A 72089-nucleotide genomic window follows, 5' to 3' on the forward strand; every position below is an offset into this window, starting at 1 on the left:
TAAACTATATAGTGGGCACATGTATAGGGCAAAATTACAACTCTATTTTATTGTATGAAGCTTTCCCAGGCTTGTGTAGTGTAATGTATTTGCTGCTACATATACGTTCATTGTACTTTAACTTGGCGCCGTATGCAAATTAGGCATTGCTAGTGTAACTTCGATTTTCTTGACAAATTAACGCTAGCGCAACTTCGCTACCATTCGCCTCCCTGAGCGCAACTTCGGATTTTAGTGAATTAGCGGCGCCCTGGCAAAACTTCACCTGGCGAAGAGCAGCGAAGTGTGGCGAAGTGTGGAGAAGCCTGCGCTAGTGCAACTCCGCAGGTTAGTGAATTTGCCCCATAGAGATATAGCAAAGTAGGATCAGTGGCAGCATGACATATCCAACCTTGAGGGGAAAAATGTTTTTGTTCATTTAGAGTCATGCATTATTAGTAGCACATTACAAAAGGGTAAATCCTGTTACTGACTAACTACCTGGTACAGATACTAAGAAAGGCTGATTGTAAGGGCCCACTATGATTTTCTCACAACCTCTATCATTAAGTCAACACATCTTTTAAACTAAAATCACTTTGCCCTATAACCTCCATCTTTTCACCCTAGAAGAGCAAGTTTTCTCTGCCTTTTAGTGTATTTCATCTTTCCCATCATTGGGTTTTTGTGCCCTAACCATTTTTACTGTCCGCCCCCTCCCTACAAACACACACATCCCATACATTTTTCCTTACAGCTGCATGCTCCCAGCTGATGCTTTCAGTGAAGAAGTGGAGACTGTGTCACTTCTAAACATTGCAAACATCTGGACTGAGGGACTTAAAGGGCTCCCTGCTGAAATGGATGGAACACATAAATTGCCTTACTGGTGGCTGGGAAAAAAGCTTTTGCAAACAGTGATGGGGGAGGCAAAAGCCTACGCTCCTGAATGGAAAATCTTTTAAAAAAAGAAACAAGACGAAGGAGAATATAACAACAAAAAGGCAGAAATGTTTATTTTTTAGATTAGGTTGTTTCAAATTACCATCACTGGACGAGTTGTGCAAGAGCATATCTAAATAATCCTATAACCAAGTTTAACAAGCACTCATTTGTATATAGTTCCCTTAAATACAAATCTCAAATGCATCATATCATATAAAACATTCACTGAGGTTCTTAAGCATGATAAGATGCACACACAAGTGAACATGCACATTTGTTTTTAGAAAAATAAAGGTCTTACTAATGGTTTAATGCCACGGGATCTCTACAACCATCATATGTGTCTCATATATTGTAAAAGCTGTCAGCACTTTTTATCTGCATGTGATTGCTGGGAAGGGGAGAGTTTATATAGGAAGCTGTTATAAAGCATTAGTATTTTTACATTTATTTGCACATTTTATTCAAGTGATCAGGGCAACTAAACCTTTTAGCTCACTTAAAATATCCTACCTAAAATTCATATCTTGTTATATATAATATCCTCAATATGGTGAGGATTCACAAATAAGGCATTAGATGGCCTGGATCTTTAATAAAATATATAATAAAAGGCAAAATGTTGCCCAGGCGCAGTAACCGGTAATCAGCAAATAAGTTACTTTTAAACAGGTGACCTCTGAATAAGCCTTTCAGGTGAAATGTGTCAGGTGTAATACACTTCATAGCAGCCCAGGGCTGGCAATACTTGAAGATTAGGACGCTGAAAATCCTGTTTGGATTTTGACACTCGTGAAAAAGCCTGATGTGAATAAAATTCAGATCAATACCTGCTTTTAGTGTTGCTGTCTCTTTCTTTAAAAAAAAGGTATCACAGATTCTGCTATTTGAGAAAATTCCCACAGTAGCTAAAGGAATTAAGTTAAAGAAACCAACACTGTGTTGGAAAAAATAATTCCATTCAATCCACAGGCCTCCTGTTACTTTAAAGTAAGAGGAGCTTCCTGGGCCAATAATCATGGAAGGAAGGTACAGAAATCACACAAGTTCTAGTAACATCATTCTTACTAATATGTTGAAAAGACAAATGGGACTGACTTGTTTCATGTTACATTATAAAAATGCACAATTTTAAAAAATTTAAGTGGAAATAAATGCAACTTTGAACCCCCTTCTCCCCATCTTTATAGGCTAAATCACCTTAGGGTAGTCAAGGGAAGTCCCCGCTTATTTGAAAGTGTTTGCACATAATTGTTTAAGGGAAATGGCACACAGCAATCTGGGGTTTTTATAGCTGTATAAGAGGGAAAAATTACTGTTTCATTAAATGGGCACTTTACCACCTTGTTCAACATGAATAGGTTAATAGCACTTGTGTTGAACATACGTTTTGATAGAAAAAAAAGGGAAAAAAGGGACCGCAAACAACTCGCCGTTCTCCCCTCACAAAACAGGTGCTCTGTCAGACAGTGTCCCCACTGTATATACACCAAAAATCCAAAAAGCAGACGGCACTTCTGAAAGGTGGGTTTTATTGGAGATCCTGCTGGAAATACCTTACGCGTTTCGGGAGTTATCCCTTAGTCATAGGTTAACCTATGACTAAGGGATAACTCCCGAAACGCGTAAGGTATTTCCAGCAGGATCTCCAATAAAACCCACCTTTCAGAAGTGCCGTCTGCTTTTTGGATTTTTGTTGAACATACGTTTTGCCTGTCATTTTAATCAAATGAAATCTATGGTTTTAATTTATGGATTAAGCTATTCCATGTTTAGTCCTTGCAAGGCAGATTATTCATTGTACTTACGTACATCTGGTTATTCTACTCCTTAAAAATTTATGGAAACCTTGCCAAATGTGAGAATTGTTTTCTCCTAAAAATTCAGATGATACTCAGGAAAAAAAAAGCCAGAAAGAGATTGGGTGACAAAAATTGGAAAATTTTTGGATCTGAATAAATTTAGATAAATCTCCCCCTTTTACTATGGTAGCATAGGTGGTATATTACCCCTATGACATTTTTTTCAGGCAAACTTGTTAGGTGTAGTTATATGTAGAGGTTCTGCATTGTAAAACATTTTCTTACAATACATTGGATTTCTCCAAAAATTCCATTTGTTTTAAGCCAATGATGTATTTGCAGTAGAATTAGCAGTTTCTATTACAGAATTGGAGCAAATCACATAATCTGTCAAAAGTAATACAAACATTGCTGTGTTGAATTGAATCCACTAAATGAACACAAGACTGTGTGTAACAGTCATCTGACAGTTCAGTTAAAATGCCCATCAGGGTTTCCCTGCTACAAAATCTGCCTAGAGCCAAACTGTTTCATACCTAAACTGATTCATATTCTTGTAAAAGACAGAAGGGCCCCATTCATATCTCTAATTGAAAGCAAGATATGGTCTGATTAGGCAGCAACAGTCTGAGCACAGAGTAGGGGGTGGAAGACAAAGGGCTGGACATTTTTTTTAAAGAAGAATGAAGACCCTCACAGATGAAAATGTGTTTCTAGTGAAGTCATGTGCAGCTGGATAGGAATCTTCAAGGGATTCTCTGATCTGCCACATTAACTCTTTCAGAACCCAGAATGATGTACATGTCCTTTGCTAATCCTCGTAACAACCAGTCTGTTCCACAAGAGGCTCTAAAATTTCATAGCTATTTCTGTTGTATTTGGAAATGTGTTTTACTAATACCACCAGTTGTTAAAACAGTTACTTTCCGTGTAGTTTAGATATTGGTTAACGCCTTCTCAAAATACACTGAGAAATATGTTCAGTTCGAAGCAAAATGAGGGAAACTGAAATACATGTACAAAAAAAAACTGTGTAGACGTTTATCATACTTACTGCTTCTCAAAAACATGTGTCAGCTCTGACGAATGACTCTATAGGGTGAAAGGTTGTCAGCAGCCATCGAAATATATCACTAACCATCAAGGTCATGTTAGGTGTTGGAGGAGATAATCACCTCACATGACCAACAGATAAATTCACTAACACATGGCAGAATCTTTTTCGATTTCACAGAAATGTAAAAGGATTCATCATGGCTGTATATGCTACAATTTCATATGGTTAAATGTATCTGTAAGTCCCTTTTCTCTACAGACAAGGTAAAGAAGGGTTTGCTTTCTCCAAAAGTGCAAGACTTCTCCTACTACATTATTGAGACCAGCAGATGTTCCTTATGAAATCTCAGAATCATTCATGTCTGCATGTCCCACTGGAGGTGATGAAGGAGGAGGTGGGGGTCTGGGGAGAATGAACCAGAAGGAAAATGAAATTGCCTTAGTTAAAAATAAGATGAAAATTCTCTGAAAAATACTGGGTATTTCGCAATAACGTGTATCAATGCCTATGACTGAACCTTGAGATGTTGCATTAAGTGTGTATGACTAGGTCTGACAGGGCACATATAAGTCTGTATGACTAAATCTGACTCCACAAAAATTTCATTTTGCAAGGATGTTTTGCAAATGTAAATTCTTATCCTTTAGTGAAATAATTGCATTTTAGCCTCTATGCAAGTGTGTTCAGTCAATTGTCTGTCTACTCTTGGTGAGGCTCTTGCTGTGGTGATTTATATGTGAGCAAAGGTATTTGTGGATATGCAAGTGTGTTTATATCTGACTCTGAGCATATCTGGTTGCGTGCACATTTAAGCAGTGTTTGGAAAATTCAACACAGCTGGAAGAACACATTTATTTATTTCTTTCTAACTGACGGCTTTCAAGAGGTCTGGACTGGAGCCTGGAAGAAAAGGCCTGGGAAAAGGTACCCGCTGCAGAGGTCACTGGATGGTTTAAACAGCACAGCCTTGTGAGCCAAAAAAAGCTTATTGTATGCTTATCAAGTTAAGAAAGGACTTTCTGATAATTTCCAGTTTGAAGATTTTAACAGATATGCCTCCCTAGAAAGGAACACTTAGCTTAACTGGGAACTGCCATGCATTTCCAACAATTCAAATTAGGACACATGTGGATGCTGAATCATGCATCATATAACTATATACCAGTAAAAATGAAGGGCAATAAAGGATAGAGAAGTGCCTTAAATAGATGAAAATACATTAAAACGCGGGGCAGATTTATCAATGGTCGAATTTCGAAGTGTGAAAAACTTTGAAATTCGACCATCGAATTGCATTACTTCGATATTCAAAGTCAAAGGATTTTTTATCTAATTTGACCATATTCAGTCAAAGTAAAATCGTTCGATCATACAATGAAATCCTTCGAAATCAAACAGTTCAAACATTTTAATCGATCGAATGATTTTACTTTGACTTCTAAAAATGTAACCAAATGTTGGCTATAGGTTCTAGGAGGTCCCCATAGGCTAACATAGCAATTTGGCAGGTTTAAGATGGAGAAGTGTCAAAGTCGAAGTCGAAATTTTTACTTCGAATCTAAGTCGAGTACGAATTTAGGCCTATTCGATGGTCGAAGGACCCAAAAATTAGTTTGAAATTCGAAGTTTTTAAATTCGAAAATTCACTTCGACCCTTAGTAAATGTGTCCCATAGGCTATGTCCACAAGGGTGACTTAGCACACTGGGCCTGGTGAGCCTCTTGTTCTTTTGTCTTGTTATTTTTTTTTTAGCAAATGTGACACTCCCCATTACAAAAGGTATAGGCTACTTTATATCATACAGAAATCAGCTTTCATCCCATTTGCTGCATAGTATATATTTTATGAAGTACTGTTTTAGGATTTTTGTTTTTGCAGCACCGTAGAACCCCTATTTTACATCCCCCCCCCCCCGGTTTTACATTTTCCTGGAGATTCGTTTGAATCTAACGAAATTTTACATTTTCCAGAATTTTAAATTCTTTTTTGGCAGTCCCTTGGAGGGTTGTACTGTATATAGAAATAAGAATCTGCTTCTCTAAACAGCAATAACATGATTGTCATTATTATTATATAATTATTATTATTATACAGTGCTAAGTTATAGAGAAATTAGTTAGACATTTAGTTGAGCTCCAATACTGAATATAAAATATAGTAGCCATATCAGGAAACTACTGGGAGAACTACCACAGCTACTGTATACTTCAGAAACAGAATTTCTGTTGTCCATTGTGTTTTTGTTTATATTACTGTAAGAAGGCTATGGTAAAAGAAGGCCCAGTTCTGCATCATTCAAGATCGCAGCTCAGCCCTCTATAGTCCACATTCCACCAGCAACTGTTATCAATTGCCATGGTAATTTTTTAAAAGGTGTAAACAAACGTATTTAGAGTATAAGATGAATTTTAAATCAAACAGATTTAACAAATGATATAAATTATAACCACACATTGCTTATTTTTAACCTACAAACTTGCAAAAAATAGTGGGAGCACTTACCAGGTACTAAGGATTCACTTGTGCATGTCACAAAACCGAAGATCCCAACGGTTGCTTCCAATAAGTTAAATGAGTCTGTAGGTGCAGCACCAAGGAATCCAGGAAGTAGAAAGATTAAAAATATAAACCTTTATTCCAGCATTTTAAAAAAGCATGCCCCACACTGCATATTGGGCTGTTCACTCGCCGGGGGTCGCGTAACTAGTTAGCATGGAGGAGTCTCGTTCGTTATCGCGACCCCCGGCGAGTGAACAGCCCAATATGCAGTGTGGGGCATGCTTTTTTAAAATGCTGGAATAAAGGTTTATATTTTTAATCTTTCTTATTTTTAACCTAGTCAGCTGCCAAATGGTTGATGAGTCGGCCCAGATCTATCAGGATCTAATCAGGACCCATTCAGATTAAGACTAAGTAGTGCTTTTTTCTAAGGTTCCATTTTGTTATTGAAGTCCACAGCCAGTTGGTCTGCACAGGCCTCACATGATTTAGCATGATTCAAGGACCTGACCATGAGATCAGCCTAATTTGCCCTCACTTTGTTGGCCAAATCAGGCAAAATGTATGTTTGACAATCCCATTAAACATGCAGTAGTTCTTAGTCTGCAAGGTCAGATTTATTTAGATATTGGCTCTTAATTCCCTCACTGATTACTTGCAATTTGCATCTTGCATCTTTATTTGCTTGTTGGTACAGTATCTATAGCTCTGATATGAAATTTTATATGAAGAGCCAAGTAAAGATATTTAGAGGGAAAAAGGTGTACTGTATGTTAACAGGCTTGGTAAATTGTGTGATGAGACCATAACTATTTAAAATTATATTTTTACAAGCGTTGAGCAGAATTGTCTCACACTTAGGATGTGTTAGGTAAAATATACTTTTACAGTAAATAGACATGATAGCTAGAAATGAAAAAAAAATGAAAATGCAGTCACAGGTTAAAAGGCAAAGGGTGTCTTTATGAAAGAAAGAAAAAAAAATTAAAAAAAAATAGTTTTCATAATAGGACAAATTGAATAACTGTTGCACAATTTAAGGTAAATTTGAGTAAAAGTGAGAAAGGTTTGTGCTTTACCAGCAATGATGAGTGTGACTCACAAACCACAACTCGAGGGGAACTGGGTCTACTGATCAATGTATAACCAAAAACTAAAAGTTACTTTTTTTACAGTCACAGAACAACAGTACATATTACTCATTTCATCCAGTTTTTAAAAAAGCATAAACTATATGGGACATAATGGAAGAATGATGAAATATGGAAGCTGCACCTACAAAAAATATATAGCAAAGTTTTGCAATATTTTCTATCTTATTAATCATTCCATACTGGGCACAGACTCTGCAGAATTAAAAGAAAGGCCTGCAACTAATTACAATTTCTCTATTATCATATTCTGCAGGTTTATACACTCAACATGCAGGAAAATTTGGGTGATTTCGAAAAACGATGGCAGCTGACATATCACATTTACTACATCTACTTGGATATATAAAGTGCCCTGTCCCCTTGATAATATATAAAGATTATGTGTATCCTTATTTTTCCTATGTAGACCATACAGTATATAATAATTAAGCTTAATCCAATCTGATGTGCCCTAAAACTTATTTGCAAATGCAGAGTCACAAAATGTGTAAAAAAAAAAAAATGTAAGACAATTTTACCTGTATGGTTGGTGACTGATGGTACTTCCTGAATAGCCAGTTCCTGATATGGATTTTCATATTTATGCTGACATCGATTTACTGGAAATTCATAAGACACATTTGAATGCTGATAATTGGTTACAGGGTTCTGAATCTGTTTGGAAATATAAAAACATTTGAAAAGTCAAATGCATTGTTGTACAGAACAATGAGAAAAGGGCTTTCAGGTAAACTATTGTTTAGCTACAGAACATGTCAGCCTTCTTTATGCTGTACTTTCTAGCTATATTCAGCATGACCTGCGATTGCACCAACAAGGTTCACTAGGCTCCAGTGAATTCTTACAAATGACAGCTGCCTGTTGGAATATTGTGTTATTAACCTGAGAAATTGTGGTTAAAGTTAAAATAAAGGATAATATTAATATCAAAGTTGGAATCCTGTGCAAGTTCTCTGAAGTCATTTAATGGCCCATCAAATTGTTAAAAATACATACTAGATTGCATTACATGGGGGAAATTAATCAACATTTGAAAAATTAAGTAAGTGAAGTTAAAGATAGATTTCTGTTGAGAGTGGATCTCAGAAGGTTTGACCTCTCAAGTATAAATATCAGCGTGAAGACATAAGAAAAATGTATACATTGAAATAAATTCTAAAGGAGGAAAAAAATTTTTTGTCAAGAATAAATGTTGATTTTTGGTAAACTGGCCTCATCACAAGATAATTATGGGCAGATTTACTAAGGTTCAAATGATAAATTTTAAATCAATTTTTTTCTGGTCAAAACTCACAAATACGAATTTAAAACCACCAACTCGAATTTGAATTTAAATGTGAGATTTATCATAGCTCGACCCTGGAAACAGTTCTAATTCGACTATTCTCCACCTAAAACCTGCCGAGTTCATGTAGAATTCAATGGCAGAGGTCCCTTGAACTATTTGAAGATGTTAATAGTAGTGATGAGCCAAATTATTGCCACGTTTCGCTGAGAAAATGAGGCCCCATAGACTCCAATGGAGTCTGCACAGGCTTCTTATGGCAGGGTGTCCAAACTTTTTGCAACGAGGGCCAGATTTAGTGAGGTAAAAATGTGTGGGGGCCAACCAGCCTGACATCCATTCCGAGGTAACAAGCTTGTGATCAGGATCATTCACTCCTGGAGATGGACGCCTACATGGCGTTTAGGAAGTGGAGAAGTGGCGTCTGTTCTCCGTACCTCATTTAAAAAAGAAATCGTGTAGCTATAGCAGTAATATTTGGGCACATTAGTGAAATGATCTGCCACTTGGTCTATACTGCTGCCTGTGTGCTGAAGGTGTTAGCAATAGACACGTAATGGCACATAGTGATGCACCGATCTTGCGTACGTCTTTAGTTCACCATATTGGCACGTCAGTACGTCTATTGCACCTTCAGCCCTAAAAATGTAAGTGAGAGCTGTACGTCACTAAGTGCCAGTAAGTGTCTATTACTAACACCTTCAGCACACAGGCAGCAGTATAGATCAAGTGGCAGATCATTTCACTAATGTGCCCAAATATTACTGCTACCGCTACGTGATTCCTGATTGCACTGTGCTGGGGCGGCCACATTATTATTAATTTCATGATGGAGGCTGAGGGCTGGTGTAAATTTGAAAACGGCCCGCAATTGGCCCGGGCCTGATTTTGGACATGCCTGTTTTATGGAATACAAATGGATATTGAACTAATTAGATGCCTCTATTAATGTATGCAGCAATAGATCATATTTAGATTCATAGCAAAGGGACATTTTAGACCCATGACACAGCCCAAAGTCATCCATGTATTCTGTTAGTTGATTTAATGGGAATGCTTTGTCAGCTCTGAAAAGTGCAACATGTGCCATGAGCTCTAGACCAATTCCTATTAATCTACTTTACTACTTACAGAGTTTAAGATACCAGCTGATACAGCTGCTCACGATGAGCTGAAATAAATATGAGTACACACTGGCTAATTTTGAGGTTATCTTACTGATTTTGTTCAATCTGTTCACACATGTCAATGTACTGATTGCTCCAAATTGATTGATTGGTCTGTGGAAATACAAATCAAATTACTATACTGCAGTTCCATTCCCTATCAGCTTTCAGCTCATACAAGAACACATAGGGATTACACCCCAGCATCATTTTTGGGGAGCAGAAAAACACCTACAATTTTGCCTCTTCCACATCCCTAAGAGACAGTTAGCAACCTTCTAAGCCCATAAAAAGTGGCATCAATTTAATGGCTGACTATATTACAAAGCAAGCTGTGTGGGCTCTATTTTTCAGGCTAAATTTTTACAAAACAAAAGCTAACAATGTTGGGTATATATAACATTGTTTAAATGTCAGTCTGAAGAAGTGACCTTAGAGTGCAAAGAAAGCTTGTAGTTAGCAATTAAATGTATCCCATTTATGCCACTTTTTTGTTCTGTAATTTACCACAGGGCAAAACATTTGTTTCTCCTTTGATATACTGGTTAAGATGGTAAAATTATTGTTATAGAACCTTAAAAATTTAGTTTGCTTATAGAAATGTGGCATATAAAATATCTGATTCATTCACCAAATGAATCATTGGCGGTTGTCAAACTTTTCTAATTCAAACCCAACTTGAAGGCTCAACCTTTGCCCAGGGCCCCCTTTAGCTCATGAAATAAGAATATATATAAGATACAGTCCATGCATGTGTAGAGCTGCACTGGAGACACGCAGGAGATTTTCAGACTCCAGTGCTCACATATGGAAGCGGTTGGGCTGCATGCCGACGCTGATATTCTGCCGCCCTAGGCCTGGGCCTTTGTGGTCTTGCCACAAATCTGGGCCTGTATTCGCAGAGTAGCAGGGACAGGTTTATGGAGATGCGAGCAGGGTGGTGTTTGCAAAGGGAAAGGAGGGTGTTCATGATCATAAGTTGGGGTAGCTTTACTGGTCTATGGATGCATTATTTTAATATTATTCAGCACTGTTTAGGCTGAGCCTAATCTGTCACTGCCTTAATTTCACCCACAGTTTGGAAACTACTATTGTAAGGGATCAACATGTATACAATTTTGATACTCCATAATAAGTGCCACATTTACATTACTTTACAAATTACTTTACAAATTAAAGTTTAATGGTTACCATCCCTGGAATCCAAGCTACTCTAAACACAAGAACAAAAATGTCCAAAAGCAGTTAATTACATGCAAAAATTAGTCTAACCAGACATCAGAGACTAATGATTGTATTATAATATTTTGCCTACTTGCCAGTAATATACTTTCATTGCTTACATTTTCAATAGCACTTACATTGCTGTATATTAGTGGGATCTACTGTACCATAAAAAAGGCTAAATCTGTTCTGTTTTTACCTTTAATAGAAATGTATGCATTAGCATTTTTCAGGCCAATAAACAGTGCAATAAAAAAAGGTAACTGGATGCTTAAACCATAGTATTTTGTCATATTCTGCACTTTTATTGTATGAATAATTCATGAAGTTGCTGGGTTCTTATAGAAAAAGAAAGATATTTCAGACGACTGACTTTAGCCTGAGTTAGAATGGCACTGCTATATTTTGGAGCTTCCTGGATGACAATTTCTACATAACATATCCCATATCCATACAGCAGGATCAGACTGGGCCAGCAGGACACTGGGAAAAAACTCAGTGGGCCCTTGTGTGCCCAGCTAACCCAGATCCGCTCCATGACCTCCTCTAGTGGTCCCGATTGTGATGGAGCGGGGAGGGGGCTGGTGGAGGTGGGTTGTGGCTGGAGGAAACCAAGTCCGACACTGCTGTACATCACATTGTTGTCTCACATACATAAATACAGTCCAAAAGTATATTTGAGTACTTGTTTTTTGAATATTTTGTGTAATGAATAAACTATGCCCTTCTACAGAAGCTTGCAGAAATATAATAGCAGAAGAGGTAGAGGGCCACAGGTTGGATATTCCCAATGTAGGTACTGAACAGATTATGTAGATGTATGAAATATGTACTTTCACCAAGATAAGTTTCACCGACGTTGAGGTTTCAGGGTAAATGCCTTTCATGCCCTGAACTACTACTAAAAAACCTCTGTGCCTTCTTCACCAAAAAGAGTTAAACTTTCGGCCAATATTTATTGTAAAGCTGGATATATAAACTACAAAATATGTTCTGTATACAGAGAAAATTAAGTGTATTTGTTTTTTACAATAGACTTCTATCATTCCTTTCATCATTTTTTTGTGGTCAGTCTGTAAGTGCCACACTGTTAAACAGCAGCACAGTGAAACTTACAGCAGTGCTACATGTGTATAAACCAGTTATTTTAGCAAAGGAAGCAGTTTCCTGTTATGTTGCAGGTGCAGAATAATGACTGATCTGCCCAATATCTTTTAGGTTAACTTAAATATATTTTGGTTAATCAGAAGGCAGCAACGTTTCCCTGAATACAAACAAAACATTACCTTTGTGGCTTTTATTAACTTGTTTCATTTGATCTTTAAAAGCATATCACACAATTGTGATAATGATTTTATGAAATGAATACTCCAGAAATGCAAATGTATTAAAAAAAAATAAAAACCCAAAACCAACAATGCCACTGATAAATTTCAAAAAAATCACTTAATTTGTGGAAGAAGTAGAAATTCTGAACTAAATATTCATGCATGAATGGTAAAATATTTTACCATTTCTTTTAATAAGTACTGTGAATAATGAAGAATATTTTACTATCTTAAGCAATTTTGGCTTTGTCTTGTTAAAGGTTATACTCCTGGGGATAATGGTCATTTTATATTTGAGCAGACACTAACACAAATCTTTTCATGGGACATTATCGTTACATATAGGGTTGCTATGGAAAATATGCAGAAAAGGCAAGCAACTCCTACTCATATATACATGCAAATATGCAGAGGAGGCTTTCTCTTTGTATACAATGACTTATGCTCTCGTGATTTACTGTTTATATGCTATTTGAAGGGACAATGCACAGCAGCATATAATATGGATTATATGTTGGGTTGTTGTATCAACATGTGTTTTGCCTATCTTACAAAAAGGGCAATTGGATTATTTTTTTAACCCCCCCCCCCAACCATCCCCAGGAACTAGCAGAGACAGATTAAACTGCAATAATCTAATTACAAGTAGGAAGAACAAAAATATAGGTCCTGGAGATTCTTCTGCTCCTCATTTATAAGTGTTGTCCATTAACTATTGATTTACATTTATATATAGGCATATATTAAATTACCCTGTTATCCATTGGATTTAAACACAAAATCGGCAGTAGAAAAGGGAATATTTTTTTCAGCAATTCCCTTTTTTTGGAGGGGGGAGAGTACCCACATACATTCATAATTGGTTCATATTCAGTAAGCAAACTCTACTGTGCATGCTGCAATTGCTAAAGGGTGGGACAGTCCTATCGAGTCCACAGCCTTCCAGAAATTTTCTGGGAAAATTAAAATGGGCCAACCAGACACAAAAAGCTGTATAATAAAAATCCTTTTCAAATTTAACATGAAATCCAATTTCTGTTTTTTATTAAAGCATTCATAGCTATTGTAAGCTCATTTAAAAATCTCAGCTGTCAATTGACCACAATAAACATTTTTTCACTTTTGCAAATAGGAGTGCCACTGCATTTTCTTTTTGGTTTGATGTAATAACCCTGGCAAGGGTTAAGTTGCCTGAGCACCCATCCAACAAGGATACTATAAGGTGGTTGTTTCTCTCTTAAAGCAATTCTGTCACTGGAAATAAGTTAATAGTGATGTTCCAGCAGAATTCTGCACTGAAATCCCTTTTTTCAAAACATAGAACAGATTTTTTAATATTTAATTTTGAAATCTGACATGGGGCAAACATTTTTTTCCCAGGTACCCCCAGTCATGTGGCTTGTGCTCTGATAAACTTCAGTCACTCTTTACTGCTGTGCTACACGTTGGAGTTATATTACCCACCATGCAATGTAACAAAATAACAGCTCCCTGACACAAGATAACAGCTCCTTGGTACATAGGAGAATATGACTCAATAGTTAAAATCCAAGTCCCACTGTGATACCTTCAGTTACATTAAGTAGGAGAAACAAAAGCAGCACCAATCATGAAGTGGTGGCTCTTTCTAAAGCACAAAATCAGGCAAAATGACCTGAGACGACTGCCAACACACCAATGTTACAACTAAAAATATATACTTTTTGGTTCAGGAATAAAATTTTATATTGTAGAGTTAATTATTTGCAGTGTAAATAATGCAATTAAGAAATAAAAACGACACCATAAAAATCATGATAGAATCCCTTTAACCACTGAAAAAACTATACAATGGCGTGCTGGTACTTCTTCATATGTATAATTCAACATTGACCTTGCATCCAAAAGTTGCACTTTGTCAATGTGCAAGCACTGTGTGGGCTGGGCTACAGCTTGGCAGGGCGAGCCAATCTATGCTATTTTTGCAGAAAACCCACGCATCAAAGAGGTAATTCAAGCAGTAGTTTCTGTTGGTCCCTCTGCAAAAAGATTGTAAAAGTAATCTGAACCAGACAATGTACAGATAAAGAAGTAAGTAAGTTAGCGGTGCTTTATTAATTGGTATGTAGTCAACAAAATATTTGATGACTATCCATCATATCAGTATTTTTCTGACTCACTCATGTGATTATATGATAGTTCCACTGCCCGACAACCCTGCACTAGTGATAGGCGAATTTATTCACCAGGCGCAAATTTGCCGCTAATTCCCACGATTTCCCAAAATTCTACGGCATCAAAAAAATTAATACCGATGTCTTGTTTTTGACGCCGCTTTCGCAATTCTTTTGCCGTTTGCAGGAAATTTTCGCCAAAACGAAATGCCCCAAATTCGCCCATCACTGCCCTGCACAACTCAACTTGCTTACCGACCAAGCATAGATTCCTCTCTGTAAAGTTATACATGGGTTGTCTTTGCCTGCTTACAAACTTCATTCAGTGATTAGAAGGCTTAAAATTCAAATATGAATATCACAATAACAAAATATCAAACTATACTTTGCTGACATGTATATAAATTGAGCACACTTCCCCCTCCCAAATGGCTTTATTTGTACATCATATACCCCCTCCGTTTGCCAGCGTCATTTAATTTTTCTAAAACAAATAGAAGCTTTCACCCAGAGGCCATTTTCCCTCTGACTCATCAACAGTGCATTTATATCTGCAAACAGCACATATGTGATGTAAAGTTCATGCAATTAAAGAATGCAGGCATAAACAGGCAGTGATTACTATGATGACAAGTTCTGCTTAGATTATGCCCTGTAATGGTTACTCTGAGCTCAGGAGAGGGGGGATAGTATTTAAAAAAAGGAGCAGACAGCTAGATCAGAGTTTCTAGGGGAACCAGCAATGCCATCTCTTCATTGGCTGGTAGATTGCAGGGTGTATTTATTAATCTGAGTTGAGAAGAACTGAGCATGCTCATGAGCCAACAGCCAAAGGAAATTCCTGAGGGAAGGGGCAGAGTGGTTTAGAGGAGGAGAAGGAATCATACTTGATTAAGGAGATGCTGCAACCTTACTATTAACCTTAGAACAACCAGAGTGGCAACTAATTACAGATTTCAAAAAAGGCTCTTCAGTCATTACAATTGTGCATGAGGGGGGGTTACATGTCCTTACAATAAAGTAGTAAAGAGAACAAATTGCAGGATGCCCAGGCCATTAATTGACAGACAATCGTACGAATGTCTGACAAATAGTAGTGACAGTCACCCACTGATATTATCAGAATTTGTCTCTTAAAATATGCAATGGTTACTGTGCATCAGTGTGACAAGTTTGCCTTTTATATGTATTTTACCATTTATATGGTAGCACTGAATAAATAATAATAAATAATAATAATCATAGCCTTAATGTCTTGGCATTAGGGGGTACCACAGCAAAATATATGAAGCTTCCATAAAACTGTAAGAAAATGGTCTATGTTAGAGATATATAACAGTCCAACCACAGTAATGCACACTTGTATCGTTAATTAGTAATACGATTTATATTTAATATGCAGACACCTCAGTATATCTTATACAGCAAATCTGTGATACTAACATCAGAACTTTGCCTGCAAATATAAATACAAATGGTTGTCTTCAACAACGTACCTCACAATTCAACCATCTTTGTTGAGGACATTCTCAGGAATTTACAAGTTGGAATCATGCAGAGTATTTCCAGTGTAACAAGGTATAAAACAGATTGTGTGCATCAGCACCATTTTAAGCATCACGTGCATAACATTGAGCAACAATACTGCTAATTCGTCTGAGTTTCTGGGAGCAATGCCAGAAGACTATAAAAAGATTTTGTGAGTTTCAGAATCCAACCAGCACAACACAATTCAGCAAACAAAGAATCCTAACAATGAACTAAAAAAAATTAGAACAAATCAAGACGTTTATAAACAAGCAAAGGTCTTTTGGGATATTTCAAAGGGTCAATGGACAAGTAAAGGTTTCAATAAAACAATGCCAGATTCACAGTTCAAGACATTTTTGAGACAGTCTTCAACACAAAGGCAATTAATTGTAGGAAAAGGTAGTCAGTCTGCTCGGTAGCATTTTATATCATTGTCTGCCACATTGTATAGAATATTTGTATCAGATTTCTTCTGGCCCCCATGGCTGTAAAATAAATAACAAATAAAACTGCTCTTACATAAAAAGCCTTTAATTTGTTATGGCATCTAAAAGTGCAGGCTGTATTGTTTCAGGTAACTAGCACCCTTTCTTTCCTTTAATTTCCAGTTGCTGTCATGGCCATCAAGAAATAAAGGCTATTTATTTAAGTCTTACTTGCTAGTTTTGTTTGGCTAAAAAAGCATTAAAAGTTTCCAAGAAAGGGCAACATAAAGAGAGAAAGTGCACCCTATGACAAGATAGTACCTACCAGGAGTTCACATGGGCAAATAATTATAGAAAATCATGAAAAAAAGATATCCTATAGAAAAAATACTTAATAGAATAATTTAATGTTGAACCCCACTTGTTATAAAATATAAACTTTAATGGAACACTTATACGACAAGGAAACTGGAATTTTCTTAAGGTGCCCCACAGTTTTTTTCTGGGGTCAAACCCCTGCTTATTCTCATGTACACATGTAAAGTAATTTAGAAACTGTACTACAGGAAGCAAAGGAACAAAGGGCACATGTCTGCAATGGCATAAGAAACCAAACCAGCACCGTGCGTCAAAAGACGTGTCCATCCACATGCACAAGAGAGTCACACATGTTCATGGAAGGAAGCACCTGAGGGACTCACCTGAGGGTAAGACACCTAAGGGACTCATGTGGTCCCTCCATGTAGGAATAGAGGAAGGGTTTTCATACTGGCTTGTCATGCACTTTACATATTTTTTAATAACTTAACGTTTCAGGATGAAATTTAATACATTCACTTAATATAGTTATTTCCTTAATGGGCACAGGCACTTTTTTAGTTACAGTCAGTGGTAGTATTCACTACCAGGTATCCAGTTCCCAGAGTACAAGGCCCTTATTATACTGGTGCTATTTTTGGGATCTATATGTCTATCTAAATTCCTACACTGGTAGGTGACATCCAGGAAAACAACTCTTCTGCTGTTCTTGGTGGAACTAGCTGCTCTGCTAACTACTCTCAGCCAATCTCTTCTCCCTAGAGTAAGTCATAACAGGATCTAACCTTCATATTTGCTAGTTGTTCTGCTACTGAGGCCACATACTACAGGATAGTCACCTCCATCCACCTCCTCATGTGATCCCTCATTTTTTAAAGACAAGTAATAACCTAACACCCCTGGCCATTAAAAAAAACTTCCAGTTTCCCACTGTGCATTCCTGACTAATAGACTAGGGATCTACTCCGATCCTTTACTGGCACTGGAGATGAAGTGTTGAATTATTTATATACGTGTGTGTGCGTGCGTGCGTGCATGTGTGCGTGTGCGTGTGTGTGCGCACTTGCCTAAACCAAATATTTTAATTTTTTTCAGTCATCATGTTGCAATTAAAAAAAAGCTTTACTAACAAAAATAGTTATACATTTATGAATGAAATGTGTGAAACCAAGAGAAGCAGGGTCAACTGTGGCCTACAAAAATAACTCCATTTGACAAAAATGCCCAGAAGTAATAAATATCACTGCTAATTTCCTGTATTCCATAACTCATTCTTCATACAGCACAAGGGACAGCTTAAGACGTATTTATATCTCACGAGTAAAACTTTTTATAGAATTGTATCATTCATAGAGTTGCTTCAAAATGCATTTTTCTCCCTGTCCCAATGGAAAAGATAATTGTAAAAGGAAATTGCCCTTACATTATTTATTTATAAAACACAATGCCTCCTACTCCCCCATTTCCTAAAGGTGAGTGATTCTATAGAATTGTAGGTTTTTAACTGTTTCTTTATTTGACTTTGCTGTGGGCAGTGGCACACTAGAAATTTTGATCCTGCAATAAAAGCAATCAAAATACTTTGAACTACTCCCATATGCTTTCCATTATAGTCTGTGGGAACCAGGCTGCTTGTGGAACATGGGTGAGTATCTTGGGAGAGTGCAAACTTCAATGTTCCCTTGCTGTATTGCAATGTAAATCCCATCAACTACAAAGGGAAGCAGCTGCAAATAATTCAGGGTGTTGTAATAAACATTGTGTGCCATAGACTTTATACATATCTCAAATTAATTTAACAGCATTATCTCAAACACATTGCAAATAAACCAGTCCAGGCCCTGAGTCTGATGGCCTTCACCAAATTCAGGTGTTTTTTTAAACTATATTTTAAAAAGTGCCCAGCTTTCTATATTATTCACTCTGCCTGGGATAATGTTCAGGGCAATCACTCTGGCTGTAGCAGCCATTTTATGCCCCCACTGGCCTCCTGCTGGCCTTTAAATTAACTTTTAGCATGATGTAGAGCGTGATATTCTGAGACAATTTGCAATTGGTTTTCATTTTTATTTCTGGTTTTTGAGTTATTTAGCTTTTTATTAAGCAGCTCTCCAGTTTTTAAAGTAATCTGGTTGTTAGGGTCCAAATGACCAAAGCAGCGATGCATTGATTTAAGACTCAAGTATGGATAGGCCCGAATAGAAAAAAGAATAATAAAGTATCAATGAAAATGAAATAGTAACCTTACAGATCATTTATTTTTTAGATAGGGTCAGTGACCCCCATTTGAAAGCTGGAAAGAGTCAGAAGTAAAAGGCAAGTAATTCAAAATATACAAAATGAACTTCAATGGAAAAGTTGCCAAGAATTAGCCAATTAAAACACCACAAATTGAAAATTATTAAAGAACTGACAATTGGTGGTCATTTCATAAAGAGGTGTTTCCCACATTTCTATACTTTTTATGTAATGATCTGTTGCTTTCTTGGAGGTGGACTGTGCACAGGTTCTAATTTTAATGTTCTAACTAAATATTCTTAAACTACATCCTGAGACACAAAAAACATTTCCCCATGTCCCCGTGTTGCATCTCTGTGATCCTCTGCAATATTCTAAACATACAGCTATAAAGGAATTGTAAAGGCGTATGCTGTGTACATGTACATGGGTTTTCTTACATTCTATATTGTTCTTGAGTACTTGTTTTTGCCTGTGTACATTTTGGGGCAGATTTATCAAGGGTCGAATTTCGAAGTGGAAAATACTTCGAAATTCAACCATCGAATAGAATCCTCCGACATTCAAAGTCGGCGGATTTTATTCATTGATTTTCCTTCGATAATAAAAAACGTAAAAAATTGCCCTGGAAGGTCCCCATAGGCTAACATAGCATAGCATAGGCAGGTTAAAGTTAGCGAAGTATTGAAGTCGAAGTTTTTTTTAAAGAGACAGTACTTCGATTATCGAATGGTCGAATAGTCGAACAATTTTTTATTCTAATCGAATTTGAAGTAAATTTGAAGTTGTAGTATCCTATTCGATGGTCGAAGTATTCAAAAAATTCGAACTTTTTGTATTTCGAAAATTCACTTGAACCGTAGTAAATCTGCTGTTGATGCAAACAAGAAGTGACATCATCAGAAGTGGACAAGTGCAGAAAAAAATGTGATAAAATGTTTAAAGGCGTAAAATATAGATACCCGACCTGCGACCCACAGACCTGCAATTTGCAAAATCCACATCTATTCCGGCACCCAAAAATCTCACCCTCAACCTGCATGATAACCACTTTTTTTGCAGGTAGTCTACAGTTACTCGACCTGCTGCAGGACTCCTGCCATTCACATGTATGTATTTTCTTTATGCCAAGCGCATAGGCAGATGTAAAGTGGAGTTTTAAGTATATTTTTATACTGTCTACATTTTGACCTATTTTGAATGTGTTTACATTCCAACAATTTACGCTTCTCTGGGGTAAGCTTACTTTTTGGTATTTAAATCTAAATTATGCTTGTTTCTGATGCAGTTCTGTGAAAATTCTGTATTATACGGTTTTTGGTTATTGTTAGAGCCTCTGTAAATCTATAAATATTTGATATTGGTTTGCCCATAACACATAGGGGCAGATTTTTTAATGGTAAAATTGAAAATTTAAATTTTTAAATTAGAATTTTGAGTTTATTTTAGTGCAATTAGACTAGGGAATAGTCCAAAATCGATTTGAGTTTAAAAGAAATTCAAAATTCAAAATGTATCATGTACTGTCCCTTTAAGAATTCGAATTTGACTATTCGCCATCCAAAACCTGCCAAATTTGTGTTTTAGCCTATGGAGGACCTCCTACAATCAATTTGGAATTATTTGGTGGACTTTTAAAAATATTTTTTTTTGGTGAAAAAACTCAAATCGTATTTGATTCGAAATTGATTCAAGCGTGGAAGTTGATTCTATTCACCCGAATTTAAAAAAATGCATGGTTGTTTTTTTTGAATTTCGAGTTTATGGGAGTTTATGATAAATATGCCCCATATGCTTTCTAAGACAGTTGTGTTTTTGTGCTTGTAATACAATATGTGTCTGACATAATTCCTATATCATGAGAGATAGGTAATTTATATAACAATAATTTATTCTTACATATTAGAAGCAGTACAACCTACACAAAGCCAATATTACACAAAGCATGACTTCCTGCAAGTAATTTGACATAGAAAGAATGACATGACCGAGTCATACTGTCAGAAGGTAAAGAAGCATGGAAATTGATGTGATATGCAAGCTGAAGAAAATGAGATGTTGCGCTGAAAATAATTTGTTTAAAAAGTCAGACAGGAGCAGAGTTGACCCAGAGGTTATACTAGGCATTCAGTTCTATGGAGCACTTATGAATGGTATTAGCTAGGTAGTTTGACAGAACCCAGACCTGATTCAGAAGATGTAATGAGTTTCCTGATTAACTTATCAGAAACATAACCAAGTTACAGAGAATCCTAAGAAGAAAATATAAAGCGAATTTCTGATTCTGATTCTTAAAACTGTCTGAGCAAAGGTCATGGTAGCAAGAAAAATTTGTATCAGTAAAGAGTTTTTAAAGGGATTTACCTGGCTCATCCAAACAGAGATTAAAAAAATAATTGCTTGCCAAGTAGAATGAATGTTGTTCTTAGGAAGAGCAGGAAAATTGTGCTGCAGTTCTCAATCATTGGAGATTACTTATTGCTTACCCGAAGCTTCCACTGCAGTGTCCATTGCTATGTAATGACCACAGGATCAAGCTAGTGTTAAGTTATGCAAGAAAAGGTAAACACACATCTATCTATCTATCTATTTATCTATCTATCTACAGGTATGGGATCCGTTATCCAGAAACCCGTTGTCCAGAAAGCTCCGAATTACAGAAAGGCTGTCTCCCATAGACTCAGTTATAATCAAATAAATAATCAAATAATAATAAAACAGTACCTAGAACTTGATCCCAACTAAGATATAATTAATCCTTATTGGAAGCAAAACCAGTCTATTGGGTGTATTTAATATTTACATGAATTTCTACTATACTCAAGTTATGAAGAGCCAAATTGTCGAAAGACCCATTATCCGGAAAACCCCAGGTCCTGAGCATTCTGGATAACAGGTCCCATATCTGTATATATATATTTTTTTACATTTAACAGCTATGATACAAAGGTGATTTGATACAACTTTTCAAGGCCTTTAATTTCTGTATCTTGCTGCTTCGTACCTATAAAATTCCTTTTTAAAGGGGACCAGTCACCCAAAAAAATTATTCCAAATCCTATTTTATCATGTTAGTCAAGCAAAATGAACTTAAATTACACTATATAAATTATTTGAATCTTGTTTCCATCAGTCTTGGAATTCATAATTATAGCAAGCAGGCAGGAGCCATTTTGTGGACACTGTTATTAAGACAAGCCTTGCATCATCTCAGAATCTTGTTTGTGCACCAGAATGGGGGACCCGATGTCCATCCCCATGCCCTGGTTACAATATTAAATGTTTAAGAGAACTGGAGAAATGTGGAGAGAGCAGTGACATCTAGGAAGTGCTGAATGGAAAGTGAAAGTAATTATCTGATTGCTGAGAATTTTAAATGAGCTTACAGCAGCTATGAATGCTTTAATAAAAATTTGTAAGAATGTTTAGCATTGCATACGCAAGTAGTGTTAATTAAAACCAGAATCTATTTCAAATATTGCTTTAAGTGATCTAAAAATGCACATTTATGAGTTACTAGAACTGGAGCATATGTTGCACCAATTATTACATAACCCTAGTGCTTTGCCATGTTTTAGGCTCACAGAGAGGTGACAGACTCACCTTCACCCCAAAACACTAGCGTGAGCATTTTTTCTGTGGAGCTCTGCTTATTAGTGCACTGTTTGCATCAGCCAGGACTTTCCATTTAATAAAATTATAAGCAGTGACAGATGCATTTCGAGCAAAACTGTTTCCTGACAGACAGTGCAAGTTATATGTACCATAGGCCATAATGTTGCTGATTTTACTCAGTGATATGTAAGCACCAACATTACTTTACAGTCAGCTATTTTTTTCCTTGTGACCAAATGTAGCATCCAAAATATTTGCAGGACTTCAAGTACCAATGATGTTTTGTATTCCTGGAAATACTTGTAACAAAAATACACTTCTATGTATTAAATATGCCGAATGGCCTGGAATGGAACGTCATAGTAGCAGCTGGCAACATCTCTAAGCAAGGGACTTTTTTTGGATTGAAGCATTCCCTGAAATGATGAAAATGTTATTTCCACTGTGCCTTGCTATGCTTCTGGACAGGAGCCCAACATTCCCTACAGTTCTGCAGAAGAAACATTTATAGGTTTCCAAGAGATATTCCACAGAAGCTATGAGCACACCACTGATTCCAAGCATACAAATTACACAGGAATCCCAAAATTCTGGTTCTACTGGAAAACTACAGCTCCAAGCTTATTTAAACAGGCTTTGAGATTTCAGATGGCATAATGTGGAATATATACTGCAAACAAATGGAGACCAAAATTGTGTCCATCCAGCTGTAGTTACTGCAATTGCTTGTACCACCTTTAAGCTGAGCGATAGTGGGATGCTGGGAATTACATATAAGAGTTTAGGAGCTAGGATTTCAACATTCTTACATATGTGTTATATCAACAGGAGACAAACTTGTTCTGCCTCTACTAAGCCATAGAAAGAGAAGGAAATGTTACCTAGTTTGCGATTGTAACTACATGTACCGCAAACTCTTCATTTGTCAATGAATCACTAAATTTTTTTGTTTTCTTTTTTTACACCATCAGATGCAGATAAGATGTAAACACTGCAAACAGCTACACTACTGTTAAACTGCTTTAGGCATTGTAATGTTAAATGTCATTAAATGTCATAAATGTGACTCTGAGCACTCCGGCCAAACAAAACATCACTGATGTGGCAGCCCCACGGTTCTATTTTTAAAATGTCAAATTACTTCAATAGCTTAAAAAAATACGGTTGTGAATTAAAATGCCAAAAATACCAAATCGATGTTGAGTTCCATACTGCCTGAAAATTCAAAACATTGTAAGGACATATGAACATATTACAAATCCCATCTTCAGTACTTCAGAGAATGACTTATTGGGATTACTATGGTTTTCCCACAAAAATATACCAAAACTATATACTGCTACAAGGAACCATCAGAAGCTTCTACTGCAGAGCTGATTACTAATACACTCTGCTTCAGTCTACATTGGTATTTATAGTGTAATGAAATATAAATGTGAATTGTTTTGAAATTAGTCGTATTACATGTAGATTTTATAAGTTTTTGTTGTTACTATGTTGTGACTATGCAGCATGCATCTGACCAAATAACTGACCATTAATCATAGTCATGTCTTAGAGCGTAATTATTGGTATGTGGGTGATGCCCTGCTGATCCTGAACAGTATTATGGATATTGATCACTTCTTCAGCAGGTTCCAAAATTTCATCTGCCACATTACGATGGTCAGTTCATAGTGCAACTGCAAATGAGGAAGTGAAGAAGAAGTGCAGCTCCTCTTGATTTCCTACTGTTCCAATTGTCCAATGTGCTTTGCATAAACAAAAGGAGGAATAGGAAGGTGACTACACTGTGTGTTGCCTCTTTTATGTTCTTCATCCATTCATGAAAAGGTCAAGCAGAGAACATATGCAGTCAGCCCAAGTATAACCATCGTAAGCTAAACAGATCAAATTAAATCCTGCAGCTCAGAGTTCTACCTTATGCTTACCAAAATTTAACCAGCATGCTGGCTCCTTTGCACCTTGTGGCTCCTAGGACTTCTGAATTTTGATTGATACACAAGGTAAAAGCATGGCATGACTCTAGTGCATTCTGTCACTCTTTGTAAATGACCCCTCCTCTATCTTTCAGCTCTCCCAAGTTACTGAGAAGGAAGTAGCTTCCTAATCCCTCCTCATGCCCAGATACCATGCTCTCGTGATCCCATCCCTTCACATATTATTGCACACTACGCAGCATCCACTCGTAAGTTAAATATTTCTCCCTCCATAGTCTTAAATTTTAAATTCTCATCACATCCAACCATAATGCAAAGTGCACTGTGGGTTTTAGGTGCAGCATGTGAACCCTGGACACAGAGTGATGATTGGAATTTGTCCTTCATGTTATTGATTTATTTTTGTGGATTAGTGAAGTGTCTGGGGCATAGGCCGAGATCTGGATACATATTGTCACATGCAGCCCCCTAAATATTGTTAAACTTCCATTGAAGTCCTTATATAATCAACACCATGCATTTTGTGGATATAATACATTGCAATGAGATAATTTTGCAACTCATAAAAGTGTATTAAAAAGTGTATTTTTTTAGCAGACTAATCCATAAAAAATAGCCATTATTGTAATTGACCTCAGTCACTGTCACACTCAAGAAAAATTGATGCAAGAATTTATACAGTAAGGGTCGAATTTCGAAATTCAAATTCAAAAAGGCAAACTGAAGTGAAGTCGAAGATTTGGGCCGAATAGGTCTGTTTTCCAAATACAGCCGATTTCAAATCGTATGAATTAAAGTACTATCGCATTCAATTCGATTCAACGTTTTCCCAAAAACAACTTAGATTTTTCTGTAAACCAATTGACTCCATATAGGTTCTAGGAGGTCATAGGCTAAAACAGCAATTTGGCAGGTTTTAGATGGCTAATGGTCGAAGTCAAATTTTTAAAGAGACAGCACATGATAAATTTAGAAATTTAGAATTTAGACCATTCCATGGTCGAGGTACACAATAATAGCTCGAAATTAGAATTTTTTTAATTCAAGAATTCCCCTCGACCTTTGATAAATCTGTCCCTAAATGTAAGAAATTCATGTACCAGTGAAAAAAACCTAGAAACAGCATCTCATCTTCATTTTTTTTTCTTATAAATCAGCCCCTTGGTTTCAAAATTTGCTAAAATATTTTCATAATCTTACTTTTGAAATGTAGCGATGCACCTAATGCAGAATTCAGATACATTCTCGAACTTCTTAAAGACTTCACATTAAGCCTAATCAGAAGTAGTGGCTGTTGAAATGTTGTAGCTCATAACAAGGTTACAAATATATAAAAACATTGATGATAAGATTTCAGCAATATCTAGAAGATCAAATAGGTATTCTCTCAAAATTTCGACCTAATTTGTCTTCAGCCTGAACCCCACCCCTAGACACTGATCCAGGTCTATCCAATTTGGATGGCCTCACACTTTGGAAACCACTCCCAAGTCATGCGATCTGGAAAATTTCAATTGCTAACATTTAAATATGCAAATTAGGGGTTGATATCAGACATAGTGGTGGAACATTTGGCTTTTAGCAGAATAAGAAACATTTGTACTGGGTACATCTCTAATAAAAAAAAAACATACACCTTGCATTTTAGGTGTACTTACCGGGAATTCCAGTGGAGTCTGAAAGAGTGCAGAACTGCAAGAATATGTTCTTGAGTAGTAAGTCATAACTGCAAAATCTGTGAAGCAAAAGTTCATACACCACTTATCAGCTAAGTGTAACCCAAACCAGACTAAGAAGACATGCAAGGTGGCTCTTGAAAGCCTTCATTTACAGGCTAAAGGTATATGGCTGCAGTGATTCAGTCTAAATAAATATCACATAAATGCATGTAATCATGCAGTCAAAGTTTTAAAACGTGTCCTTTATAGAAAAGATTACTACATATAGGTATAGTAAAAGCTTCTATGCAATTCTAAAAAATAACACAACTAAATTGGGATGTGTTTTCTTTTAAGTTTGAGAAGAACAGTTAGATAGCAATATAATATTGCATTTTAAGTTTCTTTGTGCATAACACAGAATATGTTGAAAATGCAAGTTTAAAAGTTAAAATGATGATAATGATGAAGAAGAAAGGCATTTACAGAGAAACAAAATATAAAGCATTAAATGCAGTAGACATTATACAGATACAGACAGACACATTTCTAATACCTAATTCAGCCTGATGCAAATAATAATCCTTAGTTTCCAGTGCACCTTAAAGGAGATTAGTGCTGACAGAAGTGATTCTAATGACAATGCTGTGATCAGGCTGACTAGGTCTGTGGAGAGGAAATGCACAGTAAAGTTAAGGATATTTCTTTCCTTCCTCACTCCACTGTCTGACTTGCCTCCATGGTCCTTTTTTGCTTCTACCTAGAAAAGTACTTAAAATAGCACAGATGCTGCATAAATGGTATGAAAGAAGACCAAAGGGCTCATTTACTAGCACACCCACAGTTGTCGTTGAGTAACTTTTGTTGCAAGGATCCAAAACTGATCCTTAAAGGGGTTATTCACCTTTAAATTATCTCCTAGTATGACACAGACATTGATCATTTTTGTGGTTTTTCAGTTATTTAGATTTTTGTTCAGCAGCTCTCCAATTTTGAATTTCAGCAGATATCTGATTGCTATGGTCTTGTTTGGGTACTGTCGTTGAAATGGGAGACCAGAATACAAATAGGTGAGGGGCTGAATAAAACGATAAGAAATAAAAAGTATCAATAATAATAATAATAAAATAGTAAGCTCACAGAGCAATAGTTTTTGGCTGCTGGGGTTAGTGACCCCCATTTGAAAGCTAGAAGGATGTAGAAGAGGATGATAAATAATTCAAAAACAACATAAAAAAATATAATGAAGATCAAATGCAACGTTTCTGGGAATAGGACATTCTATAACATACTAGAAGTTAACTTAAAGATGAACAGTCTCTTTAAACCCCACAACTGCTGCAGTGTCAAGATGTCTGTAGAACAAGTCTAACTTGAAAGTAGCAATAGCCCCAAAGTTCCCAAAGCAGCTTAGATGGAGTAATCTTCACCTAAAAAAAACAGGCACAGACTCATCTTGATGTAAAGCCCAGAAATAATGCCAACTGTACTTAGAAAGCTTTCAGACCAATTGCAGCTGATTTACATCTATGTGCACATGCAGTTGCAATTTTAATGCATTAGTCAGAATTCATCAGGCTGCTCTCAAGGCCACTATTATGCTGTATTTATGGGGGAAACTATGCATTAGGTGTTGGATAAAAAGCATGGTCGCTTGCACTCGATATAGCATTCTTCACACTGTACTTGTGTTCTCAAGTCAGCCCTCAAGTCAGATATAAAATAGTACAAAACATCCTTTAACAATAATTATGTGGCTTTTAAGTGGGTTATTTGATCAAAGGTCGGATGTTAGAGTTTATTATACCAACATACTCACAACTCGAATGGTTTCTTAATTAAGAAAAAACTTGATTCTATGAGTTTAAATTGCGAAACCCCGAAAGCCAAATTAATCGAGTTTTCTGCAGGAGAAACTCAAATCCATCAAATTATTTGAGTTTTTGGGCAAACCCCTCCGAAAAAAAATCAAACATCCTGAAGGCTATTAAAATCTTCAAATGGTTAAAGGGACCTCTGCCATTGACTCCTACATGACCTAGATAAGTTTTAGATTGTGTATTTTCCCGATTCAAGCTATTTTCAGGGTCGGGGTCTAGTAAATCAACTCGAAAACAAAAAATCAACTCGAAATCAATTTGAAAATTTAAAATAAATCGAACCATAATAATTAACCCCCTAAAAGTCACCAGTGTACACCAAAAATAGACATTTTTCAGTTGCTTTACATTTTTTATTTTCTACTGTTTTTCCAAAACTAAACTTTAAATGTCCTGTCTAAATCTGGCAGCTCACTAATTCATGTGCATGATTTGCTGCATTAGTTGATACATTTCTCAGGACATCTCTGGAATATTAGCAACTATTGTATCAATTATAACAGCTGCCTGTAATGAAACAATTTCCATGGGGATAGTTTGTACTATAAAAAGCCATGTGGCTTTCCTCATAGAGGACAATTAAGCATACTTTGTTAGCTTTTAAAAACAAGATCTTCTAATGCAGATTTGGGGTGTTATCTAATATATTTAGTTTGATATAAACTGAATAATAAATTGTCCCTTTAACTGGAAACATTATTAATATTGGATCCAGGAGCAAGCGACATGTTTAATTTAGAACATTGCAAGCTGTCACTGCAGGTACTTCTTCAGGTGGGTTTCTTCTTGCATTAATCTGCAGTATACATTAGGAGAGATCCAACGTAGTGGATTGCAGAATGAAAGAGCCCTCATGTTGGAGGTCATGTCTTTTGTTCTGTGCTACATTCGTAAGGCTATAATAAAACTTCTATAGCATATTTTCGTTTTTGTTTGTTTTTGCACTGTTAAAACTCATTTGCCAATCCAGTACATCTGAACACTTTATAATCATTTTGCTGAAAGATGTGATGAGTAGATAAAAGGTTATGTTTATACAAAGAACTATTTATAGTGTATTTTAAAAATGTTGTAACATAACTAAAGTAAACTCAGTTTGCAGCACTGTGTGAACATACTGTATGTTGATGTATAAAATAGCTACTGAAAAAGTACAAAATTAGTTCTTTGTCCTCACGTACATCTGTGTTTCAAATGGGACTGCAGTTGTTTCTGGCATATAAAATTAGATGTTAGTTCATGCAGGGGAGACAAGTTAGGTCAGGCAGTTATTCTAACAGCAGAAAGCAGCAACTTTCAGTGCAAGTATGTGAGTTGCAGAATTATTATTGCAAATTGAATGCAAGTCTAGGGATTTGACTGTATCTGCAATTTCAAATGCCAGAATTTGGAATCACAAGTAAAACGCAAATGCGCACGATATCTTATTAGTAGAAGAAGTCAGCAGCAGATCTAATCAGGGGAATTCACAAAAGTGTATTGGAGTAAAAAATATACTTGGGGGCAGATTTACTAAAGGGCGAAGTGGCAAGAGCTGGCAACAATTCACCAGCATTACCACCCGCAGGGACATCACCGTTTTACTAACCCGCACAGGCGCCAATTCGCTAGCGAAAGAGATAGGTGCTAGTGCACATGCTCATTCTATTGCCAGGTGACAATTTGCTCTGGCAAATGGACGTTACTCTGCGGATATTTCTGAATGTTACCTATTTTGCCAGACTTGCCTTCACCAGCTCAAACCAGGCGAAGTGCACTGCAGTGCATAGATCTTCCTCAATCTTCTGTTACTTACTTCATATTCTGAGCAGAAAAAACATAAAAGTTCAAAAAATGCTGGTGTCTTTTCTTTTTTTTAGCCTGCAAAAGTCCTTAAAAAAAAATAAAAATTTCGCTAGGCACTAATGAATGCTAGCACATGAAGTGCTTCCACGAAACTTCACTTTTAGTGAATTAGCTTATTCGTAGTGTATTTGCACCTGCCGAAGTGGTGCGTAGGGAGCGTAACTGATGCTGGAGAAAATTCGCCCTTTAGTGAATCTGCTTCCAAATTGGAGAAAAATCTGCTATGCACAAAGCAACTTGTTTTATTCTATTGAAAATCCCCCCACAAACATTTTGCATGTTCTCATATGTGAGCAGATAATTAGGTGACACTTATCCGTCTAGGCAACAGCAGTGAAACAGAAAAGATCTGTTCCAGCTTCTAACAAAGTTTATTACAGTCTTTTTCCAAATACCTGAAGCCAAAAAGGATACTACTACCATAATTTTCCTAATATATTCTCAGCTTAAGTATCAGCATCCTAAGTGCAGATTTCCACAAATTTGCCTTAAGGTACTGATTTTTTGGGGAAACATTTTATTTATGTTTTATTTTAGCCATGTGTCGCTATGGTAGAGCAATAATTCGTTTTCTATAATTAAACTGAGAACTCCCTGGGCCGGGGTTGACTGTCTAGACCAGTGATCCCCAACCAGTAGCTCGTGAGCAACATGTTGCTCTCCAACAACTTGGATGCTGCTCTAAAGCAGGTGCTTATTTTTGAATTCCAGGCTTTGAGGCAAGTTTAAATTGAATTAAAATGAAGTATAGTGACAAGTAGAGCCTCCTGTAGGCTGCCAGTCCACATACCTAATTGCCAATCACAGCTCTTATTTGGCACCCCAAGGGACTTTTTCATGCTTGTTTAGCTCCCCAACTCTTTTTTCATTTGCATGTGGCTCATGGGTAAAAAAGGTTGGGGATCCCTGGTTTAGACCAAGGGTTTCTGCCCTTTTTTACCCATTAGCCACATTTTAATTTTATAAAGGTTGGAGAACAACATAATCATGCAAAGAGTTCCTAGGGATGCAAAATATGGGCTGTGATTGGCCAATGGTAGCTCCGATGTGGACTTGCAGCCTACAGGAGGCTCTGTTTGGCAGTTCACATTATTTTATACAACCAAAACTTGCCTCAAAGCCAGTATTTCAAAAATAAGCATCTGCTTTGAGACCACTGGGAGCAACACCCAAGGAGTCAGAGAGCAACATATTGCTCACATGCCACTGGTTGGGGATCACTGGTCTAGACTCAAACCAGGAATAGAATGTATTTGCACAAAAAAAGAGTGTGTTTAATTGGAAAACTCAAAGGCAGGGTGCTTCATGCATGTCCTATTGTCCTTTCACATAATCTGGCACAGGTATGAAACAATAAATTAGTAGGTTCCTTTGCTATAGCCCAGGTTACACATACATTTTTCAGCCCTATGCTTCAGCATTTAGGAAAAAGATGTATGTACTCTACTAAATAGATATTTACTTGCTGTATTGACGTTTCGGTCTTTGAATAAAGTGCAATCACTGACTCATTGACGAAAACAAACCCAGTGAGGCATAACTACCAAAATTAAGTTAGAATTGGACTTAATGGACATGGAGTAAGCAGTATTCCAGGGCCTCACAAGTATTCCAAATAAAACCCAAAAGTGAACTTTGTATTGCTGTTTGGGAAGAAAGACTCAAATCAAATCTTGGACAGGACTCCAGGTATGCGATTCTGTCATTAGAAACTGCTATTTTACTTCTTGTAACCAAAATTGCTTCCCAATAAGTTGTACTAATTAAGATGGAAGATTTACCATTAGGAACATGTAAAAAAAAAAAGAATAACAAAGTAGAATATTGCAGATGTGCGTTTATCTTTTTCCAGGACTGCCACACAAGATATAATATAGGCAGTTGCTTTTTTCCTATAAATGTACGTGGGGGAGAATAGCAGTGTCATCTGGATTTACTTCTGCCAGCTGCCATTGTATATAGCTAAAACAACAGACCATTTAACAGGCCAGGTTGTTTATTTTGCCTGTATATTTTCATTTGTAGTGTTTTGCTTATTTAAAAAAAAGAAAAATGTCTTCAGGATTTAATTGACAGTGAGAGAGGGGAGCCTTCTGTTCACAAAATGTATAATGCAGGCTGTGGCATATCTGTACTAATACTTGAGTGAATAACACTATCCCTCATATGTAATAAAAGGCACAAAGTTTGCCCAGGAGCAGTAACCCATAGCAACCAATCAGCAGGTAGCATTTACTGGTCACCTGTTTAAAAGCACACATCTTATTGGTTACTATTGGATTAATGCTTCTGGCCAAACTTAGGGGCAAATTCACTAAAGGACGAAGTGCCTAACGCTAGCGTTAATTCGCTAGCGTTAATTCGCTAGCGTAGCGCATTTTCGTTAATTCGCCGATTCACTAACGGACGCTGGCGTAAATTCGCTAGTGTTACTTCGCACCCTTACACCTGGCGAATTTGCGCAACAGACGTAACTACGCTAATTCACTGACGCGCAAATTTTTCTGAACGCAACCTTTTACGCCAGACTTCCTTCGCCACCTCAGATCAGGCAAAGTGCAATAGAGTAGATAGGGATTGCTTCAAAAAAAGATCGAAAAATTTTATGGGGCTACCCTCCTTCCCCCCTACATTTCCTAACTCATGGCAACTTAACTATACTGTGGGCACATGTGTAGGGCAAAATTAAAATTTTATTTGCTGTTTTGAAGGTTTCCCAGACTTGTGTAGTGCTGCTACATATACCTCCATTGTAACTTCAATTTGGCGCTGTATGCAAATTAACCATCGCTAGCGTAACTTCGATTTGCTTGTCGAATTAATGCTAGCGCAACTTCGCAACCTTACGCTTCCCCTGACCGCAACTTCGGATTTTAGTGAATTTGCGTAGCGCTGGCGAAAATACGCCCCCTTGTGTCTTTAATTACACATGGGGGAAGGGCCTTATTTACATTTGTACTCAGTGCAATTGTAAGTAGTAAGAGATACAATACTGACCCCCATGCCCATGCAAAGAGCGCTTGATTTTGGGGTATGGTATTTGAAGGCTGTACCTTGCACTGCATTATGAATCCAGTACAAAGTGCAGAATGTATCACTGTCAGGCACATGGGAGCCCTCCATAGATATAATTTACTACTTTATTAAAGGGGTAGTTCACCTTTAAGTTTCATAAATAATAGAATGGCCAATTCTAAGCAATTACGATTGGTCGTTATTTAATTTTTATTGTTTTTTAAGTTGTTTGCCCTCTTCTTCTGAGTCTTTCCAGGTTTTAAATAGGGGCCACTGACAAACTCTAAGAAACAAATGCTCTGTAAGACTACAAATTTATTGTTATTGCTACTTTTTATTACTCATTTTTCTATCCCGGCCTCTCCTATTCATATTCCAGTCTCTTATTCATAGCGATTCATGGTTGATAGGGTCATTTAAACCCTAGCAACCAGATTACTGAAAATGCAAACTGGAGAGTTTGTGAATAAATAACTTTAAAATCATGAATAATGAAAACAAATTGCAAACTGTCTCAGAATATCACTCTCTACGTCATACTAAAAGGGGCAACAAACCCTTTAAATCATACCTGTTTCTAGAATAAAATGAAACATCTATTTGGCAGATATGACAATGCTTTGATGTTTATTTACAGCAACTAAACACATTTTACCATTGATAATGTATTAAAGAAAACAAGAGTACTTGGAAGTATGAATCAGTTTACATACATGATCCACTTGAACTGTTTTTGCCCATATTTATTGTTCTTGCATATTTTATTCCCTCCATTATTTTATCCAGTAAATTAAGAAGCCCCCAAATTTAAGGAAGGTGTAAATTTTTTGCAGGCTTCAAGCTATTGTTCCCACTTGTCTTTGATACGAAGGCCAAAAAACTCTCGATGGAGGAAGCCAGTCAGCAGATGTTGCTCTGAAACAGCTACAGGATCTGAAGTGCAGTGAAATGTTTCTATAATTAGATAGACCGGGGCTTCCGAGTATTCAGGGGGTCTGGCTGTCTGAAGAGAGAAGCACAAAAGAAAGACTTAATATGAGTTTATTTTCTTTTGCAATACAAGCTTAGAGCAGCAGTGACGTTTGGAGTCCTTTTGAGAGGGGCAGGAAAAGGTGGGGAAGATGGAAAAGGAGATACATAAAGAATTAGGCCTTGCAGAAAGACTGCGTTTCTAACAAGTTCATACCACAGCCTAAATATACACCACTGTGCAAAGCATAACAATTAGGCTGATTTCCTGCCCCACAATGTTTGAAATACCAGAAGTACATAGATATAGTGAAAGACAGAGCTCACACATACACATATTATATTCTGCAGTCACACAAATGTCATTGTTTTTGGGTGAGAGAGGTGGCAGGTTGGTGAGTATAGCAGTCAGAAAGATAAGGAGACATGTGGATTTGTAGATAAAAGATATAAATGTGAAATGTGCATATGCCTAAGTATTAATGGCACAGAAAGCAATGATGTAGAACACCCCCACACGTACGAAAAGCATACTTACATTGCACAGTATGCTTTGCTAGTTTATCATTATATACTGTATATGTCATTATGTTACTTCTTTCAATTCAAGTGAGAATGCAAAATACCTATGTGCACATGTGTTACAGTATATGGTCATCTGAAATGTAAACACATTGGAAGATCTTTCTGCTGATAGGTATTGCTTGTGAATGCTGATATTTAAGCTGATATATTGAGTACTTGAACAATATTCACCTAACTGCAGAAACATCTCCAATAGAGAGTATTATATTTCCCACTTAAAAGAATGGGAAACACAATTATCAGGGATTTAGTAAGAAGTGCAACATTTTCACCGGAATGTTTTCTGTCAGTGTGCAGTTTAGCTGGAACACTGTGAAAACCCTGTATTTTGGGGGAAAACATTGCTAATTATTAAAGTTTTTGCCACTTTGCACCTGCTAGTAAATAAGTCCATGATGCTGGAGAAAATTCTTTAAGATCAAGAGCTTATGAGTTTGTTTAATAATGGACACAATAATAACTAATCACAAATGGTTGATTTTTTTTAAAATGGCTGTTACTATAAAACAAAACGAATCCAGTATAGATCATAGGCAATTCACCAGTGGGCATAAGGTTCAAGCTTATATGCAAACAAACGACCTTATACAGATGGAATATTGATTTGCCACAATTAGGGAATTGTGCACAATTGAGTGTACATTGGAGCTACAGTTTATAAGGTGACAAGGGGTAGGGGGATAGATGTAAACTTGTATTTTTAAAATGCGCACAGTTCTTCTTATGCAAAAATACAGTAAGCCCCTGTATAGGCGAAAAAAAGGGAGCTCTTAACGCCTGGTCAAGACAGATGCCCTTACACCTGAGCATTATGTTCATGGTGGCCTCATCCCTTTCCCCTTGACTCATACCTTTCTTCCACACCTTACCTCTGAAGTTGTGTCTCTTTCCTTCCTCTTTGTTTGCTACACTATCTCTCACCATTTTCTTTTTTATTTCTTTTGACTTATCCTGACCAGCATATTTGTCCACCCACACCAATGTGAGTTAATTAATACTATTATCTGTGGCAAGGAATCTATATGCAAGGCAAGGTACAAATGAAAAAAGAAATGTCCAATTGTGTACGTTTTAATATATTTTACTGTTACTAACTATAAAGTTAATTAAGGACAGCCCTGCAAATACAAGTACAGGTATAGGATCCCTTATCCGGAAACCCGATATCCAGAAAGCTCCGAATTACGGAATGGCTGTCTCCCATAGACTCAATTTTATCCAAATAATCAAAAATTTTTAAAAATGATTTAATTTTTCTCTGTAATAATAAAACAGCATCTTGTATTTGATCCCAACTAAGATATAATTAATCCTTATTGGAAGCAAACCCAGCCTATTGGGTCTATTTAATGTTTAAATGAATTTCTAGTAGACTTAAGGCAGGAAGACCCAAATTACGGAAAGATCCGTTATCTGGAAAACCCCAGGTCCCGAGCATTCTGGATAACAGGTCCCATACCTGTAGTACTATATAAATTAATATGATCACAAGTACATAAAAACAATCATGGGCAGATTTAGTATGATGGATTCCCAGAAATTCAATTTCTTTTGCCATTCATCCAGACTTTCCTGACTCATATAAAAATATCAAAGCGCTTTTTTTTGGCATGAAGCCACTTACATGGGGATATTTGTACACTGAAGGTCAGACTGTGCTAGAAGGTGTATGGCTAAAACATCATGCATTGCACAGGGAGGGAAACATTTGCACAAACATTACTCCATCTCAGACATGGTGTTTTACATAAACAATTTTAGTGAAATTGTTTCCAGAGTTTGTTATTTCTCTTTCATAAATAGGTGGTGCATAAATCCCCACTCTGTTTGTACAGATGATCTTCTACAGTACATGCATCATTAAAACCACAGCATAGTGTGGTTCGTATCAATGCAAAACCAAATAAAATGTCAGAGCATATATTATTAGGTACAGGTCTTAACTGGATTCTCAAAATTTTATATACTGACACTGGCTCATAGGATTCTAGATCTGGATATTTTACAAATGGATTTAGGTTAATCGTGGGGAAGGTAAATATATAGAAAGTTAAAACCATGACTTCCTAACCTAAAGAAATTAATAGAATACCAAAGTTCTTCTGTAGAAAAAACTTTCATCACTGTTATACAAGTATTTGACCTGTTATCCAGAATGCTCAAACCTGCGGTTTTCCAGATAATGGATCTTTCTGTAATTTGGATCTCAATACCTTAAGTCTACTAGAAAAATCATATAAACATAACATAAACCCAACATGCTGCTTTTGCCTCCAAAAATGATTAATTACATCTTAGTTTGGATCAAGTACAAGGTACTGTTTTATTAATACAGAGAAAAAGGAAATAACTTTATAAATTTGGAATATTTGGATAAAATGGAGTCTATGGGAGAGAGCCTTTACATAATTCTGAGCTTTCTGGATAACAGGTTCTGAATAATGGATCTCATACTCATACATGCAAATAATATTTTGTTTTCCTACCTTCTTAATAACTTCTTAGTTTTGCTGTATTTATGTAATGTGCAACTGAATTGAGGATGACATGGGGCATGGAAAGCACTTATGTTTAACACTTGTGCTCATTACAAGATGGAGAAGACAGTTACAAAGTTTGTTGGCCCCACACAAGGCATTACAGCAGTGATGTGTAACGTGGTGACCAAAGTGTCATATCAGGGTTATAGTGTTAGGCATGATTGTGTTTGGTTAGCTTGTATACAAGCTTAATAATGATTAAGATTAGGGATGGGCGAATTTGACCCCTTTCGTTTGCAAAAAATTTGCCGCAGGTGAAATGTCGCCGACGCCCATTAAAGGAAAACTATACTCCCAAAATGAACACTTAAGCACCAGATAGTTCATATCATATTAAGTGGCATATTAAAGAATCTTACCAAACTGGAATATATATTTAAGTAAATATTGCCCTTTTACATCTCTTGCCTTGAGCTACCATTTCATGATGGTCTCTGTGCTGCCTCAGAGATCACCTGACCAGAAATACTACAACTCTAACTGTAACAGGAAGAAGTGTGGAAGCAAAAGACACAACTCTGTCTGTTAATTGGCTCATGTGACCTAACATGTATGGTTTGTTGGTATGTTTGTGAGTACAGTGAATCCTACGATCCCAGGGGGCGGCCCTTATTTTTTAAAATGGCAATTTTCTATTTATGATTACCCAATGGCACATACTACTAGAAAAGTATATTATTATGAAAATGGTTTATTTACATGAAGCAGGATTTTACATATGAGCTGTTTTATGCAATATCTTTTTATAGAGACCTACATTGTTTGGCGTCAAAAAAATTTTGTCGCACGCAAAAATGTTTTTTTTTTGATGCACGCTGCCATACAAGGCTATGGGCGTCATTTCCGCAGCGAAACAAGACGAAAAAATTCGCCCATCCCTAATTAAGATGTGACTAGAGAAAGAGAGAGGTATAAGGAGCTGTGAATAATTATGGGATAAAAACTTCAATTAACAATGATATATTCAAAAAAGTTACATTTTGCCTAAAATTCGAAGTAGGATAAAAAATATTATATATTATTAGTGTATATTTAAACAATATTTACGGGTAGTTCCTGGAGCAAAGGGAAGCCACTTGGATACTTTGACATGTTAACATCTTTAACTCCATCATATGTTGATATTTGGTGACATGGTCCATTAAGGTCTTTAGATAAGTGATTTTCTTTTAAATTTTCCCTCCTTCTCTAGTGCCTACATATAACCATTTATTAATTTTTAGCATTACAACATCCTTTTAATGTTTTTTTGAAACACATGTTTATACTGTAATTATAATTTTTTTCAAAATATGAATTTACAGAAGACTTTTTACACCATAGAAACATTCATTATATTACAGAAAACCAATACATGCCCAATCCTTTGTGGTGTGAGAAAGGTAGAATTTGAAGTTTACCGTACATCAGTGTTTTATTAATGAGTAATTTAGAGAATGTCAAGTTGAAATTTCAGGTAAAAAGAAATTGGTCTGGAAGTAGTGAAATTAGAGATGATGAAAGAAAAGAAAGTGAGGTGATATATCCTGCACTAGTGAAACAAATGTTTAAGCAAAACATCAAAGCTTCTGTTTCAATAGGTCACAAATAACATTTAGGGGTTATTTTTCAAACTCCGAATTTATCTCAATATTTTTTTCTACGAACTCCGATCAAATCCGCTCAGTTTTTTGCACTTATGTATTATTACATTTCCCAGAAAATTAGCTTTACAGGAAAAAATCAGATTTTCAAGTTTTTTTGGATTTTTCATCCGAAAACGTGATTTTTGTCCATAAACTTCGGGATACTGCACGAAACCCAGCACACATCAAAAAATCATTGGGACTTCTACCACTGACTTATTTGCAACCTTGACAGGTCTGAGATGCCGGATTTTCAGTTTCAGACTTTTCCATCCTCAGGGTTTAATAAAATACGAAAAATTTGTCATTTTTTAAAAGTCTGATTTTATAGAAAAAAATCATGAATTTTTCGTGATTTTGGCATTCGGAGTTTAGCAAATAACACCCTTAATAACACTTAGGGGCATATTTATCAAGGGTCAAATTTCGAATTGAAAAAACTTCAAAATTCGAATTCAAAAAGACCATCCGAAATGAAGTTGAAGTCGAATAGGTCCGTTTTAGATCAAATAGCTCTGTATTCGGCCGAATTCAAATCGTTCAAATCGAAGTAATAGCGCATTTGATCGAATTAGATTTTTCCCCAAAAGAAACTTTTTCAAAGTCCACCAATTGACTCCAAATAGGTTCTAGGAGGTCCCCCATAGGCTAAAACAGCAATTCAGCAGGTTTTAGATGGCAAATGGTCGAATTTTTAAAGAGACAGTACATGATGAATTTCAATATTCTAATTTTGAAATTTTTTTAACTTCAACTTTAATTTGGACTAATCCCTAGTCGAAGTACACAAAAATAGCTCGAAACTTGAATTTTTTTCATTCGGAAATTCACCTCGACCTTTGATAAATATGTTCATGAAGTGGCCGCATTATCTTGTATAATGGTAATTTGTCATCCTGAACCTGGTGAATTTCCTCTTGGCAAAAGTATGTTTCAGAGCTTTTCATTATTTTTTGCACTGGCGTAATTTCCCCTGGTGAAAAAATGTGAATGTGCGCCAATGCAAGGTTCATTTACCAAAACTTGTACCTGCCTTTTAGTAAATTGTCATGCCAAATTTTAATTTTTACAAAAAATACTACAAATTGTAAGTTATGCCCGAACATATTATTATAATAATTTTTATTATTATTAGTTTTTAGATTTGGACCCTTTGAACTGTTTTGAAATGTTAGCCAATAAATCTGAGCTCAATAAGTTTGATACCATCACATCACGTTAAGGTCAATACCAGCGAAAAGTAAGATGAAATGCCAGATAAAATAAGAAGTTGCTCTTGGGAAATATTTGAGGAGGAATGGAAAACATTTTTTAAAGACTGCAAAGTGCCCATTAATCTTACTTTCCAAGAACAATCACATAAAATTTACATAGAACATATCTGGTTCCCCCGAGATAATGCCAAGAAAACAATCAAATTATACTGATAAATATTCTTAAATACTGCCAGAGGGTTTTGTTTGTTCATGTATTTTGGAACTTTCATTAGGAAAGCTTATTTAAAGAAAGCCATAAAAATCAATACAAAAAAAGAGCTTACTGACGTGTGACAAGAACAACCGAAAATGTGAACCAGGGTCCTGTTTCTGAGAAATGCTATAAAATTGTATGGGGCAAATTTATCAAAAAGTGAAGTTATAGATCGAGTGTAATTCCGCCACTCTCCATTACTTTCTAGGGGATTTTTAAAAGAGTATTTATCAATGGGGTAAAGCGAAAGTTTATCCTTTGATAAATACGCCTTTCAAAATGTCATAGGAATGAATGGAGAGCGGCGGAATTTAACTCGAGAGGACTGTGGTGATCTCTAACTTCACTTTTCGATAAATATACCCCATTGTATCTAAATGTAGTATTATTCCGAAAACCACATTATTATATCATTTTTTAGGGACAGGTTTATGTTGCATTACATGCAGGGCATTACCAGAAAGACCCTTACATATATCTCAGTGATGATTATGATACACTTTCCTGGCACTTCTTGGGCAAGCTTATACTCTAGCATACACAGGGCACCTACATCTTAGTGTTCAATAAAATCTGAGAATATACACATCATTTTTGGGAGAGACTGAGCTACCTGGTACTTTATTACACTGTGGCTCCACCTGATGGGTTCCAAGTGATACACCACACTACCACTGACATGGGAATACAAGTATTATTTGTGTAACAGAGAAATATGCATGTAATGAACAGCAATAATACATGCACATAAACATGCAGTGGCCTACCTGGCTAAATAAAAGATTACTCTGATAAAGTCAGTCTGACAAATAATGTGTTTAACCCCAAAGTGAGGAGAACATGCCCCCAATACTGGACAACTCTAGTCTATTGGAGCATTACACTGTTACATTGTTACAGTGTTATATAATACAATAAAAGAGCTAGAGTTCCTTGTTAAGAATTAATACAACTGCATCTTAGTGATTATGACATGGTTTGAGAAAGTGTTAGTAACACTTCAAATTATATAAATATTGTAGATGAAATTGGGAGGGTTGCATGTCTCCATATAGTGTGTAGTATATGGTTGGACTTGCCTTTATTTCATTGGAAAAGTCAAAGTAAAACTCTACAAAAGAATTAGGATAGGATTGTTATACCCATACCAGATAAGCAGATCTCTTTTTATCCAGTGCAGAGAGCAGTATAGAGTAGGGTGCAAGAGCTCTGTGCCCCTTATTGCTCTGCAAATGCCAGAAGGGAAATATCATGTCAAAATACTTTGTCTACCTAAGCAACTGCAATATAATGCCAAAGGGTGAGAAGCATTATTATATAATCACTTATATACTGTATGTGTATACAAATTAAATTATTTTGAACCTGTTGGTTGAGGATTATTGTAGCTGAATGAGAAAAAGGCTGTATCTGCTTACTAAGAAAGCAAAGCAGATCTTAAAAGTTAAAAAAAAAATATTCCACACTACCAGAAACCAACATTCTCTTTGGCTAATAAACAATTTATTTATGCATAGTGCTGGCACAAAAAACGTTCCCATGATATTGTGAAATAATGTGCTTGTTTACGATTATCATCCACTGTTTTCCATTTGATTATGAATCAGAATCTTCACTATTCAATCCAAGTCATTTCCTTTTTGCTCCTAGTCCCGTGTGAGTATTCTGTTACAGTAATGACATTTAGATGTCATCCTTATAGTGTTTCTTCAATCATATACAGTGACTCCAAACATGATAAGTAGCAACTCCTCAAAGGCCATTCTTCATGCCTTGACCTTTTCTCAGATATCCCACATTGTCCTACTCTGTACCATGTTTCAGTGAGAGTAATCTGAGGCTCCTAGTACCAGCATGACCTGTTCAAACAGTCAGCTATATTCCTGGTATTGCTTTTTTCTTAGGAATATTTTAATAGAGAAGTAAAACAACTGATTTAACAATAAGTTTAAATGTGCTAGGGTGGTATTTTTATAGTGGCAGGTATCGACTGAGACACTCTCAGACTTCTAACTTCAACCACTAGTCACACACCTTCCTGGTTACATTAAAGATGGCAGACAGTTAATCGAACATATGAGACAAATGGAATGGTATTTCCACTTTAATTAAGCCACTGTTGATGTTAAGCTCTTTATTTGTGTATTACACACCAATTGAAATCAATTGCTTTTCATTAATATAATAGTAGTGTAAGGAATACTTACCTGTCTGCTGATTCCAGCCGATGCCATGGACGAGATGGCGGCGCCCAGTCCTCCCACGTGGCTTGTTCTGCCAATGCATCAAAACATGCGCAGGTTCATGATGTCGGCGTGTCAAAAATGCGAATCGTCAATGCGCAACATCAGTACGTGATGCATGACATCATCACGCTTGTTTGGCGCAATAATCAGCCTATATAAGACGCCAGAACATTATATGTTCTACTTATTGTGTTCCTGGGTGTGACTTCTGATATTGATCTTGATTCCTGTGTTTGACCTCGGCCTGTTATATCGACTAAGAACTTTGCTGCCTGAATTGACCTTTTGCCTGGACTTGACAATTCTTCTTTATCCAACCCTTTGGATACCCAAACTGTGTTGGACTTCTTGCTTCATCCTAGGTCCGCAAGTACTAGCGGAGCCTTCGGGCCCTGACAAGTAGTAACTGAGAAATGTTATCTACAAAAATGGGGAACTGTCATGGGGCTAAATTTTCACCACCATCATATGCAAATCTACACATGGCATGGTGGGAATGGTTATGTGTCTATAATAATAATATGTTAAGTGTTATATGCACTACTATGTAACAGAGAAATACATTGACAATTTGCTTCTAATTTGGGGTGGAGACAAGGTACACTTAGAACCTTTTTTTAAAATATGTTAATGACAATGATTTAACAATATTAATTTTATTAATATCAGGCTTTTATCAGACATAATGCTAATGTTGCGTATAATACTACATTCAAGCAGGTTTCTTAGTTAGCACCCATAACCTCCAAATTACTTGAGCCTGGTGCACGTCCAACAGTTTCCACATAACATCCGTTTAGTCACAATTTCCCAATTATTGACAGCACTAATCATGGGTTTCTTTTTTTAAAATGCCTTTGAGACATGGGCTCTGACCCCAATACACTTGGCAATGTTTCAGACCGCCATCGGTCTTTTATCAAGCCAGGCTTGATAAAAGACAGATGGCGGTCTATAATACTACAGTTACATCTTTATACAGGAAGGACTGTGTAGCTAATACTATTCAGGCCACGTTAAGACGTTTGTGCTGCGGTTTTAATGATTTTATCTGTCATTACTTATAAAGGCTTTTAATAAGGCCTTGATTACCCTTCTCACAGCTCTACTTAGTAATAAGAGTAATAAAAGTGGTCCTAGGAGTTTCAATAATCTTTCTTTTTCCAATGCTCACAAGTTAAACAGATTACTGAGAAATATTTAATTTTGTATACTGATTCTAAACTTAAAGCAGTTTTGGAGCCTGGCTGTAAATTTGATGCTTAGACTGTAAGAATTACCCTTTTTTCCCCATTAATTTATTTACATTAACTGTTACAAAGTAATTTGGAAAATGCACTTACAGTAGAACTTTTAAGTGAAACACTGCTCAGAATATCTTTTAAACTGGTTTACATGTCTAGAAAATATGTTAGGCTTCAGTGCAAAAATCAATACTGTCTATACACAGCTGTTCATTCACACGACCATTACTAACCAGTGATGCATTAGCATCCCTTAAAAAGGATCTGCTTTCAAATCCTAAATGGAAACAAAATGAGCAAGACTGATGTGTTTATCAATGTCCAGTCAATCTAAAGCCATCTATTATTGACTTTACTTGGTAAGCAATACCCACTGGAGAGCAATTCTATTGTTTCAAGACTGGGTAGAACCTACATTAGACAGAAGACATGTCGGTCTTCAAAGGCATCTACACTGACATTGAAAAGATAATGGTTTGTTGCACAATGTACAATAAGAGCATTCCTTATATACAAGGTTCTTCTAGATGAAAAGGAGATTCAAAATAATGGACAACTGTGAAGATGTCTAGCACTTTCAGAACTGCTCTCATAGATTATTTGATTCAATTATTTTTAAGTGAGAAAGAAAAGAACTGACATATTTAAGCATCTCCTGATATGCTACAATATAATGCAGGTTCTGTCTGTGAAGTCCCATGCTTTTTGACTGTAAGCTCTTGCGAGCAGAGTCAAGTAATCATACTATTTCATTCTGTAACCCTTGTTATACTGTTTATTATAATGTTATTGTAACATCAGGAAAATGTTAACAATGTGGCACATTTGTTATAGCAGATGCTACAATCAGTCAAAATGTGTTTGACTACTTTGGGCAATGGATAACAGTCATTTTCTTCAGGGTGTTTTGACTCAACACAACGGAGTAGTAGCTATGAGTACTAATACTTTTCAAAATCCTTCAACAATTGTCGAAATAGTGAACAAGTTGATAAACCTTACACTTGAAACAAAATAGTACAGGTATGGGATACATATCTGGAAACCCGTTATTCAGAAAGTTCAGAATTACAGAAAGGCCATCTCCCATAGACTCCATTTTATCCAAATTTTTAAAAATGATTTCCTTTTTCTCTGTAATAATAAAACAGCACCTTGTACTTGATCCAAACTAAGATATAATTATTCCTTATTGGAGGCAAACACATCCTATTGGGGTTTTTAATGTTTACATGATTTTCCAGTAGACTGAAATTACATAAAGAGCCATTTTCCAAAAAAACCAAGGTCCCCAGCATTCTGGATAACAGGTTCCATAACTGTTGTAAGGGTCTTTACTAAAGCGCCTACTTGTTTATAAAACTAATTATTCTTTCAAACATTGCAAACTGTCATAAACTGTGAGTTTCTTTGTCTTTATTTTTTACTTGAAAATGTTCTATAATAAAATATAATGATATGGGATCAATTATCCACAAATCTGTTATCCAAAAAGCTACAAAATAAGACAATAGTATCACAATAGTGTTATATTTAAACCAAAAAATGCTTAATTTTTTAGTTATTTACTTTTTCTCCATAAAAATAAGACAGTACGTTGTACTGGATGTTCACTATTGTATCACAAATCTTTGAAGGTAGAAAACAGTCAAAACTAGTTTTTTAATGCCACATTACAGACATCAGCACATACAATAGTTTATCAGTCTAAAATATCTTGCATCTGTGTCTGTGATTTTAATGATCAAAACAATTAGTTTTTTAGCATTAATGTCATCTAAACAATTTAGAAAACCTTTCACCTTTAGTTCATCTGAGAGGCACACTACCAAGCAATATAATGAGAATCTAATTGTTTCCAACTTATAGGGGCCGATTCATCAATAGTCGAATATCGAGGGTTAATTAACCCTCGATATTCGACTGGGAACTAAAATCGTTCGACTTCGAATATCGAAGTCGAACGATTTTGCGCAAATCCTGCGATTGATCGATCGAAGGATTTTTCGAACGATTCGAAGGATTTGAATCCAACGATCGAAGGAAAATCCTTCGAACAAAAAATCACAGGCAAGCCTATGGGGACCTTCCCCATAGGCTAACATTGACTTCGGTAGGTTTTATCTACCGAAGTAGGTGGTCGAAGTATTTTTTAAAGAGACAGTACTTCGATTATCGAATGGTCGAATGGTCGAACGATTTTTACTTCGAATCGTTCGAATCGTTCGAATTCGAACGAATTTAACCAATTCGATGGTCGAAGTACCCAAAAAATACTTCGAAATTCGAAGTCTTTTACATTCGAATTCATCACTCGAATTTTGTAAATCTGCCCCATAAACTATTTAAAAAGCAAAGCTTAAGAAGCATAATAAGAAAAGTGATATACATGCCTTGATAAAAAAAAAAGAAAACTGTGTAAACCTTACTCCTCATTTTCTATTGTTTCCCTTACTGCTATGGTACCTGACCATGGACTGGGTTATATACAGTATTACTGTTGTTGATGTTTGGGCAGATACAGTCAAACCTATTCAGATCTGTAATCACTCTTGCTTTAGGTTATCATCACATTGTCAACAGTACTACCATGACCAGCAAATTCCAGTTCAGCTGGTAGGGGGGAGGGTTGTTTCTTGAGCCTACGTTTATTACTGCTCATATCATAGTCAGGATCATTTATATTGCATTCATCTGATATTGTAATGTAATCAAATGAATTCTCAAGTATATGACTGAGCAACCTTCCCACTGTAATCATTAACATCATGGCACAACAAGAGAGACACCTATCTGGCATCAGATGTGAGATTTCTCTTCAAATACCATTTTGGTGTATCAGTTTAGAAGAAAATTGGTTGTCTGTTTGGGACTCCAAGGTTCTTTTCACTAACTGAATGCAATGCCTTAGGCATAACATGTAAATGAAGATATAGGGGTTATTTACTAAACTCTGCATTTATATCAATATATTTTTTAAAAAAACACAACCAAACTCCCATACCCGATTTGATCTTATTTATTGATCAAAAAACGTGTTATAAATCTGATCGGGAAAAAAATTATAAAACAGTGCAAAACCCCGAATTGTCTGATTTTTTCTTGACTTTTTTACTCAATCACTCGATTTTTATGGGTTTTACCTAAAACCCCCATTTTGGGATTTTCCGGCTAAACCCAACACAAACCACAATAACTTCAACTCTCCCATTCACTTATAGAGGACCATAACAGGTCTGAGATGGCGGATTTTCGGATTCAGGTTTTTTGCAGCATCAGGGTATAATAATTGTCGAAAAATGTTAGTTTTTTCCCCAAAAAGCCATACCAGATAAATTTGAGGTTTAGTATAAAACCCCCATAATGCATTTATAAACAGTAACGTAACTACAGGGCACCGGGCCTGGGTACAGGCCATGCGGCTAGATCCTTGCGGCATATTCGCGTTCCAGCAGGCCTGAGGGGGTGCAGACCCTGGTGCGATTGTACCCTCCGCTCCACCGGTAGTTCCGCCACTGTTTATAAATGTATTATTTGTTAATTTCTTACAGACACATCCAACAGATTTCAACAAAGAATTCTTCACTGGCAAAGGCTGATGGATGCAACATTATAGTAAAGCTACTCCATGTTTGGCCCTTGCAAGGTAGATAATTGGATTATTGGTATACAATGCCCTTCCCCTGATTTATTAGGCAGAGTCAATTTTGTAGGGGGGGTTATATGTGCACTGGTAATCTAATTATCTCATTATACCCAATATGGAGTAGCTTCAGTTTCCCTGTTTGCCCTTTTTAGCTCAAGAAATAACATTATTTACATAAAAACATAGACAAAAAAATGTGTTCAGCACAAGCCTTATTCATTGCACTTGTGCTGAATAAAGGGGGTTACCACCCTTTAAATTCAAAATTGTTCACCTTCCTACTATCATCTATATTTATGCATAGAAAAATTCACTCATTTGTAAAGGTCACACCAAGCTAGCTTCGGATCACATAGAGGGCTGTGCAGAGCAGTTGGGTTAATACTTTTCTTTACCCAATGAAAGATGAAAGTCATCTGGTAGTAAATTGCACATTCATTGCCACAATATATTACAGTATTTATTGTCTTAAAACCAATGACCAATTTGAACTTAAATAAATGATAAAGCAAGGAGAAAAGCTGCAGCAGCCATTACTGCAAAGTAGCTTTTACTGGCTGGGTTGTGGATAAGGGAAAATTATAACATACTTACCGTGATTTTCCTTTCCTGGTACCTCTCCATATCAGCACTCTCCGGGATAGCTCCTCCCCTCACCCTCAGGAAGAACCCCTCCCCCAAGTAATTAAATACCATCCACAGGAACTCACCCGCGTCGCGTCAAAAGCTTGAACCAGGTAAGAACCCTAGGGAGGGGATTGCTGATATGGAGAGGTACCAGGAAAGGAAAATCACGGTAAGTATGTTATAATTTTCCCTTTTCCCTGGCCCTCTCCATATCAGCACTCTCCGGGATATAGCAAGCTACCGGAATAAGGGCGGGACCATGCAATTGAATGCAAAATGTTTTAATGAACATAGGAGACAGAGGACAACACATTACGGCCAAATTCTGCACGTTCCGCTGAAGCCACGTCCAAGCGATAGTGTGAGATAAAAGTATTGGGTGATGCCCAGGAGGCCGCCCTACATATCACCTCTAGAGGAGTTCCTGTCTCCGCCGCCCAGGAAGCCGCTTGACCTCTGGTTGAGTGAGCTTTTACTGCTGGCACCTGCAGACCTCTTGCAGTGTATGATTTCACGATCACAATCTTAATCCATCTGGAAATGGTAGGAGTAGAAGCCGCCTCTCCTTTCCTCTTGCCGCCTGGAAGGACAAAAAGTCTATCCGCCTTCCTAAAGGATTGGGTTGCTTGGCAGTATGCCTTGACTGTCCTTCCCACGTCTAGAAGATGTAAAGGATGATCTTCTGTTTCCTCTGACCTACCTCTAAATGAAGGAAGGGATAGTTCATCTCGAATGTGGAAATCAGTGACCACCTTAGGCTTGAACGAAGAGACAAATTTTAGAATTACTTTATCCTGAAGAAAAATAGGGCAATTTTCTGTACATTTTAGGGCTTGCAGCTCCCCAACCCTTTTTGCTGAAGTCACTGCTATCAGAAAAACGTTTTTTAAAGTCAAATGCCACAAAGATGATTCCTGAATTGGTTCAAATGGATCAGATGAAAGATACTCCAGTACTGATGGAAGATCCCACTGTGGACAGGATGGTCTCTTAGGAGGAAGGATTCTGATGGCTGCTTTGAAAAATTTAATTATTAGCGGATGTAGAGCCCAACGGACCCCTGAGAAGGTTGAAATAGCGGTCACATGGATTTTGAGGGTACTCACTCTTAATCCCCTGTCTAATCCCTTTTGAAGGAATTCGAGGATTTCCCCTATTGAGACCGAAGGGTTATGTAAAGACTCCTTGCTTCTTTCTTTAATGAATGCTTTCCAAATGCTACAATATCTTGAATCTGTCGAGGATTTCCTAGACTTCATTAGCACCTCAACAACTTTGTTTGAAAGACCTTGAGCCTCTAGACCCCTCCGCTCAATCTCCAAGCCGTCAGGGCTAAGGGAGCTGGATCCGGGTGTATGAATGGTCCCTGAATCAGTAGATCCCTGGAATATGGCAACTTCCAAGGAGGACACACCGATAGTCTGATCAGTGTCGGGAACCATGGACGCCTCGACCATGCTGGAGTAATACATATCAATTCCCCTCTGACCTCCACTAACTTCTGCAGTACCCTCGGAATCAGAGGAAGAGGAGGAAAGACATAGCATAAAGTCGTTGGCCACGGTTGGACTAGGGCATCTATTGCTAATGCCTTGGGATCTGTCCTTCTTGAAAAGAATTTCTTGCATTTGGTGTTGCTTTGTGAGGCCATCAGGTCCATACAAGGTATCCCCCACATCCTCATCAACTGATTGAAAATCCTGGGATGCAACTGCCATTCGTGAGGATCCAACGTACTCCGACTTAGAAAGTCCGCTTCCCTGTTCAATCTGCCTGGAACATGCACCGCAGTCATCTCCGCCACGTGTTGTTCTGCCCAGGCAAATAATGGCTCTGCTTCTGACAATAGAGAAAGGCTTCTTGTTCCTCCCTGTCTCCTGACATAGGTGACTGCTGAAGTATTGTCGCATCTGACTTTTATTCTGCGACCCTCCAGATCCTTTTGGAAACTTTGTAGTGCTTGAAGAATGCCTCTTATCTCTAGAACATTTGATGGCTCTTCTGATGAGGGCTGCAGCCAAGATCCTTGAGCTGCTTTTCCTTCTAGCACAGCCCCCCATCCTGAACCAGAGGCATCTGTCGTGAGAACTGTCCAATCTTTTGGAAACAGAGGAACCCCTGCTGATAGACACTCCGGCTGAATCCACCAAGACAGGGCCTCTCTGAGATCCTGGTTGACTGGAATCTGTACTGATGGATTGAGAACACCTCCTGACCGAATAAGAAGAACCTGAATAAATCTCATGTGCCAATGAGCCCAGGACACTAGGCGAATTGCTGATGCCATCATCCCTAGGAGGCGGGCTAATATACTGGCTGGGATGACTGTTGACAGGCAAACCTGATGCACTAACCCGCGAATGTCCTGCTGTCTTTGGCTGGACAAACTTATCCGGCCGCTTTTTGAATTCAGATCGGCTCCCAAGAAGGACACCTCCTGTGCCGGTTCCCTCTGGCCTTTTTCGGAATTGAGACACCATCCATGATCTTGCAGAAAATGGATTACCCTGTCTCTGTGGGATATTGCCAGCTCTCTTGATGATGCCAGAAGAATCAAATCGTCCAGGTAGTGGAATATCCTTATACCCTGCCATCTCAGATATGCCACCATGGTTATCAAGACCTTGGAAAATACCCTTGGAGCTGTGGCTAGCCCAAAGGGAAGAGAAACAAACTGGAAATGGTGACCCTGTACCTTGAATCTTAGATACACCTGATGTGATTTTGCCACTGGGATGTGATAGTAAGCATCCTGAATGTCCAGGGTACACATCCAGTCGTTTCGACAAATCTCCGCTCTTACGGACTCCAGAGATTCCATCCTGAATCTTCTGACATGGAGAAAACGATTTATTGGCTTTAAATTTAGTATTGGGCGCCACGACCCCGATGTCTTGTGAACCAGGAAAAACTGGGAATAAAAACCTTTTCCCTGTTCCTGTCTGGGCACTGGAATGATGACCCTTTGGGTTATCATTTGATCCAAATGAAATTGCATGGCTCGTCTTTTTTCCACAGACGTTGGCCATGGTGAGGTAAGGATCCTTGAAGGAGGCAAAGGACCCTTGAACTCTAGTCTGTACCCTTCCTTTATAATGCTGAGAACCCACTGATCTTCTGTGGATCTTTCCCAGGCGACCAGAAAATGTTGTAACCTTCCTCCTATCTCTGGCCCCTGGGGACCCCTCCCTTCAGAAGGGCTTGCGGGATGAGGAAGGGGTAAAGGGCTTGGAACTAAACTGCCGAAAGGAACTTGACTGATTTCCAGAGAAATTGTCCGATCTCACCGGTTCTTTCCTACCCCTAAAGGGTCTAGGTTCCGAATTAGTTCTAGACTTGAAGGAAAACTTGCTGCGAAAGTTTCTTTTCGGCTGTTTTCGCTTCTTCTGTGGTAGGAATTGACTTTTTCCCCCAGATGCTTTAGAAATCAGCTCCTCCAATTTTTTACCAAAAAGCATTTGTCCCTGAAAAGGCAAGGTACATAAGGCTGATTTTGAGGTAGCATCTGCCTCCCAAGATCTCAGCCACAAAGCCCTTCTGGCAGAAACCGAAAGTGCTAAGGACCTAGAGGCTAGACGAGTCATATCAATTGAAGTGTTAAGAAGAAAGGAAACTCCCATCCTGAGTTCTGTAAAACCCTCCAGAATATCTGACTTTTCACGATCCTCCTTTATAGCCCCCTCTAAGTTCTCTAGCCAAATCTCCATAGCTTTAGTGACTGAGAGACTTGCCACCGCTGGTTTTACTGTTTCCCCTGCGGTCAAAAAAGCCCTTTTCAGGTCCGTATCAACCCTTCTGTCCATGGGGTCCCTCAGTGTAGCCACATCCTCAATAGGAAGCAGCGTAGATTTAGCCAGATGAACTACTGGAGCATCTACAGAAGGAACAGTGCAGATATCTTTAACCTCTTCTTGCTTAAAGGGATAAAGCCTATTAAGTTTTGTTTGGGCTTTCAATCTTGTAGATGTCAACTCCCATTCAGCTTTAATGAGCTCTTTAACATCCTGGTGTAAAGGAAAAGTTTGACCCTTCCTTTTGATTCCAGGGAGAAAAGCAGAGGAAGATGATGCCTGTTCTTCATCAGCCAGTTCCAAAGTGTCCCTAACTGCCTTTATTAATGGACTAACCATGGCAAAATCAAATAAGGGGCAATCGGCATCCTCTGATTCCTCTTCCGACGAGGAACTCCCATCAATAGCTTCTTCCTGAAGTAACTCCGAATCAGGATGCCCCCGATTAGTATTTCTGCCCGAAACCATTGAAGACACTTCCTGGGACACCGCATTCTTAATCCAAGACATGACGTCGGATTGAGAGAAGGTCGAACTTCCGGCTGCTTCATTCAAACACACCTGGCACAACCTTTTATTTGGCAGAGGAGGTTCCAAACATGCTATGCACGTTCCCAAATCCTCAGCAGATGCACTTGGCCCAGGAGAAGAGGCCTTCTTTTCTTTTGCCTTGGTTCTAGCAGATTTCATCACTGCCAATAAGAAAATAAAGAAGTTTAGAGACCAATAGACCAATATCTCCTTTTTTTTTTTTTTTTTTTTTTTACCTCAACCTGAAAGGTAGACTTGCGAGGGTGGCGGCTGGTAACCCAGAGAATGCCTAAAAATAAAACAAAATAAAATAAAACTGGGACTAAATAATTGGCCCCAACAGGCATCCATCCAGGCACCTTACTTACAGAGAAGGATATGGCTCGCGCCTCAGGCGTGGACAGAACAAATGAACGCCAGATACTCAGCGCAGCCCACTTCCTGTGTATCTTTATACTACCACGCTACCATCTTCCGCCACCCTCCCCGTCCGGCAAAAATGACGTATCCTGCTCCTGTGCTGTCGCGCGCAGGAGGTAGGACCCAGTATGCAATGGCCGCCGATAGCATTTCCGCGTATCGGGTAAGCTGCCGAACGGGGGAACATGGAGCATTACAGCACAGACCTTACCGATGCTGCTTTAAGCGGCCAGCCACCAAGTCTCACAGACGGGAGGACAGTCAGGGATTGGACCCTACCGCAATAAGACATCCATGCGAGGAAAAAGGCTTTGCAGCCAAAAAACCTCTGTTCCGGACCGCATTCCGCAGGCCCCTGCTACCCTTCAGGGAAAAAGACTCCTTCAAAGGAGTGTTTGGTGAAGAAGAACTAAAAAAAGACGCGGGTGAGTTCCTGTGGATGGTATTTAATTACTTGGGGGAGGGGTTCTTCCTGAGGGTGAGGGGAGGAGCTATCCCGGAGAGTGCTGATATGGAGAGGGCCAGGGAAATATGTTTTGGCTCAAAGCAAGTTTATAAGACTTTCAGTTTCCCCCAGTTAAAATCAGTCTCTCATTGAGCAAGGTCATCAAGAAATCCTTTCAGTATCATCCTGCATAGAGCGTAGGCATGAGGTGATGCAGATTTCTGACAGTCTGGAGCCAGATACATCTTCCTCTAGATAATTCTATACATACAAAGTATACATTGCCATCAATAATCACCCTCGTATCTTTGCACACATATTCATTTCCATTGTGACTTTCTCTTATAAAAGAGCTTAGAGATGGTGAGAAACCTGGGATCAGAATGGATTTGACTGCAGTAGTACTTAAAAGCTTAACCATATTTACTTACAGTTAATAGCTGGTGTAAGTGCAAATGAATCAAGTGACAGTCCCCCTTAATCTGTAATCATTATCATTATGGTAACTTGAGTTTCTTGACAGTGATTTGCAGCCGTTGAAACCACCTACATTCTCATAATCCAGCAATGAGGTTTTATTAATGGCTACAATATAAATCAATATTCATTTCTGATGTAATAGCCAAAATATCAATTTAAGGAAGCATTATAATTTATAAAATATGATTAAAAGTTTCACTCCTACATTTTTTTTAAGTAAGATCTTACCCAATAAATACAATTTTATTAGAGGAGGGTGGTAGTGGCTCTTTTCAGATTAGAGCAGAATAAGATTTATGCCATAATATTTCTCAATTGGCATATTTCAGCCAGTGGAGAAATCCCTGGTACTGCACCTCTCTTTGCCGCCTTTGATTCATGTAAATGAAAACTGTCTGCATGACTTAAAATGCTTTAAAGTGCATTTTTTGGACCTTAAATACACCAGTCTTGACTGTTGAATGCACTTATCCAGGGGGGCCATAAACAGGATGATGTAAGTTACTACTACAATATTCACAAGAAAGATAAAGGGAATGGGATTCAACTCATGTTTCTCTAATACACTCTTCCCATCTAATATAATTTGAATTTCCAAAACGCTCATCATGTTAACAAGGCAATAGCAGAACTTCATCACTTTGATGAGACTTTGTGGTATTTGATTGGACATTCAGATAGACAGCCTTTGTCTTTGAGTGTTGAGACAGGTAGGTGTCTGTGTATAATTTGCTTTTATTGTTTAGTCTGTAGATCTCTTGCTTTATCTTTACTCTGAGTATCCTCAGTTAGGTTAGTTATGGACTGCCAGTATATCCCATCCCATATTCAGACTTCCTGTTTCCTTACCTTACTAACTTTATTACTGACCATTCTCAATTTCCTTAAAGGCATAACGCAAAAATAGAAATATGCGAAGTTACATGTATTTTGGTTTAATGCACTTTGGTCTGCAGAAGATACAGATATTCACTGTGATACAACGGATGAAAAGCATCTGACCCTAATCCAGTGATAAGGTCTAAATTTATCTCAATATCGGCTGCTACAAACTCCAATCTAAGCCGCTTGGGTTTTTAACGCTTATTTATTATTACATTTTCTTGAAAATTTGCTTTGTAGGAAAAGCTCAGATTTTTGCGATTTTTTCGTGAATTTTCCCCGAAATCTCCGAATTTTTTGGAGTTTTCACCCGAAAGCTCCGAAAACATAGTGAAATTTCCCGAAACCCCCGACACAACCAAAAATCAATGGGACTGTTCCCATTGACTTGTATGAAACCTCTACAGGTTTGAGATGTTGTGTTTTTATATTCAGGCTTTTTAGCCCTCAGGGTTTAATAAATTCTGAAAAATTTGTGATTTTTTTTTCAAAGTCTGATTTTATAAAAAAAAAAAAAAAAAATATTTCGGATTTCGGGGAATTTCGGGTATTTGGAGCTTAGTAAATAACCCCCGTAGTGTTTTTTACCATGAGGTTCAGATAGGCCTGCTAGCTATGCATACTGTATGTGCCTATTAAAGAGATGCTACTTTTAATGCAGACATTCTCTATAAAATTGTAATATAATATGTCACAGTTTGAGATAATTTACAGTTTGTTTCCAGGTTTTTTTTATTAATACAGGTTTGGTACCTGTTATTCAGAATGCTTGGAATCTGGGGGTTTTCGTATAAGAGGTCTTTCCGTAATTTCGATCTTCATACCTTAAGTCTACTAGAAAATCATATAAGCATTAAATAAACCCAATACGGTGGGGTTGTTTCAAGGAAGGATTAATTATATCTTAGTTTGGATCAAGTACAAGGCACTGTTTTATTATTACAGAGAAAAAGGAAATTATTTTTAAACATTTGGATTATTTGGATAAAATGAGGTATATGGGAGACAGCCTTTCCATAATTCTGTGCTTTTTGTATGATGGGTTTCCAAATAACGGATCCCATACCTGTACGGGTTTAAAGAGGAGCATTTTAAATGTAATCATGGGAGATAAAATAAAGATAAGTAATAAACAAAGCAATCAGAATCATTCTGCTTTTTGGATGCTATGGCCTCAGATATATGTTTTCTTAACTATTTTACAGCAAGGAGGAATAGGTTAGATATAGTTGTATGATCTATAAACTATAAGCATACTTAATCTTTTATCTTTTTTGTGAGTGGTTTCTGACATGAGGGGTTTCATCAGTTCTTAACAAGTCTATATTGATGTCAGACCATAATGTGGTAAGTCGGGCTTACCAAGAACTAGGGGTAGGCAGCAGAAGCAAATGACTAGGGTGCAGCTATTTTTGATAAAGGGGAAATTCCTAAATATATATTTATTGTGGTGTGAATAACAGTACACTATTTGAGAATGTATCATTAGTCAAGCTCTGCTCTTATCCTTCCTCTGTCTGCTGCTCTGTATCTTCCAGATATATAGCTGCAGGAGGGGGGTGGCTACCTGAAGATTTTTTGGTGGGGGGGAAGTTGCAGTTGATAGTTTTACTGCTGGCTACTAGATAACTGCTCACATTCCAAACTGGAAAGATGCTAAACTAACACCACAAGACAAATAGTTTCAGAACTACCGGTACTTTTCATTTTGGTATCCAGTAACCTTTACTTTTATGTTTTACTTTCTGGTTAAAGAATATAACACATGAGATAAAGAATAAAGCTCACATAAACTGTGCCCATAAAGAGGAAAGATTACGGGAAATATCATTTTCATAGTCACGTGGGGGCTTAAAGATATTAACTGCGGTGCATATCCTTTCCGTCTCACCTGCTGCTCATGGTATTAGAAAACAAGAAATGAAAGATACATTTCCTATCCATAGCAGGTCAGTGAGAGTTACAACGTGACCTTTGCTACTTGCTGCTAGGGATGTAGCGAACGTCGGAAAAAAAGTTCGCGAACATATTCGCGAACTTGCGCAAAAATGCGAGCGGTTCGCGAACGGTTCGCGAACGGTTCGCGAACCCCATAGACTTCAATGGGAAGGCGAACTTTAACATCTAGAAAAGACATTTCTGGCCAGAAAAATGATTTTAAAGTTGTTTAAAGGGTGCAACGACCTGGACAGTGGCATGCCAGAGGGGGATCAAGGGCAAAAATGTATCTGAAAAATCTGCCTGTGTGTGCTTGGAAGAGATAGTGTAGGGGGAGAGCTGTTAGTGATTTCAGGGACAGATGATAGTAAGCTTGCTGGCTAGTAATCTGCTTGATACTGCTCTGTATTGGAGGGACAGAAGTCTGCAGGGATTTGAGGGACATTTTAGCTTAGGTAGCTTTGCTGGCTAGTAATCTACTGTTCTCTTTAAACAACTGCCATACGTTGACCTTGTAGGCATTGTTTGCCCAGTTTTTTTGGACGCAGCCACTGAAGCACAGTTGCCAGAAAAAATATGCCATATAAATGCTGAAAATAGTAATTTTTCGCCATACGTTGACCTTGTAGACATTGTTTGCCCAGTTTTTTTGGACGCAGCCACTGAAGCACAGTTGCCAGAAAAATTATGCCATATAAATGCTGAAAATATAATTTTTTTTGGTTGCAGCCACTGAAGCACAGAGGCCAGAAAAATTATGCCATATAAATGCAGAAAATATGCATTTTTTTGGTCGCAGCCACTGAAGCACAGTTGACAGAAAAATTATGCCATATAAATGCTGAAAATATAAATTTTTTTGGTTGCAGCCACTGAAGCACAGAGGCCAGAAAAATTATGCCATATAAATGCAGAAAATATGCATTTTTTTGGTCGCAGCCACTGAAGCACAGTTGACAGAAAAATTATGCCATATAAATGCTGAAAATATAAATTTTTTTGGTTGCAGCCACTGAAGCACAGAGGCCAGAAAAATTATGCCATATAAATGCAGAAAATATGCATTTTTTTGGTCGCAGCCACTGAAGCACAGTTGCCAGAAAAAATATGCCATATAAATGCTGAAAATAGTCATTTTTTGCCATATACGTTGAGTCAACGTATGGCAAAAAATTACTATTTTCAGCATTTATATGGCATATTTTTTCTGGCCTCTGTGCTTCAGTGGCTGCGGCCAAAAAAACTGGGCAAACAATGCCTACAAGGTCAACGTCGTTGACCTTGTAGGCATTGTTTGCCCAGTTTTTTTGGCCGCAGCCACTGAAGCACAGAGGCCAGAAAAAATATGCCATATAAATGCTGAAAATAGTAATTTTTTTGGTCGCAGCCACTGAAGCACAGTTGCCAGAAAAATTATGCCATATAAATGCTGAAAATATAAATTTTTTTGGTTGCAGCCACTGAAGCACAGAGGCCAGAAAAATTATGCCATATAAATGCTGAAAATATAAATTTTTTTGGTTGCAGCCACTGAAGCACAGAGGCCAGAAAAATTATGCCATATAAATGCAGAAAATATGCATTTTTTTGGTCGCAGCCACTGAAGCACAGTTGCCAGAAAAATTATGCCATATAAATGCAGAAAATATGCATTTTTTTGGACGCAGCCACTGAAGCACAGTTGCCAGAAAAAATATGCCATATAAATGCTGAAAATAGTCATTTTTTGCCATACGTTGACCTTGTAGACATTGTTTGCCCAGTTTTTTTGGTTGCAGCCACTGAAGCACAGAGGCCAGAAAAAATTAAACCAGTAGGGTTTGCACCCTAGTTTGTAACGGTGGCGGAGGGAGGAGGAGGACGCTAAAGGACAGCTGTGTGTGGAGTCATGAGGCTTGAAGAGAAGGACAGCTGCATAGAAGTCAGAACAAGTCTTCCGGCGTGCAGTAACCCTCCGAGATCCACCCCTCATTCATTTTAATAAAGGTCAGGTAATCGACACTTTTGTGACCTAGGCGAGTTCTCTTCTCAGTTACAATCCCTCCTGCTGCACTGAAGGTCCTTTCTGAGAGCACACTTGAGGCTGGGCAAGACAAGAGGTTCATGGCAAATTGTGACAGCTCTGGCCACAGATCAAGCCTGCGCACCCAGTAGTCCAGGGGTTCATCGCTCCTCAGAGTGTCGATATCTGCAGTTAATGCCAGGTAGTCCGCTACCTGCCGGTCGAGGCGTTCTTTGAGGGTGGATCCAGAAGGGTTGTGGCGCTGCCTTGGACAGAAAAACATTTGCATGTCTGACGTTACAGACTGGCCAAAGGGCTTTGTCCTTGCAGGTGTGCTCGTGGCAGGATTACTGGCACCTCTGCCCCTGGAATGTTGATGAGTTCCTGAAGTGACATCACCCTTAAAAGCATTGTACAACATGTTTTGCAGGCTGGTTTGTAAATGCCGCATCTTTTCGGACTTGTGGTATGTTGGTAACATTTCTGACACTTTATGCTTGTACCGAGGGTCTAGTAGCGTTGCGACCCAGTACAGGTCCTTCTCCTTAAGCCTCTTGATATGGGGGTCCTTCAACAGGCATGACAGCATGAAAGACCCCATTCTCACAAGGTTGGATGCAGAGCTATCCATCTCCGCTTCCTCATTATCAAGGACTGCATCATCCACGGTCTCCTCCCCCCAGCCACGTACAAGACCAGGGGTCCCCAAAAGGTCACCACTAGCCCCCTGGGAAGCCTGCTCCTGTTGGTCCTCCTCCTCCTCCTCCACAAAGCCACCTTCCTCCTCTGACTCCACTTCTGGCACCTCTCCCTGCGTTGCAGCAGGTGCCTGGGTTCGTTCTGGTGATTCCGACCAGAAATCGTGCGCTTCCAGCTCCTCGTCACGCTGGTCTACAGCCTCATCTGTCACTCGTCGCACGGCACGCTCCAGGAAGAAAGCGAAGGGTATTAGGTCGCTGATGGTGCCTTCGGTGCGACTGACCATATTTGTCACCTCTTCAAAAGGTCGCATGAGCCTGCAGGCATCGCGCATAAGCACCCAGTAACGGGGGAAAAAAATCCCCAGCTGTGCAGATCCAGTCCTACCACCCAGTTCAAAAAGGTACTCGTTGACGGCCCTTTGTTGTTGCAGCAGACGTTCCAACATAAGGAGCGTTGAATTCCAGCGAGTCTGGCTGTCAGAAATCAAACGCCTGACTGGCATGTTGTAGCGCTGCTGAATGTCAGCAAGGCGTGCCATGGCTGTGTAGGAACGTCTGAAATGGGCCGACACCTTTCTGGACTGGGTGAGAACGTCCTGGAATCCTGGGTACTTGGAGACAAAACGTTGGACTATTAAATTTAACACATGTGCCATGCAGGGCACATGTGTTAAATTGCCTAGTCTCAACGCTGCCAACAGATTGCTTCCATTGTCACACACCACTTTTCCGATCTGCAGTTGGTGTGGGGTCAGCCACCGATCGGCCTGTGACTGCAGAGATGACAGGAGTACAGATCCGGTATGGTTTTTGCTTTCCAGGCACGTCATCCCCAAGACAGCGTGACAACGGCGTACCTGGCACGTCGAATAGCCTAGGGGGAGCTGGGGGTGCACAGGTGTGGAGGAGGAGAAGGAGGACCCAGCAGCAGAGTAAGAAGAAGAAGAAGACGAGGTAGAGAGCGATGGAGGAGTAGAGGTGGTGGCAGAACCGCGTGCAATCCGTGGCGGTGACACCAACTCCACTGTTGTTGTTGAGCTACCCATTCCCTGCTTCCCAGCCATTACCAAGTTCACCCAGTGGGCAGTGTAGGTGACATACCTGCCCTGACCATGCTTGGAGGACCATGCGTCAGTAGTCATATGGACCTTTGGCCCAACACTAAGTGACAGAGATGCGGTAACTTGGCTCTGCACATGTTGGTACAGGTGTGGTATTCCCTTTTTAGAAAAAAAATTGCGGCTGGGTACCTTCCACTGCGGTGTCCCAATTGCTACAAATTTGCGGAAGGCCTCAGAGTCCACCAGCTGGTATGGTAAAAGCTGGCGGGCTAAGAGTGCAGACAAGCCAGCTGTCAGACGCCGGGCAAGGGGGTGACAGTCAGACATTGGCTTCTTACGCTCAAACATGGCCTTCACAGAAACTTGGCTGGTGGCAGATGACTGGGAATGGGAACAGGTGGTCAAGGTGGAAGGCGGAGTGGAGGGTGGTTCAGACGGGTCAAGGAGAGCAGAGGTAGAGCAGTAAGATGCTGGACCAGAAGGAGTGTGGCTTTTAGTTTGCCTGTTGCCTTTGAGGTGTTGCTCCCAAAGTGCTTTGTGCTTGCCGCTCATGTGCCTTCGCATAGAAGTTGTACCTATGTGGCTGTTGGGCTTACCAAGGCTCAGTTTCTGACTGCACTCATTGCAAATTACAATGCTTTTGTCAGAGGCACACACATTAAAAAAATCCCACACTGCTGACTTTTTGGAAGTGTGCGATCTGGCGGTAACAGTAGAAGTTGGCGGAGTTGGCGGTATTGGTGGCAATGGCGGGTGCGTTGGCCGGCTGAACACAGGTGCCGATACATGTTGTTGCCCTACTGATCCCTGCGGGCTGTCCTCCCTGCTTCTTCTAAGTCTTATTCTCCTACTGCCTCTCTGACTCTCCGTCTCTCCATCTGAACTACCCTCCTCTTGCTCTCTTCTACTAGGCACCCACAAAACATCAATCTCCTCATCATCATTCTCCTCAGATGCATCAATTTCTTCTGACACATCACAGAAGGAAGCAGCAGCGGGGACCTCCTCCTCATCACTCATTATGTCCATCTCTATCGTGTTCTCTGCCAGAATTAAATCTGGTGTAAGGTCCTCATCTCCTTCATCTTCTTCTGGCAATAATGGTTGCGCATTACTCAGTTCAAGAAACTCATGGGAAAATAACTCCTCTGACCCCAGTGAAGAAGGGGCACCGGTGGTGGAGGAAGTGTTACGTGGGGTGGCCATAGCAGTGGAGGATGAGGAGGATGTTGTGGTAAAGTTAGAAACGGTAGAGGATGGGGTGTGCTGTGTAAGCCAGTCAACTACCTCTTCAGCATTTTGGGAGTTCAGGGTCATTGGCTTTTTAAAACTGGGCAATTTGCTAGGGCCACAGGATTGCATAGCAGCACGGCCCCTAGCACGGCCTCTGCGTGGCGGCCTGCCTTTGCCTGGCATTATTTTTAAAAAAACAACAACAACAAAAACTCAGTTGGTTTTTCTGGAAACGATAATACACACAGCTAGATGGCGGGTTGAAGAAAACAGTGTGCAAATAATGCCTACAAGGTCAACGTATACACTACTACAGTGGTGGATACGGATTACGTAAAATATATTATGGCTGCTTGAAAAAAGTCACTCCGGTGTTTTTTCTGGAGACGGTAATATTATGGATATTTAGACAGAATGTGAACAAGGTCACACAGCTAGATGGCGGGTTGAAGAAAACAGTGTGCAAATAATGCCTACAAGGTCAACGTATACACTACTACAGCGGTGGATACGGATTACGTAAAATATATGAATGCTGCTTGAAAAAAAGTAACTCAAGTGGTTTTTCTAGAGACGATAATATTATGGATATTTAGACAGAATGTGAACAAGGTCACACAGCTAGATGGCGGGTTGAAGAAAACAGTGTGCAAATAATGCCTACAAGGTCAACGTATACACTACTACAGCGGTGGATACGGATTACGTAAAATATATGAATGCTGCTTGAAAAAAAGTAACTCAAGTGGTTTTTCTAGAGACGGTAATATTATGGATATTTAGACAGAATGTGAACAATGTCACACAGCTAGATGGCGGGTTGAAGAAAACAGTGTGCAAATAATGCCTACAAGGTCAACGTATACACTACTACAGCGGTGGATACGGATTACGTAAAATATATTATGGCTGCTTGAAAAAAGTCACTCCGGTGTTTTTTCTGGAGACGGTAATATTATGGATATTTAGACAGAATGTGAACAAGGTCACACAGCTAGATGGCGGGTTGAAGAAAACAGTGTGCAAATAATGCCTACAAGGTCAACGTATACACTACTACAGCGGTGGATACGGATTACGTAAAATATATGAATGCTGCTTGAAAAAAAGTAACTCAAGTGGTTTTTCTAGAGACGATAATATTATGGATATTTAGACAGAATGTGAACAAGGTCACACAGCTAGATGGCGGGTTGAAGAAAACAGTGTGCAAATAATGCCTACAAGGTCAACGTATACACTACTACAGCGGTGGATACGGATTACGTAAAATATATGAATGCTGCTTGAAAAAAAGTAACTCAAGTGGTTTTTCTAGAGACGGTAATATTATGGATATTTAGACAGAATGTGAACAATGTCACACAGCTAGATGGCGGGTTGAAGAAAACAGTGTGCAAATAATGCCTACAAGGTCAACGTATACACTACTACAGCGGTGGATACGGATTACGTAAAATATATTATGGCTGCTTGAAAAAAGTCACTCCGGTGTTTTTTCTGGAGACGGTAATATTATGGATATTTAGACAGAATGTGAACAAGGTCACACAGCTAGATGGCGGGTTGAAGAAAACAGTGTGCAAATAATGCCTACAAGGTCAACGTATACACTACTACAGCGGTGGATACGGATTACGTAAAATATATTATGGCTGCTTGAAAAAAGTCACTCCGGTGTTTTTTCTGGAGACGGTAATATTATGGATATTTAGACAGAATGTGAACAAGGTCACACAGCTAGATGGCGGGTTGAAGAAAACAGTGTGCAAATAATGCCTACAGGGCAAATAATGCCTAAAAGGTCAACTTATACACTACTACAGCGGTAGTAAAATAAAAAAAAGTAAAATAAAAAAAAATGAATATTAAAAAAAAAAATTAAAGTTGGTGCTGCTGAACTACTAGGAGCAGCAGATTAGCACACCAGTCCCACTCCCCAACACTGCTAGACTAATAGCACTGGGCTCTTATAGTAGTAGTAGTAGTAGTAGTAAAACAACAAAAAAATAAATAAAAGCAGTCCTTACAAGGACTACTGTTATTGCAGCAGTCAGCAGATGAGATCAGAAGCAGGACAGCTGCCCACTGCAGCTACATACAGAGCACTGCAGTAGAAGGTAGATTACTAGCCAGCAAAGCTACCTAAGCTTAAATGTCCCTCAAACCCCTGCAGACTTCTGTCCCTCCAATAACAGAGCAGTATCAAAACGATTACTAGCCAGCAAACTTTCAACTGTCCCTGAAATCACTAACAGGCAGCAGCTCTCTCCCTACACTATCTCTTCAGCACACACAGGCAGAGTGAAAAAACGCTGCAGGGCTTCGGTTTTTATAGGGAAGGGGAGTGGTCCAGGGGAGAGCTTCCTGATTGGCTGCCATGTACCTGCTGGTCTGGGGTGAGAGGGCAAAAAAAAGCGCCAACAATGGCGAACCCAAAATGGCGAACGTCGCGCGACGTTCGCGAACTTCCGGCGAGCGCGAACACCCGATGTTCGCGCGAACAAGTTCGCCGGCGAACAGTTCGCGACATCTCTACTTGCTGCAGAGGATTTCCAGCTCCCATGACAGGCTGTTATGATGAGCTGTGTAATTCCCAAGTGTCTGCAAGGACCTTCAGATAAACACAAAACCCTTTTTTCCCTTAGATTTGCTCCTCTTTTTTCCTCGTTATGTGCTTTCTGCTCCCCTAGGCGTTATAAAGCTTAAATAAGCTTTCTGGATGATCACGGTCGCCATCAGGGGAGCACAGTGGGTACAGCTGTACCGGGCACGGCGGTTTTTGAAGCTTGAAGGGGGGCCCGGTGGTACAACACTAACAATAGCATCATAGTTACTAAGATTGACATGAAATCGAGAAAATCGAAAGAAAGTAGAAGATCACGTGAGAAGCATCCCTGCCAAACAAAGAGGCATGGTAAAGTAGTTACATGAGATATCAGCTAGCAAATCGCTAGCTGATCAAAAACCATCAAAACCATCAAAAACAGGTGATTGATGGTTGATGGAACCAGTAGTGAGGGAGGAAATACAATGCTGGAAGTAGCAGCGTGCTAGGGTTGCTGCCGGAGGGAAGTAGCAGAGAAGGTGAGCAGATGATTATGGAACAGGGAGAGTGGGATGTGTGAGGGTTATGCGTCAGCGTTATTGCGGGGCTGTATCTGTGTTTGACTCCAGGAGCTGTAGCCCTACACTATTCCTGTTGTGGTTGGGCTACATCATCCTCTTTATGCTTCGGCAGAACTGTAACTCATGGGACTGCTGAGACACTTAAGACTTACCTGGCACACTTTGACTTGTCATCACAACAGGGATGCTTGCCCAGGTATAGAAACCAGTAGCAGCCAATCAGATGGTTTCTTTCATTAGTTACACTAGTAAATCTGTATATTCTTATTTGATTGGTCGCTGTGGGTCACGAGAATTAGGCGTATTCCTCCTGTCCTGTATCTATAGCTGTGTGCATGGAAATGGCCCAGAAACTGGGGGGCTTCCTACAGGGGGGCTCCAAAAAGGTTGTTGTACGGGGGCCCCGTGATTTCTAATGGCAGCCCAGTGGATGATAGATGAGCTCCTATTGTCCATATGTCCATTGCAAGTAAAAATGCTTAATAATTAAAAATGTAACTTAAAAATATAATCAATTTAAGCCAAATTGTACCTCTCGGCTAGATGTTTCCCTTAAGTCTAAAATCAAAAGCAATTTATATTATTAATGAGTGCCAATATAATGGTAAAATCATTAGCTGATCATATTTTTTTTGCTCTATATATATATATATATAAATATATATAATAGTAATAATAAAGCATTTATAACCATTAAGAAGTCACCTTGGAGTTCCATGACCTGTATAAAAGCACTCGGCCTCATGGAACACCTTGGTAACGTATAACATTCTTATATTTTACAATAGGGGGTATTTTGTTCACTAAAAAAAAATACACACACAGGTTCATTTCCAACGTTTCGGTCCTCTCTGGGATCCTTGAAAAAGGTCCCAGAGAGGACCGAAACGTTGGAAATGAACCTGTGAATAAAAGCACATTTATTTCACCTTTAAGAATGAGTGCGGGTCCATTCACTGAATTATATATATATATATATATATATATATATATATATATATATATATATATATATATATATATATATATATATATATATATATATATATAGACAAATACAAGAGGTCCTCTGCACTCAACCCTATCAATATATTAAGGACATTGAAACATTTTGTGATATATATATATATATATATATATATATATATTATTTTTTTTAGTGAATAAAATAGGATGAATCTTCACCAATTTACTAAGAGCACAAGAATGCATTTTCACTAAGAAAAATTTCTCCAGGTTGAGGTTGGTGAAATGCCATTATAAAGACTGAGCAGCCACTTTTTGCATCTCATTTTCTACGTTAGCTCTTCCATGATAATTTTGCATTTACGTGATTTCTTCATGGCAAAAATTGTCTAGAAATTTTTTTTTTCGACAATTGTATGGTTAAACACCAGGAGAAATTTGGCACACTTCTGTCATAAATACATGTGATTTTTGTTGAAGTTAGAGAAGGAGGAATGTTTGTTCTTTTCCTGGCAGGCAACTATCCCTTTCCCGATGAGTTACAAAGTCCAAGTCAACAAAACGTGTGTGCCACTACCCTTAGGCTATGACACCGACACCCTTAATAGGGTGTTACCTCTATTTATGTCCATTTGGAAAGTTAATTGCTTACCCTTCAAACTGAAAATTAGCTCATGGTCAATACAATTCAATAAGATAGAGGATAAAAGATTCACCAATAGACTTTCCAGCTGTTTGAGAATTTCCAACATAAAATGGGAAAGAATTATTTGGGATAGAATGAAAAAGACAAACCACCATCTCTGTGATAAAAAATGTTAGCCTACTTGGTTATTTGTGGCGTATAGTGATAAGCAAAAATTTGCAAATGCATTTAATTCAATGGGCAACTTTTTTCATGCAAAACACATGGGTGGTCAATGGCTGGTTTCTCAAAGCAACTTTTTTTCATGCAAATAACATTGGGGTCAATGAGCAAATTTTGTTGTGGTTTTGCAAAAAGTATTCACCAATGACAAAATGCAGAATTTTGCTGCATATCCATGTCTACTAAAAACTTTTGCTCATCACTAATGGCGTATGCTGCATGTAAGTACCACCACTCTGAGACGCTTAAGCTAATTAAAGTATAAAGGGTAAGGCTCTCTGTTCTCACTTTAACTCAACACTGGGGTGCTCCTTTAGTAACAGTACAATTTACAAAATGGTAACAATAGCTATGGCTCAGTAACACTATCAAGTTTTTTTAAACTTAACAAACCAATTCAGCAAAGAAAATAATCATCCAAATCCATTCTACTTACATGCAATATGCATAAGAAGGTTCAGGTTTTTATAGAAGCACATCAGTATGACTTTAGAAACCCTCCTGGCACCAGTCTTATACGCTAAATGAATACATTATCACTCTCCTGGCCAGTTCTACCTATATTCATTTCAGTGCTCAGGTCCCTATTTAATCATGGCTTCATGTGTATGAGTAAAGCCCTATAGGCTGGAGAACTTATACAGTGCTCATGGCTGAAAAGATGATAGAGGCCATCATAAGTAATTAAAAGAGTACAGGAAGTATGTTATGTTTTGGTAGCCGAGAATTAGTAGAATATAACAGTGCTTTATTAGCAGACTCATGCAGCCATTATACAACAGTAACCTCCAACTCTATCACTCTTAAGCAGTATTGATTGTACTATGTATACACAGTATAACTCATGTGCACAGTGACTCCTGCAGGCCATTTGTACAAACACCACAAAGTAGACAAGATGTATTAATATTTTTTAGCAGCAGATAACGCATTCTATTAGAAGCAGAAAGCCTTTTTATGTCATACTGACATGTTCCTATGAAAACCTGAAAAGTGTTGTATCCCTTTAAATAAATATTTTATTAAACATCAAGGTTGGGCTTTTTTGGGCAAAAACGCAATTTTTCGTAAAAAAAATCAAATTTTTCGAGACTTATATTATATATATTATAACCCAGATGCTGCAAAAAGTCTGAATCCCAAAATCCACCATCTCAGACCTGTCTAGATCCGGTATAAGTCAATTGGAGAGGCACCTATCCCAATTTGGCGCTGGGCTTAGCCCAATAATCCAAAAAAATTCGGGGTTTTCGGGCAAAAACCCCAAAAAATTTAGTAATTCAGGAAAAAAGTCACAAAAAATTTATTTTATCTGTTTTTTTCCAGATCTGGTTAATTCAAGGTTTTTTATTAATAAATAAGGTCAAATCAGGCATGAGACTTTGTGTTTTTTTAAATAAAATAATGAGATACATTCAGAGTTTAGTAAATAATCCCCCAAATAGTGGAGTTTGTTATTGGTAATAAGCAGAGGCTGTTATGGCATCAATGTTCCAGTGTCTAGAAGAAAGTTTTCCCCAGAAAAGCAAAGGCTCATAGAAGCAAAGGGAGGGAAAACATCATATATTCAGATATTGAACAAGCAAATGTTTGAAAACTTCGGCGATGGAGTGTATCACCTTCATGAGCCACCCCAAAGCTTAATATCCCTTTCTCAGATTTACAGCCCCTTTTTATTTACTGAGTTTAAAACTATGTATGGTTTATACATGCATTATTTATATATATAGTTAAGGAAAAACAAGAATTATTAAATGTAGTTGGACTAACACAATCATAAAGTACCAAAGGAGTTTCCAAATGAGTTTTTATATTAGCCAGTATTCTGTAACTAATATTTTCTAAAATGCAAACAAAGTTAGCACTAAGGAGTCAGCTTTCACAATTTAAAACCATTAGTGCAAACACATTTATTATATTGTCCTTCATGACCAAAAGTTTGTAAACCATTCATGAAGGATTTGCTGGGCCACCCAGAGCATAGGAAAATAAATATATGAAGTTTAAGGATAATCTTCAACTTATTTGTAGAAGAATTGCATGACATGTTATTTTAATGTGGGGCTCTTTTAGTACATTTATAGCATTTTTTGGTCTTTCTGCAATATTAGGGAAATTACAGTTTTGACATTGAAATTATATATATTGATGCTTTAAATGAAAAAAATATTTCTAATTATCAATTGGTCTAGGAATGTAAATCCTGTACCCTGTAGCTCTAGTTTAGCACTTGCTTCTGAACAGTAGCTACCTGTCACTGACACAGGACACGGCATATCCCATGCATTGTAATGGAAGCAGACAATAAGGGACATTTTGACCACTCCTGTTTTCTGCAACATAGCAATTAAAAGGTTTAGGGCTGGGGGGCGTGGCCAACTAGCTATGTGAACGGACGCACGCACCTATAGCTCCCTGGTTTTAACCGCTTTATCCGGACTTTATCCTGCACATTTTTACGGCTGAACTTGCTTAAGGTCTGCCGATAACTACTAGTGGTAACCTGATGGGAAAGAAAAAACCGCCTGTGGCAGAAACCTCCGATATTCGGCCCCATCTTCGTGACTCGGTGCGGCCTTCCAAGATGGCGGAGCCACGCAGGCCTGAATTGCCTAAGGAGCAACGCGCACATCCGTCGAGGGTAGCTGCAGCGCTCCCTCAGGCGACGGAACCTTTAGAGGAGACTACCTCAGATCCTCCACTATCTCCTACCTTATCGCACCCAGCGGTCGCCAGCACTCCTGAGGAATCCCCTGGCACAGATGACCTCACGCTTGCGGAGGTGGTGGCGACTTTGCGTTCCACTATCCAGACTTGTCACGCCGCTACTATGGCGAAGGTGGAGGAACTCAAGGTGGACTTTGCTATCCTGCGGCAAGATCTCCAGACGGTCCGAGAGAGGACTGGTGAGGTAGAACGCCGGGTGAGCGATTTAGAGGACATGTGTACTCCACTGCCGGAGCGCATTGCTAACCTCACCCGCAGATTGGAAGCAGCAGAGGCCAAGTCTGACGACTTAGAAAATCGGTCAAGGAGGAACAACATCCGATTTGTTGGCTTTCCAGAAAGATCTGAGGGTCCGGACGCCACGAAATTCCTCGAATCCTGGCTCAAGCAAGAACTTGGCTCTGATACTTTCTCATCGGCCTTTGTCATTGAGCGAGCACATCGTATTCCTGCCCGGCCACCTCCGCCTGGGGCTCCTGCTCGGCCCCTCATTGCTCGCCTGTTAAATTACAGGGACAGGGATGCGGCCTTGGCAGCAGCACGTCAGAAAGGTGAGCTTACCTATGAGAATTCGCAAGTATCCTTATATCCAGATTTCTCGAATGAGCTTCGGAAGCAGCGCCAGCAATTTATGGGTGTCAAGCATCTCCTCAGGGACGTTGGTCTACAGTATGCTATGCTGTACCCTGCAAAGTTACGGATCTCGGCAGACGGTAAAGCCCATTTTTTCCTCACTCCGACTGAGGCTTCCAACTGGTTAGACCGACGCTAATTGCTGTTTCACCCTCAGGATGCGACTCTTACTATTTGTAAGTATAGGATGGCACATATTCTCTACTATTTTGAGGCCCTCTTACAGGCCCACGTATATGGATCTTAACAAGAAGTCTGCCACTTGTGCCTTGCTCTTGGTTCTGTCATTGGACTATTTTGATTACCCGCTTTGGACTACTGCCCTGCATAGCGGTTCCAGGGAGCCATGTTGAGAAGTTTATTTGTTTTGACTCTATACCCTCATAGTGTTATTTACTACGTGAACTGTATTCCTTTTCTTTTTTTTTTAGGTTGCGTGTGCTGTACAGTTTCGGCACACCCCTCTAGGCTACTCTATGTTTAGGGTTTGGCATTCCTCCAATGTCGGGGGATGTAGGGTGGGGGTTTTGGGATTGAATGTCTTTCTGCTCCTTTTCTTCCTTGCTTTTCCTTCTTGTTCTTTCTTCTCTTTCTATCTTCTCTCTTCCTGTTTCTTTCTGCCTGTGTAGGAGGGAGTCTATACTCACAACTCGGGATTACAAATGTCAGCTGAACTTATAGCCATCTCCTGGAACGTGCGAGGGCTTAGTTCTCCTTTGAAGAAAACACTGGTATTCAATTTCCTACGGAAATATCGCCTTCACATTGTTTGTCTCCAGGAGACGCATATCTGTAAATCCTCGAATCCCCCTTCACTTAAAAAAATCTGGATAGCTCATGCCTACCATTCGCTTTATTCCAATTACTCTAGAGGGACTTCTGTTTTGATAAGTAAATCCTTGCCCTTTCACTTGCTGAGTATTAGGAACGACCCTGATGGCAGGTTTACCCTTTTGCATGCCTCATTGGCAGGTTTCCCCTATATTATTATTTGTGTGTATATACCTCCCCCATTCAATGACTCCTTACTTTATGACCTTCTGCCATTTATAACTTCCTTACCTCCTGACCCCCTGCTTGTCCTAGGGGACTTCAATGCTGTGATGGATAATGACATAGACAGGATAACGACTTCGTCCACTTATAGAGCGGGCACTAGGGCGTTGCGGGACTGGGCACAAGTAGCGGGTCTGGTTGATGTTTGGAGAGTGTGTCACCCGGAGGATCGTGCATTCTCCTGTTACTCTAGAGGGGCGATGTCGAGGATTGATCTTGCCTTTGCCTCGCCATCCATGTCTTCCAAAATTACCAAAGCAGAGTTCCTTCCTAGAGGAATCTCAGATCATGCTCCTCTAAAAATTACTTGGCAGTCTCATTCTGCTCCGACCAGTAGAATTTGGAGACTGAATCCGTACTGGATTACCCATCCTGACATTCAGAAGGACATTGAGCAGTCTATAACCCATTTTGTTCAGGCTAACCTAAATACAGCAGAATTGCCCATAGTGTGGGACGCCATGAAGGCGTATATTAGAGGCGAATATATTTCCAAAATTTCCCATGTTCGTAAAAAAGCTAATCAAGACATGGCAAAAACTGAAGCTGATCTCAGTGAGGCGGAGGCGAGATACATCCAAGACCCCTCTGCTCATACTAGGCTCATGCATGTTCTGGCGCAACGTCGCTTTGCCCAGGCGCAGTGGAAATGTGCTCGAAAAAGCCTTATGCATTGCAAATTTGCTTTATATGAGAAGGGGGACAAGAATGGCAGGTTGTTGGCCCTCCTCGCTAGAGAGGAGTGTGCTAGGCCTGCTATTCACTCTCTTGTCAAGAATGATACTGAGATGATCTCTGACCCTTTAGAAATCAACCGAAGCTTGGCGGAATTCTATCAGTCCCTGTACACTTCTAAATTACAGAAGTCCTCCCCTGAGATTGCTGCCTACTTACAACAGTTAGATCTCCCTAACTTGTCCCTAGAACACAGAACCTTACTTGATGCCCCTATTCAGGAGCAGGAAGTATTGGAGGCAATAGCTTCACTGCCTCAAGGGAAGACCCCGGGCCCGGACGGCATCCCTAACTTATGGTACCATCAGTATGTTAAACAACTAGCCCCACTTCTTACGGATATTTTTAACCTGGCATCACATTCGGCAGCCCTTCCGTTGTCTTTTCGAGAGGCCACAATAGTTCTAATCCTGAAGCCGGGAAAGAACCCCCAATTGCACTCTTCTTATAGGCCCATCTCCTTAATTAACTCGGACGCTAAAA

The 72089-nt window shown here is 38.5% G+C and overlaps 1 long non-coding RNA gene across 1 annotated transcript; it reads right to left on the minus strand.

Annotated features, from left to right (window-relative positions):
* Nucleotides 1-7962: 7962 nt before the first annotated feature.
* On the minus strand, nt 7963-27009 carry LOC108696996. Its single transcript, XR_001932372.2, has 3 exons — nt 26873-27009; nt 26317-26393; nt 7963-8090 (listed from the first exon to the last, which is right to left on the minus strand). It is a non-coding gene; the product is annotated as an uncharacterized LOC108696996 (long non-coding RNA).
* Between the last annotated feature and the right edge of the window lie 45080 nt (nt 27010-72089).

The sequence above is a fragment of the Xenopus laevis genome, chromosome 7L, assembly GCF_017654675.1.
Source record: "Xenopus laevis strain J_2021 chromosome 7L, Xenopus_laevis_v10.1, whole genome shotgun sequence".
Classification (NCBI taxonomy): domain Eukaryota; kingdom Metazoa; phylum Chordata; class Amphibia; order Anura; family Pipidae; genus Xenopus; species Xenopus laevis.